Raw genomic sequence first — 72,089 nt, 5'->3', positions numbered from 1 at the left:
TTACCTTTGCTGAAGTTAATAAAACTCTAAGATTTTGATAGAAGGCTCAAAGGGATATATTCCCTTATTTAAGTTGCCTCACAAGAAGCTTTAAGAAGAGAGAATAAAATCATGGTTTATAGAGTAGAACTTAGAAAAAATAGGAAAAAGAAAATCCTAACTCTAAATTTAATGAATAAAAGTATATGAATATAAATTTAAATAAATGAGAAAGGAACAAAAGAGAAGAGAAGAGAAGAAAAGAAAAAAAAAACAAGAAGAACTTAATGCTTTCTTTCTCTAAGCAGGAAATTGTGAGAAAGATGTAAGAGATGTTTGTAAAAGAAGGAAATTTATAGGCGAAACTTTGCATAAAAAGAACAAAGATAATTTGTAAAAGAAATAGGTCTTTAATCCTAGTAATTACATTTGGGAGAAAAAACAATCTACTCAAACTTATCATTTGCATTAAATTCACCATGTGACATGGTAAAAGAATCTTCTTACTTTGTTCTTATCATGAGTGCACCAAATTTGTTTGAGAATTGGACTTGGTCCACATACTTCTATTGATTTTAATTGGGACCAAAGAATGAGCTTAGGTTCATGGATTTGTAATATCCAATTTTTCTAAATGCCCTAATAAACTCAAAATTATGTATTTCAATAAAAAATATTTTTAATTATTTTTAATACATTCTAACATCTATTTATATGGATTATTGATGATTTTTTTTTTAATTTTAGAAAAATTTCTATAAATCTTATTAGAAATGGATTTTGCAACAAAATTAATAACAAAATCCAAAAATATTAAAATATTTATTTTAAATTCATACTAGAAATCAAATAAGAATAAAGGATCACAATACATTTAACAATTATATTTTGAACGAATAATTTTCAGTGAAATTTTGGATATTTTCAAAAATTTTAAGGGACCAAATTGCAATTAAAAATTGGCAAGGGAGTAAAATAAAGTTATTAAAAATATTTAAAAACTATGTTGTTAATACTGAAAAATAATTAAAGACCAATTAGAAGTTATTAGAAAATATATAGAGGTTAATTTGCAATTTTAAGAAATTTTGTAAATTATATGCAATTATGATTCTTTTTTGCAGTTAGTAGAAAAATGTTTTTTTGGATGTGAATTGTCGGATAGGAATTTAAATAACCTGAACCAGTGAACAATGTTAAATATTACATGATGTAATAGTATTAATGATGAAAACAATCTTTTAAATTAATAATCTTAAATAGTTACTGTCTTTTTTTTGTCACTCAATTTCTATTTGTATTTTATTTTTATGTATTTCTTTTCAACAAACTATTTTAATTTACATTTATTCGCCTTTTTTCTTCCAAATAAATTCCGACAATGGAAGCCACATCACCTCCAGCACAGAAGGAACACAGCAAACATATTCTATGCTGCTTCAAAATTTAAATCGCATTCAGAAATTTGTCAAAAGCCGATGATTCAGATCTTCTGACACTCTCATCACAGTTAGTATCAAAAATGTATTCTGGCTATGCCGGAACATTATTCCTTATACACGAAATTTAAAGTGAATTTACATTTCAATTTGAATAATTTTAAATCCACATATTCATCAAAGACTCAGACAGCACTTTCTTAGACCGTACATCTCTACTTTTGATTTTCAAATTAGTTTTCTTATAATCTTATTTATCTTTTATTCAAATTTGTAAAGATTAAATTATAATATATAATTCAACGTAAACTTAATCTATATGATTAATTTAGTTGAAATTTGAGTTTACTTCAATATTTAATTATAAATAATTAGAAAAAACTACAATTATAAACTTTTACAGAGACTTGGAGTTGAATAGTAGCTTCAAAGCTTTATAAGAAGAGCACCATGATGGGTCTCTTCAGTGCTAAAACATAGCTTAGCCATCGTGTAAGAGAGCAATCTTAAATGTTAAGTATCACTCTCTATTCGTAGTAAATAGCCAAACATGGCAGAGTCTTGGCATGGTTGATGCTGTTAATGGTATTTCTTTGTTCATTCATTCATTCCTTATCTTCTTACCATTATTAACCCTTACAAAGTCTTCAATAGAAAGGTGACCACTTTGGATTTCTTGCAGGGAATGTCGCGTCAGTGTCTCTCTATGCAGCACCAACGTATGTTACATTCCACCACTCCTACTTGCTTTCACCATCCCCTTTTCGTGATCATGAAGCATTGTCTTTTTTCCTCACTTGTGCAGGGTTACCTTCAAAAGGGTCCTAAAGAAGAAAAGCCCAGAAGATTTTTCATGCATTCCTTACATCATACCACTCTTGAACTCTCTCCTTTTCACTTGCTAGAGCTTGCCAGTCGTAAGCAACAACTGGGAAAATTTTCCTTTGGTCACAGTTAATGGAGTTGGGATTCTCTTTTAATTATCATATGTTCTAATTTATCTGTGGTTTTCTTCACCCAAAGGAAGAGAAAGTTATATACATACATATATATATATATATATATATATATATATATATACATATATATATATATACATATACATATATATACATATATACATATATATATATATATACATATATACATATATATATATACATATATACATATATATATATATATACATATATATATATATATACATATATATATATATATATATATATACATATATATATACATATATATATATATATATACACACGTGCTACACCATCCTCTTCTCTCATGAGTTTAAACCTTTCTAAACTTCTTCTTTTATTATTGTACATTAGGTTTCTATTTGATCAAGTCAAACTAAGCCACCAAATCAAATGCACACTCAAACTAAAACCCAAGGTTGAAAACCTAAGCAACTTCAATGATAGATCCATGCAAGTCTTCATTACTGTAAGTTTCTGCCAACAACAGAGGGTATGTTAACTTCAGTCATACACTTTTAATTTCACCTCCAAGAAGATAATGGTATTTTGACACTTTTTTTTTAATATCTATTTGATAGTATCCTTCACTATTTTTCACTTTCAATTTTTCTTTAAAATTACAAATCTTTATTTTTTTTATGAATATTTTACCTTCACGAGATTTGTTCAATAGTGTTAAACAAACTTTTTCCTTCAAAATAAGTTGAAAATCTCACATTGTCGAGCTGCCAAGCCTATTTTTTGAGTTGTTGAACTTGTCTTATGTACAGTCGAGCTTGCCTTGTTGAGTCACCGTTATGCTACCCAACTGCTATGTTGTTAACACTAGTGTAGTAAAGAAAAACGACAATGATTATTTTCGTCTATAGGCAGCGGTTCCGCAACTGAGGTATATAGAGACGAGGCAAAAAGTATAGGTTTTTTGTCTCGGTTTAGAACCGAGGCAAAAAGGGGTAAGATTTTGCCTCGGTTCTTAAGTAACCGAAATAGTAAAGTTTTTTCTTTTTTATTTTTTTATTTTGACAGACTTTTCACTTTGGTTCCTACTGAACCACGACAGTATGTGGGATGCAACTACCTCGGTTGGGACGTGAACCGATGTAGTAGAGTGTTTTTTTTGTTAGCCTTTTTGCCTCGGTTGTGACCTGAATCGATGCTATATAGTGTTTTCTGTTTCGGTTATGGTCACAGCCGAGGCGTATTTCCCTGTTTCTTTTTAAGAACATGTTTGTTTCTACAACATTACCAACTGTAGAATAGACCTGCATATATTTAACAACCCAAAACAATCCACAAGTATATATTTTCAATAAAAATTATACTAAAACATAAATAAATTCAAAGTAATCATATATCAACTTCTTATAAGCATAAGTCAATTCAATGTAATCATAAATGAACTTAGAAACATAAATCAATCTAATGTACAAAGTTAACCTAATCATAAATATGCTAAGGTAGAACTTACTATATATCCTAATATCTACATCCTATTATAGAATTGAATTACATATTTAGCAAGTGTTTTCCTTATGTGTCTAAGGGACTTCTCTGGAATTGAAGTAGTAAAATTAAATCTCTATATAAAACAAAATGATTTCAATGAGTGTATATGAACTCTAAACTACAGAGAAAATAAAATTAAACCAAAATATTATTGTTTTCCATCCACTAGTAACATGTGCATGAATAGTGGTCATCATCCAATACATGATGTAGTAACCACACTCATATGACCCGCTTTATCTATTACACTACAATATATCATCATAATTATAAAATGTTAAGTAACATCATTGGAATGGTACAAAAAGTAACAAAGTATGGACTAAAATACCAAACCTTAAGAGTCAACCATGCAAGCTTTTTAGCTTTAGCAATTGATCTCCCGAACATCATCATATGTGCTGCAAGGGAACTGTGTAAATGTATTAAGTTTATATTGTTTTGTGTGTGTATTAAAAAGGGTGGGGTTGTCATGGTATTCTATATATATAGAATACCAAATCCTTGTCAGGGTAATGAATGAATAAAATGTTTCACTTAGTTATCTAACATGGTATCAAGAGCCAGACCCAATGTATCACCGCTGTCGCCGTCACTTTTCTCCGCCGTCACCTTTTGTCAGGGAAAGTTAAGGGTTAGGTTCGCCTTGGGAAGCGCAACCCAACCCTGGTGGTCGCCTCCTCAGAAACCTCCGTACGCTCCTCCACGCGCCGCTTCTCACCAGTAAGTCTCCAGCGAGTGAGGAACATGCATCGCCTTCTCGGTGTCATATCGACACCGCGCCACTGCAGTAGTTTCGTCGGAGCTTCCTGAGCGTGTTTTGGCCTTTGCTTCGTTGTTTCGGTGGTTGTAGTTTGTACCTAAGGTTTTCTCCCTCAAGCTTATTTTCTCTTTAAACGTTATTACCCTTCATTATTTGTAGAACCAGATTCCAGATTTCCATATTGAGCCTTATTCATCATTAACACCAGATTTCGCATTGTACTGCTGATGAACTTCATTTCTCTTAGTATGGTTGGACAAGGATTTTGATTTTCCATAATCATAAGACTTTGTCTCTGTTTTGGAATCCTAAGTTCAATTTCTTCTCACATATTTAGAATGACATCCTTTATTGAAATTAACTTCTCCTTATTTGCCACTTCAAGGAGACGAGTTAATCGAGGAGGCCATGGTAGTCAAAGTAGGTATGTGCAATGCTCATACTGTAAGAAAATTGGTCATAACCAGAAAAGATGTTATTCATTACATGGTCTTCCAGATAAAATTGTTCATGCTTACGAATTTGATAATTCGGAATCAAGAATCTCAAATGAAGAGTACCAAGAATTTTTAAGATACAAGTCTGACAAATCCACTGGTCTTTGTCAGTTTCCTTTCGTGCCAAGTGTGTCAACTGCATGCATCTCTCAATCTGTGGAATATCAAGGTTCATGGATTCTTGACTCAGGTGTCTCAAACCATTTGTTTGGTAACACTTGTTTATTTTTTTTTGTTACCCCTCAAAAGGTTTCTCAGTTGGTTACTGTTGCCAATGGATCCAAATTGACATTTCAAGGAATTGGCAAAATGTCCTTATCTCCTTCATTAAACTTAAATTATGTTTTGTACATTCCTCATTATCTTTATAATTTAATCTCCTTGAGTCAATTAACACGTTCATTAAATTGTTCTATAACCTTTACTACTACTTCCTTTGTCATACAGGAACATGGTACAGGTTGTCGAATTGGAGAAGGATATGAGTCAGCATGATTGTATTTCCTAAAACCTAACTCTTCTGTTTCCTGCATTTCAACTTAATCTCCTGAAATTTTACATGATCGTTTGGGTCACCAAGTTTTTCTAAGTTGAAGTTGATGGTTCCAAGTCTTAAACACATTCTTGTCTTAGATTGTGAGTTTTGTTTGTTAGGAAAACATATTAGATCTTCTTATCCAAAAAAATCTGAGACACAATGTAAGTCTATTTTTTCTATCATTCACTTTGATATTTGGAGACCGAGTTGAGTTACTTCCTTTGGTTTCAACTATTTTGTAACCTTCATTGATGAATTTTCTTGGTGTACATGGGTTTATCTTATGAAAGAGAGATCTAAACTTTTAGTCATTTTTATATCCTTTGTTAATGAAATTAACAATCAATTTGGAAAGGCAATTAAAATTCTCAAAAGTGATAATGCTAAGGAATATTTTTCTGCTGCATTTTCTTCATTTTTATCTTCCAAAGGAATTTTACATCAATCAACATGTCCTCACACTCCACAACAAAATGGCATAGTTGAGAGAAAGAATAAACATCTCACTGAAACAATATGTTTTCCTGATGTTAAATACTAATGTTCCTATTCATCATTGGGGGATGCAATCCTCACTGCTTGTTTTTCTATCAATAGGATACCTTCTTCATCTCTTGGCAATAAAGTTCCTCACTTTGTAATTTTTCTAAATGATCCTTTTTACCATGTGTCTCCACATGTTTTTGGGAGCACTTGTTTTTTCATAATGTCTCCCCAGGGTCTTGATAAACTTTCTCCCAAGTCTATTAAATGTGTCTTTTTGGGATACTCTCGCATTAAGAAAGGATATAAATGTTATTCTCCCTCCACAAGAAGGTATTATATGTCTTCTGATGTCACCTTTTTTTAGGATACACCTTTCTTCTTGTCTTCCAAGGTGGATCGTTCATTTGTTCAAGAGATACTTCATATACTACCATGTGATCCCTTGGTCATTCCCGCTTCTCCATCTTCAGCTCAATGTCAAATGCACAAGATACTCTTCAACCACCTTCATCCTTGCCTGAAGACCCTCGAGACTCAACTCCTTCTCCACCAGACTCCCAGACCATGGATCCTTCATCCCCCTCGTCCTCTCTTGACTCAGATCAGGCTTGGCCTATTGCTCTTCGAAAAGGTATTCGATCTACTCGTCATCCTTATCCTGTTTATAATTTTTTTACCATCGTTTGTCTCCTATATATTTCTCCTTTGTTTCTTCCCTTTCTAACATCAAAGATCTAATAATAATAATCGTGAGGCACTTGATCACCCTGGATGGCGACAAGCCATGATTGATGAAATGCAGGAACTTGACAATAGTGGCACTTGGGAACTTGTACCTCTTCCTCCTGGTAAGAAACCTGTGGGCTGTAGGTGGGTATATCCTATTAAAGTTTGTCCTACTGGGGCAACTGATCGTCTTAAAGCCTGTCTAGTAACAAAGGGATATACTCAAGTTTATGGTCTTGACTATTGTGATATATTTTTTCTCTTGTGGTCAAAATCAGTAGTATTCATCTTTTTCTTGCCATGGCTGCCATTCGACAGTGGCCACTTCACCAATTAGACATTAAAAATTCCTTTTTTCATGGTGATCTGGAAGAGGAGATATAAATGGAGCAACCTCCTGGATTTAGTCTTGTTGCTTAGGGGGCCGTCTAAGTTAGTTTGTAAATTATGTCGTTCACTCTATGGCTTGAAACAATCACCTCGAGCTTGGTTTGGTAAATTTACCCGTGTTGTGCAACAATTTGGATTGAAACGATGTGAAGCACATCATTCAGTGTTTTATGGGAATTCTACTCCTGATAAATGTGTTTATCTTATGGTTTATGTTGATGATATTGTGATTATAAGAAATGATGTTGCGAGAATTGCTCAATTAAAGGATCATTTGTTCAACCACTTTCAAACCAAAGACCTAGGTCGTTTGAAATACTTCCTTGGTATTGAAGTGGCACAATCAAAAGAAGGAGTCATCATTTCACAAAGAAAAAATGCCCTTGATATTTTGGAGGAAACATGTCTGACAGATTGCAAGCCCATTGATAGTCCTATGGACTCAAATCAAAAATTAATGAGAGACCATGGTGAACCTTTTTCAAATCCAGAAAGATACAGAAGGTTGGTTGGAAAACTAATTTATCTTACCATAACAAGACCTGATATTTCTTATCCAGGTGGGAGTTGTGAGCCAATTTATGCAAAATCCTCATATTGATCATTGGAATGTTGTGGTACACATCCTTAGATATGTAAAAGGGAATCCAGGACATGGATTGTTGTATGAAAACAAGGGAACTACTATAGTAGAAGGATATTGTGATGTAGATTGGGTTGGTTGTCCGAATGATCGTTGATCTACCACAGGATATTGTGTACTCCTTAGAGGGAACCTTGTATCATGGAAAAGTAAGAAACAAAGTGTTGTTGCTCGATCTACTGCATAAGCTGAATATCGATCTATGGCCATAGCTACATGTGAACTTATCTAGATCAAACAACTCCTTCAAGAATTAAAATTCTTTGAAAATAAGCCTATGAAGTTGTATTGTAATAACCAAGCTGCTTTTCACATTGCCTCCAATCCAGTGTTCCATGAGAGAACAAAACATATAGAAATTGATTGTCGTTTCATTAGAGAGAATATGTTGTCCAAGGATCTGATTACAGAGGTTTTCAATTCTAATGAACAATTTGCAGATATTCTAACTAAGTCCTTAAGAGGGCTTAGGATTCATTTTATATGTTCCAAACTTGGTGCATATGATCTATATGCTCCAGCTTGAGGGGGAGTGTTGGAAGGTATTAAGTTTATATTGTTTTGTGTGTGTACCCAACTTAAAAGGGTGGGGTTGTATGTTGTCCACCATGGTCTTATATATATATATATATATATATATATATATATATATATATATATATATATATATATATATATATATATATATATATATATATATATATAATACCAAAACCTTGTAAGGGTAATAAATGAAAAATATGTTTCAGTTTTCTCTAACAAGAACTATTAAAAAATGACTTTAGCATACATTTATATAACAAAGAAAGTCAAAATATTGAGGTTCTTACCAATCTATTACTTGTCTAAGAGGGTTGGGAGGAGACTTGTGCAATGAACAAAACCATAGAGCAGCGTTCTCCAGTATGGACACGTAACTGATAATGGCGCCTGAAATTACTAATAACTTAATTGTTCTATACTAAAATCATAAATGAAACTTTAAAGTTAACAAAGTTGACTTACCCAAGTATATAACGAATAAAATATAAATCCTTCCCCATTGCAAAACAACTGGTGATGTATGCTTGGATATCATCAAATTTATTTTCTTCATGAGTCATGTGGGGGTCAATGAACCCATACACATCATTCAACCCCATGTTGTTAGTTACACCAAACATATACTTGAAATCAAGAAATGATTTGATATAAGTAACTTGAAAAATCAGTTTTATATAAATAAGTGGTCATAAACTTACATCATCCACAACTAAACGAGTATAATATTAATCCCTTCTCTCCCCGACGCAAGCTCCTCAATATCTTGCTTATGCAAGTACAATGAGATCTTTGAGTCTCTTCCAAATATAGTAGAATCCCATGGAACAATCATCGACACATCTGCAATGATGTTAGAAAGCTCATGTAACGCACCAAGAGGGTCGTCCTTAGACAAATGAATCTTTTTCGGTGTAACACTTCCCTCTTTTTCTGTCTGCTATTACATGAAAAAAATGGTTATGTTCTAAGTCAATAAGAAGTAAAGTTTAAAATTGAGAAGTATATAGTAGGATTCTTTACCAGGGGGGTTGTAAGATCCTTGAAAATATTTGTAAGTTAAAATGTAAGATCCATGAAAAAAAAAATATTTATAATAGTAAATTTTAACATTTTATTAGTAATAATAATTTTAATGGATAGAAAAATGTAAATTTTTGGATATAAAGTTATAGTAATTTTAGAGGGAGAGCTTCAAATTTTTGATAACTTATTTAGGATTTTTTTTAGAAATGTGAATAGTAAATAGTAAATAGTAAATAGTAAATAGTGAATAGTGAATAGTGAATAGTTAAAAAAAAATATTAAAATAAATTATGGAAGAGAACACTCCACGTAGAATTAATCATTCAGAGATAAGAATGGTGAATAAAAAATAATTTTTGAATAGTAAAAATGAATAGTAAAAGTGAATAGTAAAAATGAATAGTAAAAATGAATAGTAAAATTTTTGGCTATAAATAGCCAAGGGGGGGAGGCTGAAGATTTACACCAAAATTCTAGAGAAATTGTGAGAGAAGAGAGTTAGAGGAAATTCTAGTTAAAGAGAGGAAATTCTGGAAGTTTCCGGAGAACGGTTTGAGAAGAGGAAACTAAGTCTGGAATAGAGGTAAGGGAAGCTAACTTTGAGTATTTCTTTTTGTATTATCTTGAGTCTTGAATATGCTATATTTTTCTTTTGTCTGATTTTAAATCTTAAATATGGAGTATTTTGTTTCTGTATGATTTTGAATTTTAAATGAGAATATGTTTTTTTTGTGTGTTAATATCCAAGTGTGATAGTTGTAAAATGTGATATTGATTATGTTATGTCAATTGTATGTTATTAGTGGTTTATTTTTGTATTTTGGAAGGATTAGAAATTGTCTAACCGGCTCTGCCAGATTCAATTTCTTGTTTCCCCAAACATTTTATTGTTTTCCTTATTTTTTTATTGTATTTTGGAAGGATTAGAAATTGTCTAACCGGCTCTGCCAGATTCAATTTCTTGTTTCCCCAAACATTTTATTGTTTTCCTTATTTTTTTATTGTATTTTGGAAGGATTAGAAATTGTCTAACCGGCTCTGCCAGATTCAATTTCTTGTTTCCCCAAACATTTTATTGTTTTCCTTATTTTTTTTATTGTATTTTGGAAGGATTAGAAATTGTCTAACCGGCTCTGCCAGATTCAATTTCTTGATTCCCCAAACTTTTTATTTCCTTCCGTATTTATTTTATTACATTTTTGGAAGGATTAGAAGTTGTCTAACCGGCTCTGCCAGATTCAACTTCTTGTTTCCCCAAACTATTTATTTCTTTACTTATTTATTTTATTGCATTTTTGGAAGGATTAGAAGTTGTCTAACCGGCTTTGCCAGATTCAACTTCTTATTTCCCCAGACATGTATTGTTCTTGTTATTTAATTATAATGTATTGATGGATGGATTAGAAGTTGTCTAACCGGCTCTGCCAGATTCAACTTCTTGTTTCCCCATGAATTTTTATATTAAGATTATTTTTATGATTGTCAAATATTGTATTCTTCTATGACCATTTATAGTAATGTTTTATTATTGTTAATTGTTTATAATTATCTTGTATGAATTCTATTATGGATGTTTATTGTGATGATTTTATTGAATGAGTTTGTTGGCTGAAATTAATCTTGTTGGAAGGTTTGGAATAAGGGTTCTGTAATAGCTTGTATATGGGTATTAAATATATATACAGTGTTTGAAGTTGTTGTGAGAGGAAGTAAAATTAGGCATTTTAAGATTTAGAGCATAAGAAAACAAGGTAGATAAATTAAATAAACAAATTGTTAATTATTGAAGGCCTCCCTTTGTTGGTAGGATAGAGGAACCTTAAAAACCTGAGTTGGCACATCCCTGATCATAGAGCAGCCCTGGCCTGGTCCAGTCAGTTGTGACTAGTCATATGTGCTAGCGTCGAAGGTGAGTTTGATGCGTTCAGACATCTGGGTCCTCTCCGGTGACCAATTGGGGTAAAGAAAAATCTCTATTAGGATGAAAATAAAATAAAACAAGTTGATTGTAGATGCATAATATTATCATGGTAAAAATTTCATATATATTTTATTTATCATTACATTGAGCCCAGACTTTAATATGTAGTTCCTAAGATATGTTGATGTATTTTGGTTGATCCATGATCTTTGTTTGGTGAAAATATGTTGAGTTATACTCGTTATGGGCAAAATGAGTTTATAATATGAAGCATGATATCTGGCAATATGTTTAATTTATCGATACCAAAACGGGTTATTATGAATTCATGATTAAAGAATGAACATGATTGAGTTAGGTGGATAAGAGGGTATGAATTGTTGGTTTTTATGAAATGTTGGAGTAGATATGAGAAATCATTACTTATGAAATGATGTTTACTACCGGGAGTAGTATGTTTGAGTTATACCATGAGAGTTTGGTATGAGCAAAGTAACACCTGAGGTTTATGGAAGCAGGCAGAGAGGGGTCTGACCATAAGGCTTCACAAAGTAAGACATAGTATGTAAGTGAGGCTTAAGGAAGCAGGCAGAGAGCGGTCTGATCATAAGGCTTCATGAGTAAGCATGGTACACTTGTAAGATTTATGGAAATGAGAAAGATGATTTTGATAATGATGAATTAATGACATCGGAATAATGATATTTTATCAATTGCAGAAATACGTGATTTTAATATTTTTGTTACAAGTTTAATGATTTTATGATATGGTTGGCTTACCCTTATTTGTTTGTACTATGATCATATAACTCATGTTATATGTGATTAGATAATGTTGCAGATGCGGTTGAAAAAGCTTAGAGATGAGAGAGATGCGGGGAAAAACTTTCAGGGATTTTTGTAAAAAGAATAAATTTGTATTGGGAAGATTATGTTGTGTAAAATTCATAAGTTGAAATTTCAATGGTGAAGACTATATTGTTTAAAGTTTGTAAGTTTGGTATTGTACTTTGGAGTAATTGAAATAAAGTTTGATTGTTTATATGAGATATCAAATTAATTTAGTCTCTACTATCAGTAATACCCTTTAAAATATTCGGGTGTTACATTATGGTATCAGAGCAATGGTTTTCGAAAGTATTTTGGGACTATGGGGAGTGAAATTATTATTCTTAGTAAAACTATTAATGGTTATGATGAAAATGACTATTTGGAGGAAATTGATATCATATGCTAAATTGTATTGTTATCTTTTTGAAGAAATCATTTAAACTCGACAAAGATGCAGCAACAACAAGTTGATCAAGTACCTCAAAATCATTCTAGCTTGAATGACTTCTTAAGGCATGATCCAACTAAATTTAATGGGGAGGCTACTCCTGATGAGGCTGACTCTTGGCTAAGGCAGAACGAGAAGATTTTTCGGGTAATAACTTGCTCAGAAGAACAAAAATTAACTTATGCATCATTTCTTTTGGTGGGTGAGGCTGAATATTGGTGGGAAAGTATGCAACAGTTGATGACGGTTCGTGGTGAGACTGTGAATTGGGAGAACTTTAAGATAAGGTTCTTGGAAAAATATTTTCCAAACAGTGCAAAATTTGCAAGGGAGGCGGAGTTTCTGACCTTACAACAAAGAAGGTTATCAGTACAAGAATACGTAGTAAAATTTAATTATCTCTCGAGGTTTTATACTCAGAATATCACAGAAGAATGGAGATGTCGAAAATTCGAGGGAGGACTAAGGCATGAACTGAAGAAGGTACTTATGCCATTGGAAATACAAGAGTTTCCAGCATTGGTAGAGAAAGCCAGAATGATAGAATTATTGGAGTTTGATCCAAGTAGAGTTTCCAGACTTGCAAAGGGAGAATCTTCAATGAAATTCAACAAGAAACCTTATGAAAAACCACAATTATCATATCGAGGAACAGTGAAGTGTTTTGAGTGTGGAGGGGCACATTTCAGACGTGACTGCCCTAAACTTATTGGGGAAAGAGTTGAAGGGAAGAGATGTTTCATCTGCAATGATCCGGGACACTTTGCTAATGTCTGTCCAAAGAAAAAGAAGGTGGGAGAACCACAACAACAAGATTCTGCTGAAGTAAAGCCCCGGGCAACAGGAAGAGTATTCGCAATGTCTGCAGAAGAGGCTACTAAGCCAGGTACATTAATCTTACACACCTGTATGCTGTTAGGAGAATGCGTATATGTTTTGTTTGACTCTGGAGCCACACACTCCTTTATATCCCTAGCATGTTTAGAAAGACTCGGATTATCGATGCTTGATCTAGGGTGTGAATTAGTAGTTTCTACACCAGCATCGGGACCAGTTACGACCAGTTCAGTCTGTGTCGGATGCTCGATCCAAATTGCAGGACGCAAGTTCAAAGTGAATTTGATCTGCTTACCCCTTCAAAATCTAGACATTATTTTAGGAATGGATTGGTTGACTGCCAATCACGTTCTTATTGATTGTGGGAAACAAAAGATAGAGTTTCTAAATTTGAACAATTTAGAACTAAGCTCAACTCGAGTCGCGGCGAAGGATATCAAAGATGGAGCTACCTGCTATGTGGTGTTAGCTCAGGAGAAAAGAGAGAATACTGAAGAACAAATCATCGAAATACCTGTGGTAGAAGAATATGTTGATGTTTTTCCAGAAGAAGTGCCAGGTTTACCACCTAGTCGAGAGATCGATTTCACAATAGATCTAGTGCCCGGAGCTGGCCCGGTTTCTATGGCTCCATACAGAATGGCTCCTGCCGAACTATCAGAGTTGAAAAAGCAAATCGAAGATCTGTTGGAGAAGAAGTTTATCCGTCCAAGTGTGTCTCCATGGGGAGCTCCTGTATTGCTAGTGAAGAAGAAGGATGGAAGTTCAAGGTTGTGCGTGGATTATCGACAGTTGAACAAGGTTACAATAAAGAACAAATATCCTTTGCCAAGAATCGATGATCTATTAGATCAGTTGAGAGGAGCAGAGGTGTTTTCAAAAATTGATCTCAGATCTGGTTACCATCAGATTCTTGTCAAGACGGAAGATGTACAAAAGACGGCTTTCAGATCTCGCTATGGACACTTTGAGTACGTAGTAATGCCGTTTGGTGTGACGAATGCCCCAGCGATTTTTATGGACTACATGAACAGAATATTTCGGTCATGTTTAGATAAGTTCGTGGTAGTATTTATAGACGATATTCTTATCTATTCAGAGAATAAGGAAAAGCATGCAGAACACTTGAGGGTGGCGTTGGAAATTTTAAGAAAACATCAATTGTATGGGAAACTATCAAAGTGTGAGTTCTGGATAGAGAAAGTACAATTTTTGGGTCATGTGATTTCTGCTCAAGGAATCTCAGTGGATCCAGCAAAAGTGGAAGCTGTGCTAAAGTGGGAGCGGCCGAAAACTGTAACTGAAGTACGAAGTTTTGTAGGATTAGCCGGTTATTACCGACGTTTTGTCGAAGGGTTTTCCAAGATTGTAGGTCCTCTAACTCAGTTAACTCGTAAAGATCAACCATTTCTGTGGACTAACAAGTGCGAAGCCAGTTTTGAAAATATGAAGCAACGACTAACGTCAGCACCGGTATTAATCATTCCAGACTCTAGCAAATCTTTTGAGGTGTACTGCGATGCGTCATATCAAGGATTGGGGTGCATTCTAATGCAAGGAAGGAGACCTGTAGCTTATGCATCTAGGCAGCTAAAAGCGCATGAGAAGAACTACCCAACGCATGACATCAAACTTGCAGCAGTAGTATTTGCATTAAAGACATGGAGACACTACCTCTATGGGGCAAGTTTCCAAGTTTTTAGTGACCATAATAGTCTAAAGTATTTGTTCGATCAAAAGGAATTGAACATGCGACAAAGAAGATGGATGGAATATATGAAGGACTATGACTTCGAGCTTTTATATCACCCAGGAAAAGCCAATGTGGTGGCAGATGCATTGAGTAGGAGACAAGCTCAGATAACAACGATGATGGTGAAGGAATTAGAACTGTTAGAAAAGTTACGTGATATGAACTTGGGGTTGCAGTTAAACCCAGATCACATATGGTGTAGTCATTTAGTAATCACTAGTGACTTCTTAGAACAAGTAAAGGTTGAGCAGTCGATGGATCAAGAGTTGCAGCAAAAGATCAGGTTGTTGGACACCGATCAAGCTAAGGAGTTCGTTCTAAGTAAAGATGGCATACTTCGATTTAAAAACAGAGTGTGTATCCCTGCAAAGAGTGAATTAAAACATTTAATTTTAGACGAAGGCCATAAAAGTCGTCTTAGCATACATCCAGGTATGACTAAGATGTATAAGGACCTGAAAGAGTCATTTTGGTGGAATGGAATGAAGAGGGATGTGGCCGAGTTTGTAGCAGCCTGCTTGGTGTGTCAAAAGGCAAAAGTGGAGCATCAAAAACCGGGAGGGATGTTACGACAGTTAGACATTCCTCAATGGAAGTGGGACAGTATCTCGATGGACTTTGTAACACATTTACCAAAATCATCAAAAGGTCACGATTCTATCTGGGTTATCGTTGATAGACTAACCAAGAGCGCTCACTTTTTGCCTATTAATCAACGTATGTCACTAGAAAAGCTGACGGAGTTATACATCGGGGAAGTAGTGAGGTTGCATGGCATACCTACAAGCATTGTGTCAGACAGAGATCCAAGGTTTACTTCAAGGTTTTGGCAGACGCTACAGAAGGCTCTGGGAACACAGTTGAAGATGAGTTCGGCTTATCACCCTCAGACTGATGGTCAAACAGAAAGGACTATTCAATCGTTGGAGGATTTGCTGAGAACTTGTGTATTAGATCATCTTGGAAGTTGGAATGAGATACTACCATTAGTAGAATTTACTTACAACAACAGTTATCATTCCAGTATTGGTATGCCACCATATGAAGCTTTATATGGAAGAAGATGTAGAACACCGTTGTGTTGGTTTCAAGATGGGGAAGCACTGACAGTGGGACCCGAGCTATTACAACAAACCACAGAAAAAATAAAATTAGTCCAAGATCGGATGAAAGCAACTCAAAGTAGACAAAAGTCATATGCCGACAAAAGAAGAAGACCGTTAGAATTTGAAGAAGGAGATCATGTATTCTTACGAGTGACGCCAACTACAGGAGTCGGGAGAGCTATCAAGATGAGGAAACTGACACCAAAATTTCTCGGACCGTATCAAATTCTCAAAAAGATTGGGCCAGTGGCTTATGAGATAGCACTACCACCTCGATTGACATATTTGCATAACGTTTTTCATGTATCCCAACTGAGGAAGTATATTCCAGATCCAAAGCATGTGTTAGAAGTTGATGAAATTCAGGTCAAGGAAAATTTAACAATGGAAGTTGGCCCAGTGCGTATACTAGATGTTCAAATGAAAAAGTTAAGAGGGAAGGATATTCGCACGGTAAAGGTACTTTGGAATGAAGACACACAGGAAATGACTTGGGAATTGGAAGAATTTATGATAAAGGAATATCCATATCTTTTTTGTAAGTAATTTTTTTTTTGTTAAATAGTCTTTGTTTAAATAAATAATTTTCGAGGGCGAAAATAATTGTTGTTGGGGAGATTGTAAGATCCTTGAAAATATTTGTAAGTTAAAATGTAAGATCCATGAAAAAAAAAATATTTATAATAGTAAATTTTAACATTTTATTAGTAATAATAATTTTAATGGATAGAAAAATGTAAATTTTTGGATATAAAGTTATAGTAATTTTAGAGGGAGAGCTTCAAATTTTTGATAACTTATTTAGGATTTTTTTTAGAAATGTGAATAGTAAATAGTAAATAGTAAATAGTGAATAGTGAATAGTGAATAGTTAAAAAAAATATTAAAATAAATTATGGAAGAGAACACTCCACGTAGAATTAATCATTCAGAGATAAGAATGGTGAATAAAAAATAATTTTTGAATAGTAAAAATGAATAGTAAAAGTGAATAGTAAAAATGAATAGTAAAAATGAATAGTAAAATTTTTGGCTATAAATAGCCAAGGGGGGGAGGCTGAAGATTTACACCAAAATTCTAGAGAAATTGTGAGAGAAGAGAGTTAGAGGAAATTCTAGTTAAAGAGAGGAAATTCTGGAAGTTTCCGGAGAACGGTTTGAGAAGAGGAAACTAAGTCTGGAATAGAGGTAAGGGAAGCTAACTTTGAGTATTTCTTTTTGTATTATCTTGAGTCTTGAATATGCTATATTTTTCTTTTGTCTGATTTTAAATCTTAAATATGGAGTATTTTGTTTCTGTATGATTTTGAATTTTAAATGAGAATATGTTTTTTTTGTGTGTTAATATCCAAGTGTGATAGTTGTAAAATGTGATATTGATTATGTTATGTCAATTGTATGTTATTAGTGGTTTATTTTTGTATTTTGGAAGGATTAGAAATTGTCTAACCGGCTCTGCCAGATTCAATTTCTTGTTTCCCCAAACATTTTATTGTTTTCCTTATTTTTTTATTGTATTTTGGAAGGATTAGAAATTGTCTAACCGGCTCTGCCAGATTCAATTTCTTGTTTCCCCAAACATTTTATTGTTTTCCTTATTTTTTTATTGTATTTTGGAAGGATTAGAAATTGTCTAACCGGCTCTGCCAGATTCAATTTCTTGTTTCCCCAAACATTTTATTGTTTTCCTTATTTTTTTTATTGTATTTTGGAAGGATTAGAAATTGTCTAACCGGCTCTGCCAGATTCAATTTCTTGATTCCCCAAACTTTTTATTTCCTTCCGTATTTATTTTATTACATTTTTGGAAGGATTAGAAGTTGTCTAACCGGCTCTGCCAGATTCAACTTCTTGTTTCCCCAAACTATTTATTTCTTTACTTATTTATTTTATTGCATTTTTGGAAGGATTAGAAGTTGTCTAACCGGCTTTGCCAGATTCAACTTCTTATTTCCCCAGACATGTATTGTTCTTGTTATTTAATTATAATGTATTGATGGATGGATTAGAAGTTGTCTAACCGGCTCTGCCAGATTCAACTTCTTGTTTCCCCATGAATTTTTATATTAAGATTATTTTTATGATTGTCAAATATTGTATTCTTCTATGACCATTTATAGTAATGTTTTATTATTGTTAATTGTTTATAATTATCTTGTATGAATTCTATTATGGATGTTTATTGTGATGATTTTATTGAATGAGTTTGTTGGCTGAAATTAATCTTGTTGGAAGGTTTGGAATAAGGGTTCTGTAATAGCTTGTATATGGGTATTAAATATATATACAGTGTTTGAGGTTGTTGTGAGAGGAAGTAAAATTAGGCATTTTAAGATTTAGAGCATAAGAAAACAAGGTAGATAAATTAAATAAACAAATTGTTAATTATTGAAGGCCTCCCTTTGTTGGTAGGATAGAGGAACCTTAAAAACCTGAGTTGGCACATCCCTGATCATAGAGCAGCCCTGGCCTGGTCCAGTCAGTTGTGACTAGTCATATGTGCTAGCGTCGAAGGTGAGTTTGATGCGTTCAGACATCTGGGTCCTCTCCGGTGACCAATTGGGGTAAAGAAAAATCTCTATTAGGATGAAAATAAAATAAAACAAGTTGATTGTAGATGCATAATATTATCATGGTAAAAATTTCATATATATTTTATTTATCATTACATTGAGCCCAGACTTTAATATGTAGTTCCTAAGATATGTTGATGTATTTTGGTTGATCCATGATCTTTGTTTGGTGAAAATATGTTGAGTTATACTCGTTATGGGCAAAATGAGTTTATAATATGAAGCATGATATCTGGCAATATGTTTAATTTATCGATACCAAAACGGGTTATTATGAATTCATGATTAAAGAATGAACATGATTGAGTTAGGTGGATAAGAGGGTATGAATTGTTGGTTTTTATGAAATGTTGGAGTAGATATGAGAAATCATTACTTATGAAATGATGTTTACTACCGGGAGTAGTATGTTCGAGTTATACCATGAGAGTTTGGTATGAGCAAAGTAACACCTGAGGTTTATGGAAGCAGGCAGAGAGGGGTCTGACCATAAGGCTTCACAAAGTAAGACATAGTATGTAAGTGAGGCTTAAGGAAGCAGGCAGAGAGCGGTCTGATCATAAGGCTTCATGAGTAAGCATGGTACACTTGTAAGATTTATGGAAATGAGAAAGATGATTTTGATAATGATGAATTAATGACATCGGAATAATGATATTTTATCAATTGCAGAAATACATGATTTTAATATTTTTGTTACAAGTTTAATGATTTTATGATATGGTTGGCTTACCCTTATTTGTTTGTACTATGATCATATAACTCATGTTATATGTGATTAGATAATGTTGCAGATGCGGTTGAAAAAGCTTAGAGATGAGAGAGATGCGGGGAAAAACTTTCAGGGATTTTTGTAAAAAGAATAAATTTGTATTGGGAAGATTATGTTGTGTAAAATTCATAAGTTGAAATTTCAATGGTGAAGACTATATTGTTTAAAGTTTGTAAGTTTGGTATTGTACTTTGGAGTAATTGAAATAAAGTTTGATTGTTTATATGAGATATCAAATTAATTTAGTCTCTACTATCAGTAATACCCTTTAAAATATTCGGGTGTTACAGGGGTCAGATACAGCATCAATCAAATGTCTAGGCGAGGCAATGAAACACTTAAATGTCTATGCCACAGTGACAAACTCCTCTATAACATATCGAAAGAAAAGGCTCAAGAAAACAGCGTTGAGAGAAAGCTCAAAAGCACACGAGAATATTTGAGAGAGAAAAGCTCAAGAAAAGAAACACTCTCAAGCTTCATTGTCATATAAGCTTGTTACTTTGGTAAGAAGAGAGAAGAGAGAAAAATATTCAGTGAGTAGTCTATTAGATTGAATTGTATTGAACACATATCCTCTTTGTGAGAGTTATCGTCTAAGGACTTGTAACCAATCTTTTGATTGTAAAATCTGAAGAGAATTAAAACACTTTACCTTTAACTTTTAAGAGTTAAACAGTAGCTAAACAAGTGTGTCGAGTGGAAACTAAGAGTGGGTGAAACTCTAACATTTAACTTGGTGGAGTTAATTGGTAGCTAGACGGGTTTGTCTAGTGGAAACCATGAGTAGGTTAAACTCAACTAGATAACATATTGAGAAGATATCTGGATTGTCTAGGAATACCAAGAGTGGTGAAGAATAACTCTCAACCAGGAGTGAGTGAAACTCATTACTAATTAGAGTAACAGTGGTTACTTGGAGTGACTAAGGATACAAGGAGTGGTGAGAATACTCAGTTATAATCTAATTGAAGATTATAGTGAAACCCTTTAAGGTGTTAGAGGAGACTAGACATAACTCGGTGGAATGAACTAGTATAAAAATGATTGTGTGTTAATTGCTTTATTCTCTTTAAACACTTTTCTTACAAATCCTGCAATTGAACATTATTTTAAATTATATAAAAGCTACTGTAATGAAACAAATTTTTATTAAAGAGCTAGTTTTATCAAATGTTGCAGAAAACATTTTTAAACGATTGAAAATCCTTTGTTAAAAATAACTCATTGTTTAAATTGATACTCATTATTTAAACGATTAGGTAAAATTTTCAATCATCGAGAAAACTGTTATATTATCTCCTTTAAGAAAAGTTTTCCTATAACAATTATTCAACCCCCTTCCATTGCTTTTCTAGGTACTTCAACTATCAACCATTATTATATGCCTATTTGTCACCATCCAACCATTGTCCTTTATAGTGTGTTGTCTACTAACGTCACTATTTCGTCTGGTGACAATTGGATTTGGATCGCAACTTCAAGCAACGACCAACTCTGTCGGTGTCGAAGTCTAGTTCGCCGCCATGTGCATCATCTTAGTTCGTTGCAATCAAACGGGTTTTGTCCACGCATTGTTGTTCACTCATCTGAACGTTACTACACGACCTCCATATTCATCAATTGGCACACAAGGAAGAGGAGGATGTGGCATTCAAGGAGGAGGACATGGAGGTTGAGAGTGTCTATAGTGCATATACTATAAAAGGGTTGGTTACATCATTTGGGTCTTCAAGAGATAAGTACCTTAATACTACTTGTAATTTACTTCCGTGTTTATGTTTACTCTAGTACTAAATGATAAAAACATTCTTCAAGTAACTTGATGAAGTCTCCATGGAGATGAAGAAAGATTAGCGAAAAGCATGATTTGATGAAGGAGATGAGACGTGTAAAGTGATCTTGAAATGCTTCTTGAACGAGGTAAGGTCAACCAACAAGGTAAAAGATAAGAAGAAGTCTTTGTAGAAGACAATCCTAAAAGAACTTAGAGGAAGAGAAAATGCAATTTAGCATAATTTCTGTAACATATAATTTGTAGCTTCCTACATGTGTTTCCATAAAAACTTTTAACCTTTTTTTCTTAAATATATTTTATTTTCTTTTAATTATTTTCAAAAAATTATCTAAATTACTTGTTTTTATTGATCAAAATGTGAACCATATATATTGAAGATTAAAACAAAACTAAAAGAACTTTTAGAAAACAGATTGAAAAGGTTATTGGAAACAAACTAAAATTCAATAATTCATAAAAAACAAAGATATTTTTGAATCCGTTTTCTATTAAAATTCATTAATAATTAGTTATCACTATTAATTAACTTTGTGACAGCCAAAATTAACACAACTAAAAATCGATAGATGAACCAAGTTATTAAAAACAAAATTGGAAAAAAAATGAAGAAAAACAATGTTTGACATCTACGTTTTTATCCTCACATAAGCAGTTAACTTTTAATAATAATCATTTAATTTAAATATTTATTTATTTAATATGCAACCTATCATAACCCTAAAATGAAATAGATATGAAAGTTATTTTAACCTAGAGAAACGTCTTAACTTTGTTTCTCAGCCGGTGATATAATTCTTGTGATTAGTCTTGTTTACACAATGACTTTGACCATATTGTAGAAGAAAGTGAGTGGAATTCATGCCACTACCTTTTATCTTTCTGCTCATTCATGGCCAGTTTACTGTGGTTGACTTATGGAATCTTGATCTGGGATTTTTTTCGTTGCGGTTTGTATTATACCATAATTAATCATAAATTTTATATTAATTTTTCACAAATCATAGGAAACTATTTATCAGAAAGTGATGTTCTTTTATGAAAGCGACCAAGTGTGATTGGTACTCCCTCACGTATACTACAGCTGGCTGCAAATACAGGAAAAGGGGACCCACAGAAGACCCCAACAAGCAAAAGGGGAACACAGAGAAGGTGGATTTGGAAGTGGGAAATGGAAAAGAACATGTGACTTCTTAATTAGTATCTACAACTCATGACCTATTACAACTCAGGTTTAACGATTTCAACATGTTCTTCTCGGATCCCTGTTTTTTGTGTTCATTTCACTGCCTAAAGAAAGCCAAGAGAAAATAACGGTATTTACGTGATCATTCCCACATCGACTAAAAATAAAGTCAAATTATAATAGAGTGCAAATCTCATCTTACGAGCCGGTTTTGTGACGTTGAGTTAGGCTTAAAGTCCACTTTTAACATAGTATCAGAGTCTATCCTAGCGAATTCTAAATGGACATTTCTGTCTTCACCCGTTGTTGAATCGCTATTGGACCATCCATTAATAAAGTAAGGTTTGCACTTCACTTATATATTATGATTTGGCCTTTATATCTAGTCGAGGTGCGACTTCTAACACACTTCCTTCACGTTGAAGTATAAACATCTCATACATGATAGTAGAAATTGGATGGTCTGATAACGGTCCGATAGCAGATAGAATAGAGATGAAAAAAATAAGAAATATTGATAGGAATCATCTCCGCTAATGAACCGCGGGTGTATCTATTCACCACACAAATTAATGTCGCAGTTGCATAATGCATGTCCCATTGCGTGCTTTATTTTCCTGGGAACTAGTGTCTAGGTTGTGTTTGTGATTTTATACACTTCGTTTCAACGAGGAGATTCATAATTAGTGGCATGATTCTCATATATATGTCACTAGAGAAGTATGACCAAGGAGTGTTACGGATTTATTGTCAATAATATAAATGGAATTTTAAGAATGAGATGCAATAATGTTGGTGGTAATATATATATATATATATATATATATATATATATATATATGTCACTAGAGAAGTATGACCAAGGAGTGTTACGGATTTATTGACAATAATATAAATGGAATTTTAAGAATGAGATGCAATAATGTTACTGGTAATATATATATATATATATATATATATATATATATATATAAATTAAAATTTATCCCTATTTCATATTTACAGTAATTTTCAAACTTTAAAATGTAATTTTGTTATCCAACTATATTAAATTTCTTTAACGTGTAAAAGAACTTATGCTTTTTGAATTATTTATATTTTTTATACATTTCATATTAAATGTTGATATGAAATATCGTTTAAAAATTTTAACGCATACAAAAATTTAACTAGATTAAAATAATTATATATATATATATATATATATATATATATATATATATATATATATATATTTAAAATTTGATAATCAAATATATTAAAGTTTAGAATAAAAATAAATTTCAATTTTAGTTTAAATTTGTACACAATTGTTTGGCATATTATAATATGTCTAATATAAAATAAGACTATAATTGTTTTATCATTTTTATACCAAACATCTCGTTCTACATTATTTTTCTTAAATCAAAACTATCATCTTTCAAATAAATGAAGTATGATTATATATATATATATATATATATATATATATATATATATATATATATATATATATATATATATATTTAGCATTTAATTAAAATTATGAGGAAATAACTTCTAAACAATAGTAAAAAATTAGGCTTCTAACTTGCCTAATACACTTTGGTTTTGAAGAAAGCAAAGAGTAAAATGATATGGTGGTCTTTTTTGAAAATTTTGCGAATATATAGGTCTTGTTCACTAAAGAACCAAAGTCACAGGCACCTTTTGAAGAGTAAAAGATGCACCTCTCATGTGTTTGAAAACATTAGAAAACCTAAATGCAATCATAAAACTACTTAAATTGTATGTTTAACATTTAGTTAACTCCTTATTAATCCTAACGTATGGGTTGTTCCTTAAAATTAGGGAAATAAAACTCCTAAAATTAAGGAAATCTCATCATTACAATTTCAAAAAGCATATGTGATACGTGAATTACTTGAAAACGACATATTGGTTACTAACTCTTCATTGTACTATCTAAAAACAAATTTTATCCAACATGACTTTTGGATTCGAGAATATACCAAGATAATCAAGGAATATTCTAGAATCTAAGAGTTTACAAAAATTAAGAGTTTTATTTGATTTTTTATACTTACCTCTTATGGTTTCTCTTGAAATCTTCTTTGTCATATTTTTTACATTATTCTTTTTCAATCCTCATTTTTTTTCCTTAAGAAAGGTCTTTTCATTATTATGCTATTAAAAGAAAGGAAAGAAACAAGTTCTAATACAGAAAAACAAAACAAATGATTTTTCTTCTATTTTATTTTATTATAGCACATCTAGGTTATAACATAGGTCGAAATGTAGACTCTAGTTAAATCGGTAAAACCAATTAAAAAAGTTCAAGACAACATAAGATAAATCAAATTTGTATGCATTTTACAAAAATTCAATAAGTTTGTTTACTTCCAAAAATCATAAAAAAAACATAACATAATACTTCAAATTCATCAAATCATTAGTTCATTTTAAAGAATTGAAAATGTAAAACTCAATATAATTCGAATCAGAAAAAAAAAGAATATCTATTAAAAAATTATGACAAAAATAATAAGTAAATGTGATAATAACTAAACATACAAAATTAAAGCTATATATATTAAATTTTATTACTACCAAAAGAAAATTATTTAAAAAGTTAAAATATAATATATTAAAACTATTTTCAATATAAAATAAAGTTTATTAACATACGTATAAAAGTATTTATAATCACTTATTCAAGATAGCAGATCAATTTCATCATTCCTTTATGCATAAGTGGTAAGACCAATCCTTTATTTGGATATTTTCCTATTCCTTTCATGAAGAAAAATCCACCCAATACAAATTGCACCTCACAAATAATATTTCATCTAAAAAATTAGACCTATACAAGGAAAATACCAAGCCAACATTAGCCTTTATTACCATTTCTGCGAAAATCACTGAACCCTACCTATAAATTTTAGAGTAAGTAGTATGACACACATTGTCATTCGTTTGACACACCTAACAAAGGTAAAATGATTTTAAAAGAATATATTTTTGTAGTATTTTGAAAAAGAAAAAAGTAAAAAGTAAGAAAATGTAGTCTCAAATGAATGTAAAGAAGTTATGTGTCAAAGTATTATTTTTCTAAATTCTATAACCTTCCACTGTCATTTTTCTCAAACAATTTGTACCCTAACCAAACCAAGAAATACCTAAAGAAGCTATTTTAAACCTTATAATACCCATTCTTCCATAATCTTACCCTTGGTCTAGCTCCAAAACTCATCTAAGATTCTTCCAAAAATTGGCCAAGAATCACTCTAACAACCTTTACCTTTTCAAGAACACAAACTGCATCTTAATCTTTCGAAGAACCATCAAAAGAGCCCATCACAATGAAAAATAAACTAGGATATATATTATTCTTCTTTGGAGAAAAGTAGTTTGACTTCCAACTACTAAATGTGCATTCACTTAACAACTGTTTTAATAATATAATAATGCATATCAGCATTTAAAATTTAAACATAAAACAGATTTAATTAAAATATTAATATTTTAGAATTGTCAAGTGGTTCTTTTACTTTTAAGAGTGTGAAAAGTATGGTGCTCTTCTTTCCTTCTTACCGTTGAATATTAGCTTGTGAAGCTTGACTAGAGATATCCTTGTTCTCCGAACAATTTATTTTGAATCTCTAACCTCCTTAGTGATTTAAAAAAGAAATCTAAAAACTTAAAAAACAAAAATTAAACTTAAGAAAAAAATAATTTACTTTATTTTATTTTATTTTTTGGAAAGGAGATTCATTAACTTTTGGGAAATAATAGAAGTGTTATCATCCATCTATAAGATTAAATTAATTTGATATTTTTTTTATAATAAGTAGATTTGCTTATTGATGAAGGAGATGAATATTAATAAATGGATGGATCGTTTTTGTTATCTCTAGTGGTAGGTTTAGAAAATGGTAGTGAAATAATTCGGTCTCCGAATGATTGATCAATTGTTGGGAAAACAACATATATATATATATATATATATATATATATATATATATATATATATATATATATATATATATATATATATATATATATAAGTATATTGCTGAACCATTCATTGAATATTGCTGAATATGTTTCCGTACATGTTTTTGTCTCACTTTGAAAATGTGCCTTTCAAAGATTTGGAAGGAACTATATGTAGCTCCCTATAGTGAGTGCAGCACATTTAAAATCTTATCCATGTTCAAATTCGGACCTTGTTTTTTTTATAATTTTTTATCTTTAAAATGTACTGATTTTGATATATGAAATAATATAAATAATATTCTATCCTGTATTAAAAATATTGGTATATTTTGTTTTTAGTTTAAAAAAAATAAGTAGAGTTTTAGTACAAAAACAATTAATTTCATTAATTTTATTTGAATTGATGTATATCATCTTTAGTAAGTATAAATATATAATTATTAAAAATTAAAATTAATATTAATATATAGTTAATCTTAAAGTTACGAGAAATTTTAGACATACAAAAAGCAAAATGAATACTTTCAAGATTAATTACATCTCGTGATGACATTTATAAAAAGACCATACACATATTGAATTACCTAAATCATTATCGAATTCTAAAAAACATGAAAAAAATTAAATTTTTTATATTGAAATTGTGATATTTCTATTATAAAATATGTTAGTATTTGTTGTAGTGAAATAATTATTTACCCCATTAAATATATTAAAAAAATTAATATACGAAAATCAAGATATTTTATAGTAGAGTCAATGCATACAAAAGGAGAACCCAAAATTTTTGCAAAAGATGTGAAAATTGGAGAGAAGATTGATGATTGATGGTAAGAAAGATTTTTAGTAAGAAGGTTCTATATGATGTAGTACTGTTTGGTATTCGTTGTTAGCCACTAGGCTAGTCACTTTGTAGGTGGTACAGTTTTAATTAGGAAGCAATAACGTAGATGGAATAATTTAAGGTTTTGACCTTATTAATAACGAATTGGGGAATGCATTGTGTCTGGGAGATAAGGTTGTTCTGTAGTAACTAAGTTGGATCTGCGTCAGTGCCAAGTAATTCTTGAGTAGGATTCCTGATTATTTTAGTGGCCAGTTAAGCAGCATCAACCAAAGTGCCCACACAACAAACTTCTTAATTTCCTCCCATTCTCCAATCTTTACTTACCAATCCATCTATATCAACCTATATCTAATTTATCATTTTAATTATTTAAATATCTTCTCGATAATTTTAAATAGTGTTAAAAAATAAACTTTAAATTTCTTCTATCTAATAGAATAATAAGATTTGTACCTACTTATATATTATAAATTGACTTTGATTTTAATCGATTGTCTTGTCTGATGTGAGATTTCTAACCAATAACATTATAAAATATTTAGTAGTATATCTTTATAAACATAGTATCTCCTGTATAACAACAAAAATTTATAGTAAACCATAAATTAATTAGTAATTTAATTCTCACATTGAGTATTTGAATTATTTTAATAACCTATTGTTTTTCTTAACTCATTTAAGTCCTCATTTTCTTAACTGTAGTCTTTTATTTATTTTTTTAAAAGTTCAATATAATCACTTAGGTTAAATTATTGTTAATACCGTTTAAAAAATATCTTGAAAATTTAGGTTTCTAGTATATTCAATCATCTTTTACTTAAAACTTTGATACATAACATATTTCCACACATATTAAAATCAATTTAACAAAGAAAATCACATTGAGTCTTTTAAACAAAATATTAAAACTGGTTAAATAAAAAAAATTATAAAAATAAAGGTAAATATAGATATCAAATTACTCATTAAACCTAAAACTATAATACAACCTTTATATCCCATTCATTAAAAGATATATTACTTTGGTAAAATATGTAAACTAAATATTTTATAATTTAATTTAAAAAATTAAAATTTTTATGATAATTTAAAAAACTTAACCGTAATTGATTTTGTTCAATTGAATTTATTTTATTTCATTGGCTCTAAAATACCTAATTGTGCAGCGGCCAATGTGCTATGCAGATAGTCATCAAATCATAGAAACATTTTACTGACATGACATACTCATATTCTCCAACCTAGATTTCACTGAAATCTTTAACCACCCTATTTCCTCGTACTATTACCACATCATAACGTTGAAAGACTCACCCTTAAAATGTTCAATGTTTTAATATTATTGGATTATGAATTCGTGTAAAATGGTTTTAGTTATAATGGTTTTTTTAGTTGTCTGTTTGAGAAAATTTCTAATTTGTAAAATGAAAAATCAATCCCGTAAATGCACCAACATATTTTAAAATTGAAATATATAACCAAAATTATATGTTTACCATTTCTTAAATTTAAAAAATTTTCTCCATACATTTTTAACATCTTCAATTTTGTTCATATGCAATGATTTCTCTAATATCTTTACCAAATAAATTGAAATATACATTAATTAAACATCGCTATTTACAAGGAAATAATGAGTACAGCGTAGAAGAAGTCATTCTTATGTATACTAAACTTTTTTTCATCCTAGTTGACTTGATAAGACTAGATGTAAAAAGTTGTGCCCTACTAGCCAATAATTCAAAGATTACTTTTTGCAAGCCCAATATTTGGTTGACCTAATTCATGTTTAGTCAATTTATTTGACCACTTAATATCATAAACATATCATTATAACCGTTGAATATTAGTACAAAAATTAATATAAAATTAAATGAATTGTGATAGTTTAAGAAAAATACATTGCTTACTAAAAATGGGCCTTACTAGATGTCTAGACCAACCATGAAATTCTAGAGGGCTAGAAACACTAATCTCACCTTTTCATTTGTCATAAGCACATCAACATTTCAAACATTCAAACTGAATTGGTTAGCACAAATAATATAGAAAATAAGAACATCATTAAATTCACTTTTTTATATTCAATTCAATTCACTTTTTAACATTCCAATTACTTATTAATTGTTTATATTCAATTAACTTTTTTTATCATTCAAAGTAGATTTGTCAAAATGGGTCACAATCTGCGGGTTAACTCGGCCCACCACGGGTTCGAGCCGGGTTGGGTTTGAAAAAAAATATTTTTTTATGCGGGTCAGATTTCAACCAGGCTCATTTAAATCCGGCTCATGCGGGTTGAACCTGTGGTGGGTCGGGTTGACCCACCAACCCACCTACCTAATTTTATTTTATTAAAATTTAATTTTAATTTTATAAAAAAATATTTTTTATTTTTTTTTGCTTGAAAAAGTTATTTAAATTCTTTATTTTCAAAATTAATTAAATACCCATGTTGGGAGTGAAATTTGTTTAGATTTGAATTATAGAAAGTTTGTAAAAAAAATTTATTTAAAAAAAATTGTAATTAAGTGTGCTAGTGAGCCAACCCGTTTACCCACCAATCCATGGTAGGTTGGACCGGGTTCGAATTTTTTGGTTCGCTAATAAATGAGTCGGGTTGGGTTGGCTCACTAAGTGACCAACCCGTGGTAGACCGGGTTGGGTCGGGTGGCCCGTTTTGACAGCTCTAATTCAAAGGTTAGACACTCTCGCTCAAATTTCACTTTGGTTCTTAATAAGAACTTTCAATCAACCTATCAAGATTTTTACATGTAATAAATTTAAACACAACTCAAAGAGGTGAAGAAAAGAAAATAGTTTAAGAAAAAAAAAAGGAGTTTTGAAAACAAACTAAAAACATAAAATCATGAGATAGGCTAAATCAAAAAGAGTAAAATACGACAATAAAGAGAAAATTCACTTTAAAAGACAAGAGTGATGTACATTATATATTTAGACATATTACTAGAAAACGTAAAACAAAACAAGTAAGCTAAGCAATTAAAAAAATCAAGTTGTAAGAAATGAGACAAGACTACTCAAAGGATTGTAACTAATTTTAAATCCAATAAAGAACTCGACAAGAATTAAAATATAATTCTCAAAAAGAAATATAAATAAACACTATTTTTTAAAAATTTGTATACTTTTTTTATAGCTTTAATTTCTAAAGACTTGAACTCAAATTAAAGAAATTGTCAAAATATATACATGTTATCACTTAGCTCTTAGTTTTGTAATATCAAAAACTCAATTTCAAACAATTAAGATCCTTATCTCACAAGCCTAGTTTGTTTCACAATTAGAAATCAAGAAAAATTTAGAAGGAAACTAATGAACAAATGACTCATATCAAAGTTATGATATGAAAAATATTTATATCCAACAAAAACCCAAAATTGTAATTTTCGTAAGAATTCAAACCGAACATGAACAAATATGAAAAGTGCATACCACTAAGAAGAAAAATTGTTGACTATTTAATTTAATTGAATAATATACGTGTATGTTACAGAACCGAGATGGTCTTGGTCATGCAAACTAACACCATCTATTATCCTCTCTTAAGTATGGTTTTTCTTAATTAATAAACAAAAAATTAATCAAACGAGGAAGAATAACGAATCTTGTTAATCTAAACTTATACAGGTAAAATTCAATTAAAACGATATAAATAGTTATTATTAATGAGATAAAAGATTGTTCAATTATTACTGTATGACATAGAGAATTCTAAGTGCAACATAGGTAGGACCCATCTCAGAGTGAAAAGACCAGATGAAATAAAACCCTATTAAATAAAGTTGTTTTGATGATAACAAAAAATAATTTTTATATCATATGGTCAAACGATACATGATATAAAGTTGAAATACACTGATTAGACTATACAAGGATGAATTACAATTGATAAGTATTATGAAGTGTTTAACATTTTTTTGTTGTAATTGAAGCTTAATTGTTTCTAATAAGATGACTTAAAATTCAACTAGTTAGGCAATATAATGTTGGAAATCATGCTAACATTAACTAGACGATTGAAATATTCAAGTTGATCATACGCTACGGTGACTAGACAAATTCAAGTGTTTTATCATACCATTGATAAATAATTTCACACTCTAATATAAATGCTCATTGCTCAATGCAAATGGTTGTAGGAAACAACTAACGAAGACTATTGGAAGACTATACACAACAATAGGGACCATGTCATTTCTCAAGCATTGTTATAGACCTGTTAAAGGTGTGGAAATGAAGCATGCACTTCTCTCACTGGTAACAACAAATTATTTTTCTAGTTTAGATCAGTGAGACCCTTTCCACCATTTGGCCATATCCTAGGAGCTGTGTGGAACTCTTGGAACAAATTCTGATGAAGAGGATATTGTTTGTCTCAAAAGATTGATAGTCAAAATATATATCCAGACGATGGTGTTTAAAATGAGCTTTAAGGAAAACATTTGTAGGAGCAACATAATAAAGCACAAATTTTATATTGGTTCCCTTAACCTGGGTTACGTCTAGTTCTCTCATAAGAACTCTTAAGGATTTTCACTAATTTTCAAGAATATTACACAAGACTTAGAGCCTAAACCCCAAAAATACACAACTAGAACCAGAATCCCTAAACATGGACAAACTTAGGTAAACACTCAGGTGTTAGGAAATAGAAAAATATCTAGGTTAAAACACCCGAACGCGTGGCTAAACGTTGTTGTGCCTAAAGCGTCTAAGAGAGATTGAGTTAAACGCTCAATGCTTATAATAGCTAAAATAGGTATTCAGCTTCTCTCAAAAACAAAATAGGTCAAGACAATGTCTTTGACAAAACATATTAAAAGACATAATTATCAAAATATAAAAGAAAGCTTAAACAAGATAAACTCTATCTGTCCAAAAAGAGACAAAAGCTAAAAAAACGTTTACTTGCTTAAACGATGCCATGAGTTTAACAAGTACCTCATCTTATGATTAAGTATATATGTATGTTTGGTATCTTCAGAAAAGAACTTAATTGCAAAATGTTACCTAATGGTAGAAATTCAAAAAACACTTTGTTGTTATGAGTAAGCATTAAATGACAATACACTAGTGCAAAAAGGATTTTAGACGTTTGTTATTTTGGGCTTTTAACGTCTGATCTTTGTCCGACGTCTATATGGGTAACGTTAATGAGATGTCTGATCCATATAGGTTAGACGTCTCTGAAGTTGCTCCTAACTCATGGTTATTCGAGTTTACCACTTTTATTTTAGTTGAAGAGAATGTATTGTACATTTTTTATTGGATGGTTTTAAAAACGTAGTGGAGGGAATTGAAGGAGTACAGAACGCAAGAAATCGCCGCCATAGAACGCCACCTAAAGACACGAGAATAACTGCACCAAAACCCAACGAAAACGCATTTTAATCGGTTCAAATGAAAGATAATGCATCAAAGAGTGATGTAATCGGAGTAAAATTAATTTAAAATGGTGCAAAAGTGATAAAACGAACCTGAAAAGCGTAACCCGTAAAGAGACAATGCGACGAAGATGATGAACAATGAGTGCACGTAACGGCTGTCTCGCGTTCACGGTGTTTTAATGCCAAAATTTAGACGTCGGTTCGCCTAATTAACATACGCCTAAAGTGCTTTAGAAGTCGGAGTGGCGGGATCAAATGTCTAAATAGAGTCAAAAAGTGACTTTTTAAATTTCTGGATTTAGGGTTTAGACGTCGGGTCCCCCATTAACAGACGTCTAAAATGCTTCAGAAGTCGGAGTGGCGGGATCAGACGTCTAAATGGAGTCAAAAAGTGACTTTTTAAATTTCTGGATTTAGGGTTTAGACGTCGGTTCCCCCAATTAACAGACGTCTAAAGTGCTTCAGAAGTCGGAGTGGCAGAATCAAACGTCTAAATGGAGTCAAAAAGTGACTTTTTAAATTTCTAGATTTAGGGTTTAGACGTCGGTTCCCCCAATTAACAAACGTCTAAAGTGCTTCAGAAGTCGGAGTGGCGGGATCAGACGTCTAAATGGAGTCAAAAAGTGACTTTTTAAATTTTTGGGTTTAGGGTTTAGACATCGGTTCCCCCAATTAACAAACGTCTAAAGTGCTTCAGAAGTCGGTTCCCTCCATAATAGACGTCTAAATAGAATAAAAAAAATTAACTTTTTCGTTTAGTTTTGGCATCTATTCGGGGGAGCCGACGTATATGAGTATTTAGACGTCGGGTCCTTCCATAATTGACGTCTAAATAGTTGTTTTATTTACGAAAAATGTCACCGGTCATTTTTTATGTTGGATATTCGAGGGACAGACGTCTAAAGGGTGATGTTAAAGGTCTTTTTTGCACTAGTGATAAATGTTCAATGTTCAAAAATAAGATCAGAAAAGACATATATGTTGCATGCACAATTTACTCTAATCTTGCAGATAAGCTATTCTACACGCATCCACAGTGCTACAGATTAAGTATAAAAAAGTGCACGTTAGAGACAAAGGAGATATTTACAGAATGTTCCTCACTTGAAGCAAAGTCTAAAAAGATCATACAACCTACTTCAAGCAAAGGATTGAAAAAGCATGTATGCTCTAACAAATTGACTTACCCAATGACTGTTGTGCAAAGAAGAAAGAGAAAGTACGAATATCATGGCTATAAGCTCAGTCTAATGGACAAATATCCATGAAACATATAAATAGAAGATATCTCATAAAGAAAATCAAGAGGATAGCATAAGAGGATAACATAGTGGAGAAAAACTTACAACGAAATATTCATCCTCAAAAGAAAAAGAGAAAGACCTCAAGAAAAAGAAAAGAGAAAGACCTCAAGAAAAACAAGATATTTGCGTTGAAGAGAAGATAAGAGAAAAGAGGAAGATATACTCGCGCACTTCGTTGTTATATTGCTTACTATTGTAAGAAAGAAGAGAGAAACACTTGCAAGTACTTAGACTACTTTGTATTGTAATTAAATCCTCTCAACGAGAGATATAGTTTGAACATCTTGTAAGCAATCATTGATTGCAATTCTGAAGAGAATTAATATACTTACAACTGAACTCTATTTGAGTTGAGGAATCTTGACAAGGTTGATAAGTACCAATAGTGGCTTGAATACTCAAAGGAAATATTGGCTAAGGTGTTGAGTACTAGGAGTGGTGCGAATACTCAAAGGAAATTTCGACGGGGTTGCTGAATACCAAGAGTGGTGCTAATACTCAAAGGAAATCTCGGCGTGGTTGCTAAACGTAGCTCAGTTATAACGAACTAATATGAAATCTCTTATACAATTATCTATTTTCTTACTTAAATGATCCTATTGTGAAAACCTACAATTGTGCTTTATTTCTAAACATAAAAATTTTCCAAGCTAAACAATGTTATTTATAAAGGAAGTTCTTAACAAAACGCTATAATATCTACATTTTGAGTAGCACATTAAAAGTTGTTATTATACAAATTCATTAAATTAAGCTTCCAATCACATAAAAAAAATTTCAAGAGCTCGATAACGTGTTATATCAAAAGGGTTGCGAAAAATTTTCCATTAACACTATTCAACGCCCCTTCCTCCCTTTCCCTCCCCCCACCGCCCTCTAGTGATTTTCAAGTACTTCAGACCATATAACGAAAAGTTGAGGTTGCATATGCTTGTAGATGAAGAGAAAAAGCCTTGAGGAGGAAGCATGTAAATATTTTCAGTCAACTCACCATGAAGAAACACATTCTTCACATTCATTTGATGAAAGGATGAACCCTTAGAGGTGGCTATAAAATGAGAGTTCTGAAAGTTTCCATTTTGGAAAAAAGTGTAAATGTTTGATCATAATCAATGTCATATTCTTATTCTTTTCCTAAGGCATCTAATATTTTTCTCGTAATGACTGAGAGAACCATTAGAATTTAGTTTCAAGAATACACCTATTTATAACCTATGGATTTGATATCAGGAGAGCAAGAAATAATATCCCATGTGAAGTATATGTTCCAAAAAGAGAATTTGCTAGAAAAGTATGAGAAGAAGCACACATGTTTTAAAAATACCTATCAGGAGCTCGAGATATTCAACTAGATCATCATGGTTCAATTGGTATAGAGACACGGGATAGATCAGAGTTGGAAGGGGAAATGAAAACTTAGAGATATTATTGTCCTATAGATAGGGATATGTGATGTTAGGTTGGAAACATTCTATAGATAGGGATAATGTAGAAAACGTAGGAAGAATAACAACATCATTTGAAGTAAGAGAAACACAAGAGGAAGATAAATTAACTATTAGAAAATGTCACATTCCAAGAAATAATAGTAGAATTTGGATGATCCAATTTTCTATGTCAAACCTCATAAAGATTCAGAACATTATTATAAGAAAAAGACAGATGGTTAAAAATAAATTGGAGCAAAAAAAATCATTCCACTTTAGGCCCCTTCACGAATCACCTTCCCCATTATTTGCTCTTACACAAGACAACCAAACCGAGAAAATTTAACATCACAATTATTGTCCACTACTTGAAAACAATAAATTGGAAGCAATTCTAGGTGAGACAATTGCATTCCAAAAACTAGGGTTTAGGTCACCAATATTAGTGATAGAAAAAGTATTACTATAAGCAATTCATGACAATTAAGCAGACACAATAATTATCTTTCTTTGAGGTAGTCATGGTGACCATTAATAGAAGGGATAACAATGTTGTTAGAGCGTAAAGCAAGATGCCTAAAATCACGAACATAACTGCAACAAAGAATGAGGCTCGAAACCACAAACATAACGATAAACAAGAATCACAAACTAGGATCATGAACCAGACTCGCAAACAAAAACAATGGACGAGACCATGAAACCACGAAATGAGAAACAAAAACTATAAAACTCGGAAAGCATCAAGTAAGAAAGAGAAAAAGTGGATCGTGCTTAGACAAATATCATATTATAAAAAGAATTTATTTATTCACTATAGTTATCCTCGCTATAAATAATGCTAATAATATTTACAATAATTATTACTTATAATTATAAAATATCCTATAATCTGAAATTAGGAAGAAGAAATCAATCTATTGTCTAGTTTAATTTTAGAAAATCATATCAAACTATTTAAATATACACATTAATTTTGGATTGACACAAATGAATTTATAAATTATCTAACTAAATCATATCAAAATATCAAAATATCTAAAGATAAAAATTAATTCTTATTACTACTATTCTTTCTTTTTTCTTCTCCAATTATTACACTATTTCTTTTATTTATGTATATAACAGTTTATTATTAATGTTCAGAATTCACTTGTCGGAAACTAAATTTAAAAGGGTGTTGTTTTCCATAAATGATTTTTTTCCAAAAATTCTTTCCTCTTGAAAGAAAAAATTCAGTTTGGATTTCAGTTTTCGGATTAGTTTTATAATCAGTTTTCTTTCTACACAATCCAAAATTCAGCTTTTCAAGAATTGAATTCTTGACTGTTTATTACACCTGTATAAATTTCTCCCTACACTGCATATAAAGAAATTTTCATTTTTACCCTTTTCGAAATTCAAAAGTCATTTTCGAAAATAAAATATAAATCTCAAATTATGTAAATTAAAAGTTAAAAAAGACTTCTAGATTCCATAATCTGGGAACTAATTTTTTCCTTAAGAAAAACCTTCTAGATGATAAATCTATAATATAATCCAAAAATAACATTCGGATTTTATAATCTCAAAGTTAAATATTTTTTTAATATTTTATTAAATTTTTATTTTTATTTTTTATCGCACAATCTAAAATTTATTTTTATTTTTTATTTTTAGATTATATAATTAAGAAACATAAAAATGGAATCTTTTTATATGGGTGAAGAGGGAATTTATTCAAGATCCTGCCTGAATTCACGTATATACACTAAAGTATGTATCTATGTAATTAAAAACAAAAGGCACATTACATTATGGAAGGAAAACAATTTTTTAAAACTTGCTACAGTGGTGAACTGGACTGATCTTCACCTACTCTTACGATACAAACAGGAAGAAAGATTTTATAGTTTATGTTTCATTATATAACTCAGTAGAGTCGAAAAACACATCTTTCCCTTGTCATCTTCCTTATTTTCTAAGTTTTGAACCACGTGTTTCAAGTTTTTTAAGTCCAAGTCGAGCAGTGAATATTGCTAAAGACACTTCGACGTTCAAGTCAGATTTTAATCAATGAATTTAATTCATAATTAAATATCAAAATTCAATTAAGTTAATTTTATCTCTGTAGTTTTCTCTTATATTTATAGTTACCTAGTGGACAATAAATTGATATTGGCCACATAACTTAAATAGTTTTGTGGATTTTAAATTGACATTGTCCCATTATTAGTAATATTCGTATTGACCCAATTATGGTCCAACACTCACAAGACCCATTCAACTTGCTTGATTACCATATTAAGGAACAGATCTAACGATCATTAATAAAACTGACATATCATGGTTGTTATCGATACTACCTTATTACCTCGATCGAAATGGATCCTATACCATACATTTTAGAAGGTATGTTCTTCAACAACAAAAGACTATATGGGAAGCTTTCGAAATTGGTATGAGAAAACACCAGAAATTTTCTGAAACGAGCTTTGGATATGTTCTCATAGAAAAAGTTTGTTGAACGCTCACTATAGTCCCTAGAAAAAATGAAAATTTTGACAGAAAATATAAGGGTTAAATATGTTTTTCGTCCCTTAAGTATCACACAATTTTGTTTTTAGTCCCTACTCAAAACTTTGATGGTTTTTAGTCCTTATAGTTTTGAAACTCTGACTATTAGTCCTTCAAATTGGACAATGTTAAGTTTTAGTAGATGTGGCAAACGGCGATGCCACGTGAAATACCAGCTGCCCTCTTCACTCTCTGCCACGTTGGATGTTTAACTTTTGAAATGAGATTAAGTATGTTAAGTGTGCATTTCATTCAAGAGCACTTCGTCATCTGTTATAAATAAGAGTTGAAGAAGTTGGGTTCTTCTTCGTCACTGCAGTTGGGGGCAAAGAACGCTAAGGAGGTACATCTGAAGGTTGGAGTTCGTGTTCTTGAGGAGGTAAGTTTATACGTTTTGTTTTGCTCTTCTTCGTGTGAATATAAGGATTGGGGATATAGGGTTTGGGTGGGCAGGAAAGTTGATGAAGGGATTTCTTTATTGTAGTGAAATGAAAGGTGAGAGTGGAGGAAATGGTTGGACGCGAAGGTCAATTGGTTCCGGAAAGTCGCAAAGTTGTGGATCATCTTCACGGTTACCTTCTAAATTGTGTGGTTGTGGTGAAACATTGTTGCTTTTGAAGGCAACTACTGTGAAGAACAAAGGAAGATTGTTTTATAAATGTAGAAATTGGGCAGTAAGTGATTAAATCTTTCATTTCATGTGCTGAATTTTGAATTAATCTTGTGTTGTTTTGATTGCAGAGTAATTCAAGTTGTAATTACTTTAAATGGCATGATGAAGGAATTTCTGAAATTGAAGGAAGCTTTGAAAGAAAACGTGAAGAACTTGAAATGTGTTTGGAAAATGAAAAACTTGTACTGGATCTAAGGAAGAAGAACGACAAGTTGAAAAGGAAATTAGAACAAGAGAAGAAAGTTGGGAAAATGATGTTGTTGTTGTTTGTCTTGTCATGGGCGTTAACAATTTTCTTTTGTATTATGTTTTTGTTGAAGATGAATTGTAAATAAGAATTATGGTTGAATAAAATGAGGTAGTTGAGTTTGTCTCGAAATTCTTCTTGACTAAATTCTCCAAATAACTTATTTGTTTTCCCTTTAACATTCTACTATTATTGTTCTTTTGTTGTATGTTAATAAAGAAAACAGTTGGCAGCATAAGAAAGTAGAAGCAGGCATTATTCCTTGCAGAATCAAAGATAGTTGTATAAGTAAATGAAAAAACTAGAAGCAGGCATTATTCCATGCTTACAGAAGACATTAAGTCATCACTAAACATTTTTAAACAAGCAATGGCAGATAAACAGCTGGTCATCAGTAATCATAAACAGTTGGTCATGGTTCACCCACTTCCATCTCCCGGATCTGCCCCCACTCAGAAATGCAAAAATTGAGTTAACTTGGAATTTCCTTTTAAAGTTGACTAAGTAGAGTATCTGTATATGTGAACTTGGAATAAATAAAGTTAACTTGGCATAATGCAAAGATGGAATACAACAAGAAGCAGGATATAATATGAAGTGGTTCCATACTGTTAAATAAGATAAGTTAAGTGGTCCCTTTCCACTACAAAAAATATTGTAATAACAGTACTAAAGTAAGTTAAGTGGTCCCTTACAATTACATAGGATGGTAGATGTTAAAAGCAACCACTGTACCCACTACTATTGTTCCCTAAGTGGGTGACTGTGACTTACAAAATACATTAAAATAAACGCTTGGCTACAATAAATCTTCAATTGGTACTAGCTTGGGACCCTAGATGTTGTGCAGCCAGTAGTCGTGAGGATGTTCTTCTTCCACCTTGGTTACTTGATGCAGGTCCTGCTCCACTGCCACTTCTTCTTCCCCGTGTTGATGTTCCTCCTCCTTGGTCACTTGATGCAGGTCCTGCTCCACTGCCACTTCTTCTTCCCCTTGTTGTTCCTCCTCCTTGTGACGTTGATGGAGCTGGTTGTGCTTGAGAACCTCCTGCAGTGGAAGTCGCCCTTGTGCTGCCAGATCCTCCTACACTTGAAGTGACCCTTGTGTTCTGTAAATGGAAGTAAGCAACATTGCAACTATCATAGTGTAAATAATTTTGAATGTGTAAATAAGTGAAGTTGTAAAAGAGTGATTTTGTACCTTTTTTTTTCCTTTTACATGTTCTTACATTATGACCAAATTCATTGCAGCTGCTACACTTCATAACAAGATTCTTCTTTGACAATTTTGTATGAGTCACATATTCATTAGCCTCCCTTCTTCTTAGTTTTTTAGGCCTCTCAGGGGTGTTTTATAAATTGGAGGCAGTAGTGCACCAGATTCAAAAGTAGACCACAATTGTTGTCCATTGATTGGAACAATTTCAAGGCCATAACAAGTCTCATAAGCCTCTTTCTTGTAATAAGGATGTACATAGTCTTTAGGGTTTTCTAGTTTGTAATTTATGGCAGCCACAGCGTGCCTGCAAGGTATTCCTACCAAATCCCAAAAGTAACAACTACATGAATGGTTACTTAGGTCAACTACAAACTTATCCATTGTAAACCCGTGAGTGACTTCAAATTTTGCAGCCCCTGCCCAAGTTGGAATCCAATTTCCACTCTTCTCAACTTCCCTATCAAGCCTATTTCGTGGTTTAGGCATCACAACTCCTGTATATGTCTTTGCTTTTTCTCTAAGTGTTGCAAACCTACTCATAATGTAAGTTCTAATCCATTCCATCATAGTTATGATAGGTTTGTCTCTAGCTAGTAAAATTGTACTATTAAATGACTCAGACAAATTATTTAACAAGACATCGCATCTAGGATAACTACTAAATGCATGTTTACGCCAACACTTAGTTGGAATAGCTAGCAACCAATTGTAAGCATCAATGTTAACATTGGACAACTCACCCATTTTCTTTTCCCAATTCTGTTTAAATATGTCCTTCGCAGCCCCCATCATAAGATCTCTAATAAGCAATCCTCCACCAAACTTCTTCTTGTAATTGTTATACAAGTGCCTTAAGCACAATCTATGTCCACTCCTTCCAAGATCTCATCAAAAACTGTCGTTAGTCCCTGCAAATCACAAAAGGTCTTGGTCAATAGTAAATACTGTCATTGTTACGAAATAAAGATAGGAAAACATTAAAATGAAAATACCTTTTGTTGATCATAAATGAAAACCCAATGTTAACAATCAATGCCTCCAATATCATCCAGAAGTAGTGTCAAAAACCATCTTCAACTTTCTTTGCATTCATTTTCAACCACAGCAAAAGCTAGTGCGAAATATTGGTCATTCGGGTCTGTGCCCACTGCCACCAACAACTGACCACCATATGTTGTCTTTAGATGACAACCATCTACCCCTATGAAGGGCCTGCAACTTCCTAAGAAGCCTTGCTTACAACCCTCTAAACACATATAAAATGACCCAAATCTTGGAGGCAAACTTGGTTGGGGTTGATTGACTTTAATTTTAAAGGTTCCAGACTTCACTCTTAGCAATTCACCCACATAATCATATAGACAACCGTATTGTCGTTCTCCATCACCAACCAAAGAATCCAAAGCAATTTGCTTGACCTTTCTAGCTTTCCAAGCAGTTATTCCAACACTGAATGACTTCTTAATGTCATCAATTATTTGGTTGACTGTCATGTTAGCCACATTTACAAACCTATCTACTAATACTTGTGCAATCCAGTTTACATTTGCACTTTTGTTTCCAAAAACCCTTCCACAATTGTGTCGTCCAACCAAGGTTTTGACCCTAAATGTTTGCTTGCCTCCTACCTTGCTAGCCATAATCAGAAAACCACATTTGTTTTTACAAACTGCCCTTACTCTGTTCAGGTCATTCTTCACAAACTTAACCTCTTTTCCATTTAATACAATATGCTCCAATAGTGCATTTTTAAATTCCTTTAATGAACAGAACTCCATCCCCAATTCAAATCTGAAGTTCTTGTTCATATCATCTTTTCTATACTTTTTAAAGTTCCCCTTTTTCAACCTCACATCCTCATCACTATCTACATTTGAATCCAATTCATCACTATTGTATTCTTCATTCATGTCATGATCTCCAACTTCTTCATTCATTATAAATGAACCTTCCCCAACATTGCCTCTTATAGTCACACATTTCTTCTTCTTTTTCATTCTATTCCACCTATCCAAAACTGGATTAATTTTTCTCCGAACTTGGTCCACCCTATTATTCTGAACACCAAACCCATCATCTTCATTAGCCATTCTGTCTTTTTAACTGTCATCCATACATTCTTCAGCTGAAGCTTCTACTTCCCCCTCAACAACATTCCCCCCTTCCTCTTCTTCACGAAGATAATCATGTTCATCACCACCAACAAACTCTTCTTCTTCCTCACCCATTTGAACCTCTTCATGTTCATCACCACCATCACACTCTTCTTCTTCCTCACCCATTACAACCTCTTCTTGTTCGTCACCACCATCACACTCTTCTTCTTCCTCACCCATTTCAACCTCTTCCTGTTCATGACCACCATCAAACTCTTCTTCTTCCTCACCCATTACAACCTTTTCCTGTTCGTCAACACCATCACACTCTTCTTCTTCCTCACCCATTTCAACCTCTTGTTGTTCATGACCACCATCAAACTCTTCTTCTTGCTCACCCATTTCAACCTCTTCATGTTCCTCACCACCATCACACTCTTCCTCACCCTCTTCTACAACAACATCACCCTCTTCCAAATCCATTCCACCCTCTTGTACAATCTCAGCCACTTCTTCCTCATGTAAATTAACCTCTTCGTCACCCACTTTGGAAACCACTTCCTCCGTGTCTATGTTTCCTTTTTCTGCCACTTCACCACAACTAAGAAAGTGAACTTCCACTACCTCACTAGGAACATGTTGAACATAGATTTCTACCTCTTTCCTTATTCTCCTCTGCATAGTTAGCCAAGTACAGTGCTTCAGTGTCATCACTCAATAATCTCACATTATTCATCAGCCTTTGTTTGGACCCCTTCCACCATAGTTTGAAGTCTGCATCATACTTAAATTCTTTAACAATTCCAACTGCTTCAAAATACGACCAACGATCCGGATCAAGTCCTTTAATCACGTGTATCTCTCCTCCAACATACTGTAGCCCCTTATTACTAACAAACCTCCCCATGTGATGCAAACAAATGTCGAAAACCATTTCTAGACCTACATTCAGACATCAACGCTTTACGCACAAATTGGAACAACCATAACCGAAAGAGAAAAACAATAGCTTAGCTTACCTTTACGCTTGTCTTTCACACCCACCGTTTCTTTCACGAGCACTGGAACGACCACCGCAAGGACCACCTGGATAGAATGCTTAGAGTAAAACTACTTTTTCCCAATTGAAAAAATTTACTTTGCCCAATTAAAAACCCTAATTGTTAATCTGATTTCAATCAAGAACGTACCAATCACTTAATCTCATTTCAAAAGTTAAACATCCAACGTGGCAGAGAGTGAAGAGGGCAGCTAGTATTTCACGTGGCATCGCCGTTTGCCACATCTACTAAAACTTAACACCGTCCAATTTGAAGGACTAATAGTCAGAGTTTCAAAACTATAAGGACTAAAAACCATCAAAGTTTTGAGTAGGGACTAAAAACAAAATCGTGTGATACTTAAGGGACGAAAAACATATTTAAACCAAAATATAATTCTTGTTGAATATAATAAAAAAAAAGATAGCGCGTGTAAGAAGCATACGGAATTAAAAAAAGTAAAAAAATGGGAATAAGAATAGCGACTGATGCCCATGATAAGGCCAACGAAGGACATAATAAGTACCAAGGCCATGAAATCGTAGCAAGTTGCTAAAGGTGAAAAGATTAACTCCATTTATTATATGAATCTGAATAATTTTACAGAATTTCGATGTCCCTCCTATTAGAAACAAGATGCGCATAAACAATGGTTGGAATGAGACCTAAATTTTAGATTTTCTGAAGAAAATAGTACCTCCTTTAACATAGTTATTAATATTTTAATTTCTGTATTTCCAGTTTATTAATAAGTTGATAAGTTTATATACGAATATATAAGATTTGATCTATTTGAAGGCTAATGGCAACTTGTTTAAAAATATACTTCAAGTGGGGAATTATGGGATTGTTGACACGTGTGTAATTATGGATAATCACTAGAAGAAAGCTTATAGATAGGATGAAAATATAAACTTGAATACTCTTATATATGCTAGAGGCTAAGCTCCAACCCTAGCTAACAAATTATATCAGAGAACAATATTAAATACAAACATTTTAAATAAATATATTAATATTTTACTTGTTGTTTAATGTATATGCATTAACTTTAAAATTTAATAACCAATTTAGTTTGTAAAGAGATTATAAAAAATCTTATTAGTAAAAATAATATGATATATGAACATTCGTTCTTAGAGAAAAGAATTTAATAAAGTGAAAGTTTTGCAAAGAAAATGTCAATCTCTATATTTTGCACCGAGAAGCTTTACAAATATTATTGTACAGAGTCCTATAAGTTCATACAGAATGGCCATATAGAATGGGCCAATAATCATTAATCATTTTTACTTAGGAAAACTTATGTGTAGATGTCTTGTAAAAGATTATTAGAGATTGTGTATATTCAATTTAGTAAAAAAACTAGGTATAGGGTTAATTCTTTTCTATATAGAAAATATAGTTGGAGAATCTCAAATAACAAATGAGAGATATCAAAATAAAAAGAAGCCTTAAAATAAAAAGAAAGCTCACGTGACATTACATAAACAAAAGAGTCGCTAAAAGAATGAGAAAAACACCGTATCTATTTTGTGTAAATCCTAAGAAACACATTTTTATAATTTAGGAAATAACTTACGAAGACCACAACTAAAATTATGATCAACACATATAGACCAAAAACCTTAACGGGTAAAGGATAAAGAGGTTCATTAGAAACTAAAATAAAATAACAAATTTTCATATTTAAAACCGAAAATAACACTATTAATAAGATAACATGCAACAAGAATAAAATGTATATTCTTGTGCTTAGTCACCCCATTTTGTTGAGGATACAAGCATATGAAATAGTGTTTAAAACAATGAAAAATATATTAACGACTATTATCACTTCACAAAATTCAAGTAAAAAACAACTCAAAATACTAATTATCAATACAATCAAGTGTATTGGAATAATTATCAATAAAAGTAATAAAATACTAAAAATCTAGGTAATAAAATACTAAAAATCTAGGTAATAAAATACTAATAACCTAGGATAAATTTAACATGATTGAATCCCCATGAACTAAGACAAAAGAAGACTAAGAATTGATTATCAATTAATAAATATTTTCACTAAATCTTTAAAAAGACTAAGAATTAATTATAACCTGATTTATATAATTGTATACACCAAATTAAAAATGGATGTTAAAATTTTATATTAACTAATTTTATATTAACTAGAAAAGCATAAACTTTTTTTTGTTTGATATTTATATTTTTTTTTGTTAACATTTTATTTACCATATTTATGTTTAGTTATCACATACATACATATATATATATACACATATGTATGTACATGTACATACATACATGTACATACATATATATATATATACATATATATACATATATATATATATATATATATATACATATATATACATACATACATATATATATATATATATACATACATATATATATACATATATATATACATACATACATATATATATATATACATACATATATATATATATACATACATATATATATATACATATATATATATATATATATATATACTTCTATCATTATAAATATATTATCCATGTTAAGAGTTAGCCCTGCAAAAACAAATTTGAACTGACTTCACTAAATTCCTGACAACTTTGAAAGTTTTACTCGATCAAAATATTCGCTTACTAAGAAGCACCACACTACTGAATGAAAGGAAGATATTTATTTCAATCAGCTTTGATCACCGGGGTGCTTCATTGCTTACAGAAAAACTATTCATAGAAATGGAATACTATACATATAATATTTGTAACACACACATATATATATGCAAATACAGGTTTTATCCATATTTGACAATCATCTACAACCTTTCAACAGATACGAAGAAGGGCTTTTGGAACTTATAGCTGAGGATTTGTTGTCATCACCCTTGCTTGGTGTTCCACATTCGCTAAAGTCAAGTGTACGTCGCTCTATCTGCAAACAACAAATTCCATACAACATTAACAATCCATAGGAGAATGTTAGAGTCATTCTGTTTTACTTTAAAAACCAAAATGTCCTCATACGTATATTCACTTTGTTTCTGTTTCCAAATTGCACGGAAAAATGAGAATAGAAAAACAATAAGCGTTAAGATTTATCTAGACTCCAAATAGTAGTTTGGTAGAAAATGCATTAGAACACTCGGATTTGGCATTCTCTCGCATTGACAGAACACAGAGCATCAAACAAATTCACTTCCATCTTTTTTACAAATAGTACTGTCTTACTCATTCAAACAGGTTTTTGTAATGCCATAATGTCATATTGAAAGATCCAACTATAATTATAATGCATAAAAGGAATCGTTATATTTTAGCTTTACCAATGCATTTGAAGCCAATTGAGAATGGTTCCCAGGCTGATTGGGAGAACCATGGCAGTTATCCTTGTCGTTTCCAGATGCATCTTTCTGTAATGCCTTGGGAGTTTCATTTACCAAAACCTCTTGAGCATTGGCATATGTAGCAGCAGTATGTTCACTGATCTGTTTTAACAACCCTATTGCATCATAGCTTCTATCACCTGGGCTCATTAAATACCCAAAATCCTGTAAACATGTTTATTGGTTATAACATACGGTGAAAAACTAAAATCTAACCTACAGACCAAAAAAAAACAAATAAAAAAAAATGCAGTACCTCAACTGTAAGTTCGTTATCAAGTCTGGGGCTAGATAGAAAAGCGTTGAAAAACCAAGGAGATTTCCATGCGGAAGGTGATTCAAGGCCTTTCCTAAAAGGTGTTCCACCAAATCTACCATCAAACAACAAGACAGTCAGTTGCAATGAGATAATTAGGACCAAGGTGAAAAGAATCCAGTATGCAGAAAAACAAAACAAAAAAAAAAAGTTAAGGTGTGGCACATAGAAACAATTACTAGGAAAACAGCTTAAGCAATTAGCAGTTGTACCTACGGTTTCAATATAAAAAACAATCAACTATATACATAAAAAACATGGAAAAATAGAAAGACAGGAATAATTAAATGATAACAAGTACAGGGAATCTTACATGCTACATGTTTCAAAACCACCATCCTTTCTGGTTTGTTCCCCTGAATTGTCCGCTGGAGCTTGTACACGAGTAACAGCAACAGAAAGGTTTTCATGCTCCTTTGCACGAACACAAGGAGAATTAGAATTAATCCTTGAGCATGGATTTTTAGAAGATAATTTCAAATGGCCGTTCTGATTGGGAACTTCTTCCAAGGTTCTGTTCATGCTTTTGGGTGTTTTAGTACTTGTAACAAGACCTCTGTTTGATTTTAAACCAACTTGATCAGGAGACAGCGTCAAGTCATTCACATCATGTTCGACCAAAACTCCAGAAGGTTCTTGTTCCTGATAAATAGAATAAAGTGAAAATTTCATCAAAGAAAAGAGTAAGTATTTAAAAATTTCACATAATTAGTACTTAGTACTTACAATGGCAGCAGCTGAGGCATCAACCATTAGCTGCTGTTGATTCACATTAGGCTGAGAATTGTCTACAGTATCTTTATAGCAGTTCTTTTCATCGATAATTCCATACTTAGTTGGCTTATAAGCTTGTCCGCAATTTTCTTTATTATCATCATCAACACATGCACTACTGTTCTGTTTTTGCAATGAAGGGATATCCGTTTCCTGAGTCTCATTGTCATCGAACATGACATCCAAACTGCAAATGTTGTTGGTGAAGGTAGTCATGTCAGTCCCAAGTTTCTTTTCAACTCTTTTATCTGAGAGTGGTGACAACAAATCTCGGTGCCGTTTCTTTAATATGGATGGTGTACCTGTAAAAGTTTTAGCAGCACTTTTTAACAATGCATCAGGACTATCACCATGAGAGGGTGAGTCCCACAACTTAAAAGGAGTAAGACAATTCATAGAAGACATCATAAATTGGCGGATTCCCAAGGGACTAAACTCTTGCTGCATATCACTCCCAGATTGTACAAGATCACAGCTGAAGAAAGGAATATCCAAACTTGGAAAACGGGGAGGTTCATAACATAGAGATCCTGAGTCCTCCTTTTCTGTATGCACATTTGTGTTTTCCTCACGTGGTTCTTCCATTACTACAGTACCCATACCATCCACACAGGGAGAACTGGATATGTAATTGACATGAGTGAGGTTAGCAGGTGCTGTGGAGACCAACTGCTGACCGTCTTCCCCATATAAATGATTGTCATTGGCAGTTGGCCCCTCCCTATCATCACGTGCAGAAAGTACTGGAGGATTAGACAGGGAGGATGAAGTTCCTTGATAATTATTAGAACACCGAGGACAAGTTAGATGAGGAGTTGAGGATCCACCAGTTTCAGATATCTGGATATTACAAGATTGGCAACGAAATGAAGTACATCCAGAAAATTTAACTGTTTCTTCACCTTTAATATAATCTACAGGGGGAAAAGACCCATCATTTATTGAATCTGAAAACAGAACTCTGCAACATTCATCATCAGATATCAACACATGCTCTGGTTTAAGAGAACCCAAAGATGCAGGCACCATGGAAGTTGAAGCACCCAACGCCTTTACCATGTCACAGATTTCACTAGAAGCTACACAATCTCTATGCAACTGTGAGGAATCCTGCCCCACGACCATTGATGAAACATTGGGTAAGGAATGTAAATTGAAATGACGATCCCCAGTTATGGAATTTCCCAGTTCATGTGATTGTTGCTCAATGAACTGAGAAGTGCATGCCTCTTGGTGAGAAATTTCAGGAATGCATATACTAACATCATCAATTGATACATAATATGGCTCTGAACAAGATGCTTGACTTGGACTATGATCCTTTCGAAGATTACATTCTTCATTTGGCCTACAAGTCGCCTCTCCAGTTTGTAATTCAGTACTGCTCATTCCTCTAGCAGACGGAAAGCAAACAGCATTAGCTGAACCTTGGCTGGACTCCGAAATCTCTTCTCTTTTAATCCCTTTGGAACAGTTATCATCTCCACTACACTGCAACCTTGTTGATTGATTTGAATTTCCAACATGAGGTACAGGCTCAAACTGATTAAGCACACCAGATGTCAAATAAGAATCCAATTTCTTTTTGACAGAACTGTTCCAGTGATTTTTAATAGCATTGTCTGTCCTGTTTACACAGAATATTGAGAATGAAATAAAATGGCACATGAAAAAATCAGGCATTACTCATACTGTAATTTAGATATCAAACAGTTACTCCAGAAATCCTTTAGGAGAGAAAAATATATAAAAACAAACTAAAAAACATCAATTAAAATTTTATTGTCTTTCTCATACCAGAGCCTGCAATACTTTGTGAATCCAAATCTCTAATGTGCCTTGGAACATCAATAAAATAGAACAGTACCTCGATGTGGAAGTGGCTTGACAGCATGTTCACAGTTTATGGAAAAATAATTTAATATGCATATATACCTTCCAGGAATGTACTTTGACAACTCGGCCCATTTGTTCCCAAATATCTGATGATAATGTATTAGAGCCAACTCCTCTTCCTGAGTCCATGCTTCCTTTTTTATAGTAGGATCAAGATGATTAACCCACCTAGCAAGTTTTACAAATTATATTAATAAAAATGAGCATCAACAATTACAACGAAACCCCATCCCAAAAAAGAAAAGAGGTTTACTACACAGATCATTCAGTTACGTTAAAGACCAAATGAAAAATGAACATCATATTATCCCTACCCTATAGCTCAAGTTGACGAAAGCACTAACCTCTTTAAAGTATAGTATGATATAGGAACTTGGGTATTAATATGTCCACACCATCTTAACTAATTTAGTATCCACTTTTCTTAAATGGTTACATGTCCATTTAAACATTCTCATTACCATAATGTATAGCTAAACATACAACATTATATAAAAAGTGCCTTTGAGCTTACTAGGTAGGTACAATGAAATCATAAATAACATCCAATACCTTTCTCCATTTTAACCTGAGTATAGCCAGACATGTAACACAGTACAAATAACACTTAACTTTGAGCTTAGTAGGTACTAGGTGATCATAAATAACCTCCCATGCCTTTCTGCAACCATCTCGCTTAAATGACACCCTTAGTAATTTCCCCATATTTTGTATTATTGTTCCCAAATGTTTAACTTCGAAAAATATGATGTGAGTTCTTCTTCCATCCTCAACTACTTGAGGGAGTAATTTATTTCCAAAGTCAAGTCTGTCAACAAAGCCCAAGTCTAAAAATGCATGTTGACTCTTCGATAAAAACTATATCATCCGCAAAAAAATGGATTCAAGTCCAGATATTAATCTAACTAAAATATATCTTATTTATGGAAATAATTACATTCATTATATTATATATTTATTTTCACTACCAAAAAATAATTATATATGGATGCTTTTCAATGATTTAAGAGTGAAATAACAAAAACAATCTCTTATCAAGACGAAGAGAATACTATTAGATAAATCAACAACCTGTTACGGGTCAATATATTTTAAGTATGAAGTTAACTTTTCCAAAAGAAAAAATGGGTCATGAAATCCACAACCCATGGCATGGCAGGCCATCGTGGTGATTAAAGACATTGGCATATAATAGCAAATAATGGATAGTGAACAATGGAGTCCAGAAACACCATGTTTAGTGTTACAGTGTGGTAATGATGATTATTTAACAACATTGATGAAGCAACACTAGTGAAGTGATCAAAGATTCTGCAGACCATTTGCCCAGAATTGGTCGTGGTGCCCACACATGCCAAGCACACCAGCCAAGTGCAACTCAATGGGGAAGATAGCAACCTTGACATGACACAATGCGAAAGGGCAATAAGGGAAATCATGGTGCACTATTTAACTACTCTTCTAGTATCTATATTGGTATTGTACAGTGAAAATCTTTTTATTGTGAATTTGAGGCTACTGTTGAAAATTATCCATGATTGAGCTATGGATATTATGACAAGTAACAACAAATAAGGTTGAGTGAAATACTCCAGGATACAATAAACAACGTTGTGAGGACACAATAATCTATAGAGAACAAATTACTTGAGAAAAAAAGAAACTTAATGAATACAGGAAATAATTAGTAGAAATTCAATAGGATCCAATAACCATACCTTTCTCGACATTGCTTACCAATACGTCCAGGTAAATGTCGTGCAAGAGATGACCACTTTTTAGCCCCATTTTTATTAACCAATTCAATAATTATGTCATCTTCCTGATTGAAATTGGATTAAACAAGCATGTTATTAGTATATATCAAACTAGAAAACTGATAGTCCAAGGTCAGATCAAAGGAATGGAAGCATCTCCGATTGAACAGTAGACAATATGTTCGACTAGGCTCCAATACCATGTTATCCTTTTAGTGTTAAGCAGGAAAGGGAGAAAGAATAACTCTAATATGAAAAAATGAGCACAAAAAAATAAATGCAAAGAAGAGAATACCTCTTTAGACCATGGACCTTTAACAAGTTCAGGATTTAAAACCTTTTGCCACCTATGCAGGCATTGCACATCAGTCCTATCCTTGAAACATTCCGCTTCATACACATATTTGGTAATTAGAAAAGCAAACATAAAACATTATACAAAAACACGTGGATGTGTGATAAATTTGTTTAAGAAAGTACCCAAGCAAAAAGAACAAACCCTCATAAGAGACAAGCTAAATAAATGGTAAACAAGGACAGATTAAAATTACAATTTGGTTTAGGAGGACGGAGTTGACATTAGAAACCTACCAAGGAAAATAAAGCAAATCTCTCCCCCAACAATACATAGGTTTTCATCTCATTTAAATCATTTGAACAAGTGTCTATTTGGAGAAAGCTCACTTCTGGTACATGGATCAAGAAATAGATGCAAAACAACTTAAGCACACACTGGAAACTAGAATGTACAATGAATAATATCAATATATTACCAATTTTTTTCCAATTCTTTCCCTTAAATTTCTCAACTGCCTTCCGTAAGATGTCATCCTGGAGCACAAAAAATAACATGACTCTTTATGTGTTACATGTTTATTTATTAATTTGGTGTATAATTGATACTACTTTGATAACAAAATTATAAGTAAAAAGAGAAGAATGGAAAACATTAACAAGAATAAACTAAATTAAATATTTTCTAGGATAAACAACATCGCTAAACTTAAGAAAAACTACCTCCTCTAGTGTCCATTGCCCTTTTGTAGAACGCCTTGTAGGGCCAGTAGTCCTCCTACAAATAGATACTTTATGGTTAGCATCACCCAGTTAACTTCATCATCAATGTCTCAAAGAAGAAATATCCTAGTACGTTTACCAACTACAACCCTCCCTGTTTATACCTGAACATTATCAATTAAAATAAAAAAGACAATGTAAAGTGAAGGCACGAAGATAAACTATAATTCGAAAGTATTTCAATCCTCCTGGCTAATAATGTAGCATTTTTGTTTCAAAAAAACACAACATTTAAATCTTATCCATAAAACATCCCCTTTGGGAATAGTAAAGACAACATTTATATAAATGAGCCAACACTTGAAAGGTAGAAAATAACCCATCACTGACTAAAATTGCCTTTTATAATACAGACACGTCAATTGTTTTAACATCTCAATCTATAACATGTATTTCAGGGGGAAATATAGTTTTTTCCTGATTGTAAGATATACTAAAACAGCTTATTCAAAATTATAATTTTTTTCAAACCCTCTTCTCGAAACTCCCATCTGGACAAATCCTATTGATTTTTGTTTTGTCTAATCTCAAAAGAACAATTGTATCACAAATATAGCGTTAGATTATGGACAGATGAATCAAAATTACCCATGTAATGCTTTAACTCTCTGAGTGCCGTCAACTTGCCCATGAGATGGAGCAGACACGCTCCGGTCACTGTCCATATTCTCAATGGATTGCAACTCTTTTCAAACTTGGTCCTCCAAATCATTATAATCCGTTCCAAAGAGCCACAGGAACAAACCCCTCCTGCACAGAACTAAATAAAAAAAAAAGTCAGAACATCACCTTCAACAACAAAAATCAACCAAAAAAATTATATTAGAGGAGGCGAATAATGCAAGAAAACACAAAAACCTCTACAAATCCACACCTTTAAATAGTAGATTGTCAGGTTTCTACAAAAATCTTCTAAGTAACAAAATTAGTATTACTCTAATTCTCTTTTCAAGGATCTAAATACCATTTAAGCAAAAGACACAAAAAAATGAGTATTACATTGAGACTAAATGAATAGAACGGTGTAGGGAATAATCACCTTAGCAAGACAGAGAAGATCGAAATGGATCGCATTAGCAAATCAGAGAACAGGGTTTCGCGAGGAAGGATCTGCAAATTGAACTATTATAACCGATAGGAAATGAAAGGAAAATTTGAAAAGTTGAGAGAGAGAAATGGGAACGTTGGAGAGTGTCTTTGTTCTACTTTATCTCTTTCAAACACACATGAATGGGCGGACCCTAGAAGTTTCAAACCCTATGAGTTGTATCGAAAAATACTATGGTTCCACTAAGAAAAAATGTCACACTTGTCGTAATGCATCAGAAAAATACGTTAATTTTTAAAAAGCTCTAACGGGTACTTCTTCAAGATTTAACTTCAACGGAAGTTGGTAACTTCAATAATTTTAGTAACTTTCATATAAGTTTGAACAGATAAATTATTTAAAAGTTTGTTTGATTTTACATTAAGTTATATTTAATAAGTCTGAGTAACACACTCTATTATCTATTTAAATTTATTATTGAAAACTGTGAAATTAAAAGAGAAAATTATTAAATGACAGTGTGTCCATCAAAATTTATGATTTTTAACAATTCAATTAATAATAAAAATGCATTGGTAAGTGTGTATAAAAAATATTTTTCTTTACTTTTTTTATTTATGATTGAGTAGTTTTAAGTGGCTTAGTGGTTTTACATGATGCTAGGTGAATGAGCATTGTACGAGAAAGTAGCTTCAATTATTATTCAACTGTAAATATGTATATATTAATTAAAATAAGAAATTGGAAAAGAAAAAACTAAACTAAATTTTGAAACAAATTATAACGTTTGTTCTTATATATAGTATATAATGCGAAGAGTTTTCAAATTTTATATGAATGACTTTCTACTTTTCAAATACAAATGTTCTAGATTCACGTTACTTCGAAATCGAAAGGGGATGTGTCTCTAAAAGATACTCTAACACTCAAGATAATTGAGTACATCAGATAGTAGTTAATGTTGTAATAATAAACGTAAAATATTATCTTAATGATTGCACAATTTATAAGGTAATTATGAAGTTTGTGGGCCCTCACCTATATGGGACCCACTAACCCATTTACCATGAGTCAGATGTTTGATTCAAATGCTACTATGTTATAGAGTAATATACAATTAGCATTGATAGTTCAAAAGGTAGTAGAACGGGTCGGCTTGTGGTCAGGTAGTGATGCTTTGTATTAAGCTATCCTAGGACGAGATCAAGTTGGTAAGGTCGAAGGGTAATCCGGTTATCTACAGTACATCAACCCCTAGTATTTTCATACTTCCAAGCATATGAAGAATTTCACTAAACTAGTGGTGGTTGGCCTTCTTTTTCCTTACCAAGCGTGATATCGGCAGTAGGTACTCGATAATCATTATGTAGAGTTTTGTAAAGAAAATTTATATCTTTGGTTGTAACCTTACTAGTATAGTAGTCCCCTATCCTCGAGGAGCATAGTGACAAAGAGGTTTGAATGATGGGATGTAAGGTCTGATTAGATGTGAGGGGTGAATAGTGTTAAGACAAGATCGTCTATAAAACTAGACCGTCTAACGTCCTCATATATTTTGAAGTTTAACAAACAACAATAAACGAAATGAGCATGTGACAAAGTGTTACCTTTAAGGAAAATAACATCGTTGAAAGAAAATCATTTTCTAAAAAAGCCTTATGAAATTTGAATGTCTAAAAGAAAAGCTTTAGTAAACACACTCTTGCTATACTTTGTTAAACAATGTTAAACGAGCTTTCACTATCCTAAAAAATAATGAGCAAAATGATGTTTTTGGTAAACACGCTAAAAGGTATAAACATTGTAATAAACGCATTCTTGAACCAAACTGAGATCACTAAACAAAGTGTTGTTAGGAAACCTCTTATATAGGCCAAACGATACCTTGTACTAAACAACATTTTCATCCAACGAAGAAACCTTTATGAATTGTTTGGTATCTCTACAGCAATGCTTAAACGATCAAATATTGCTTGAACAATAGAAAATTTGAAAAGCTTATAATTGTTCTGAACACACATTAAAGAGCATTAAATGCACAATGTTTCAAAACAACAAAAGTTATCAAAAAAAAGACACATTTGTCTGCATGCATATCTACTCTACTCTTTGTAGTTGCCTAAGTATCCACCTGCTCTATCATATACAAGTTAGGATTGGACATTAGAGATAAAGAAGACATTCACGGAATTTCTCACCATTAAAAGTCACACTGAAGAGTTCGTACAACCTACTTTTGATAAAGTACTGAAAAAACATGTTTGCTCTAACAAGTTGACTTCAACCTACGGCTGCTACCTACGATAAGGCTATGAAAATTCGAAGGTACAAAATAAGTGATATCTAATGGATATTTTCTCTTAAAGCCTATTAATTGAAGATCCTTGAAGAGAATATCAAGAAAATAAGCACACGAAAACGAAAGAAATCATTTGAGAAAAAAAGCAAATACAAAAGAAAGAAAATACTCTCAAGCTTCATAGAATCATAAGCTTACACTTGTAAGAAGAGAGAAAACTCTAAAAATTCTGTTAGATTGAATTGTGTAACATCCCAATTTAGTAATATAAACTACTAAAATGAACCTTACATTAATAATGATATAACAGAACTACAAATCTTTTGAAGAATAAAAATCTTCACCTGAAGAATAAGAGTAGAACATACTCTGCAAGCTTCACTCCCAACCTCCCGCTGAGTCAACTGAAAGATTGTATCCCTAAGCTCATACCATTAAGGTGATCATCGCAATAGAGAAACCACAAACAAAGACAAACCACAAAAAATGCAAGGGTAAGCTAGTTTACAATTGAGAGACAATATATATATATATATATATATATATATATATATGTGTGTGTGTGTGTGTGTGTATGTGTGTGTGTGTGTGTGTGTGTGTGTGTGTGTGTGTGTATATATATATATATATATAAACTCATTTAAAACATGTTATATACAATCAACATATCACTACACAATCATCAAACCATTTATGTAGAACACTTATTATGAATTGATTGTCCGAACTTAGAATGATTGTCGAGCTATAGATGGTCGTGCACTCGTGGTGGTTTCTACTGCTTTGCAAAGCCATTGCCAATGGGTTTCACCCTACCACACTCGCGAGGTTAGTCTGCACCACACCTTGGAGCATATTGGAAGCCCCCAAGACTAAGACCTTCTGCTACTCCTCACGACATGGACCAATCCTCTCTACTTGAGAATGAAAGACCATTGGAGTTTCAGGATAACCCTCAAGACTGAGCTCCTGCATTCATTCTAAACATACTTGAATCTCAACAAGAGAATTAACTTTGGATCACAACATAGGGCACCACCATGTAACCTCTTCGTGAGGATCATGGAATTACGTCCATCAACCATACTTTGAAATCGCCAACTTTCACTTTATAACATAACTCGTGACAATAACTAATTATGTAATGTAAGACCAACTTAACCATACTTCATATTGCACTCAATAATTCATTTAAAACAACTTAAGACTAAAAGAAAAGAGTGAACTAAACCTGGACCATTCGCACAGCGCACACATTCGCAGAGCGAATTTAGAAGTTTCTCGCACACCAACCCAACTCGCTGTGCGAATCTTCAAACAAAAACCCACTCCTCATAAACATTCGCATAGCAATTAAACTCGTTATGCGATTAAACTCCTAATTGAATCAGACCCTAAACCCCTCGCATAGCGTCCCAATTCGCCTTGCGGATCATCAAACAGAGAGCAACCATCTCAAATCATTCGCACAACGCACCCTCTCGCTGTGCGAATTGCTCAAACAAAGAGCAACTTGCCAAGGCCACTCCTTGTGTGAATGGATTCGCACAACGAGTCTGCATAATTCTACATTCTGCAGAATTAAGCAACTCCACCCAAGTTTACCAATTCTAACTATTTTTTCCAACTTCTAGCACTCCTAAATTGTTTTATATACCTAATTATACTTGACTAAACGATTCTAAACCTTTCTAACATCAATCTAAACAAGTAACCTCAAGATCTCACCTAAAAACTTACAAAAACTCAACTTAGAGACCCAAATTGAATTCTACTATTTGTAGTACAATTCTAAGCAACTTAGGGACTCTAACAAGTCCCAAACAACTTACCAAAACCCTCTAAACCGACCTTATGCCCACAGAACCTCAAACTCAAGTTTTTCACTAGTTCACTTCCTCAAAATTGTGTTCTAACACAAGTAGAACTCTACCTCATTACCATCACACCCTCCTAACTTAATTCTCTAACATTACCAAGGATTAAATACATCCAAACCAACTCATACACAATCTCAACTTCACCAAATCAATTCACCAACCCTTTCTCACCATTTCACTACATTAAACCTCCATTTTAGACCAAAGTAACCTATAACTAATACTAACACTTTCTTCCAATAATTTAATCATCTAGTTTCACTTCATCAACATCACATACAACAATAATAACACCTCCACACAGATTCAACATAAATTCTAATTATTCATCATCACAAAGTTCATCAATTTCACCACCATACCTCAACAATTACTAACACAAATCAATATTCACATTCAAACAGTTTAGTACTCATACACCTTCAATTTATACAGCATACATACATTTTAGAAACAATTAACTAACTTCCCTTACCTCGACTCAACAGCTCCAAAACCTCTAAACGCTCCATAGATTTCTTGTGGCACAAGGAACTTCTAGAATACCTACAAATCACTGATTGATGGATGGAGACCAACATTACAACCACAAACGAACCAATAAACAAAGAAGAGAGAGTCTTGATACATGCAAAACAGAAACGTCGTGCATGATCAAGAACCCTAGAATACCAAAGAAAAGGGTTTTTGACTTACTTGCTCTAAACAACGAATTGATCGGTAGAGGTTGTAGACCTTGACGTCGCGATCGTCTAGGCACCTCCTGATTGTCAAATAGATGACTTGAGATCAAGAACTCTTAGAGATAAGGTAGAGAACTCTAGAAAAGTGATTTCTAGAGAGATGGTACATTTTAAAATAATGAAACTCGTTTATAACAAAACTATTTATAATAAAACCGTTTACTATTAAAATAATCGAGTCTCACTATTTTTAGACTACCACCACTTCTAAAATACCATTTTCTAGGGTTTCACAAATTGTATTGTAATCATTGTCAAAGCGGTGCTACGAAATGGTTAGCGTGAACAACAAACTAAGAGGGGGTGAATTTGTTTTTTATCGCAAATGCGTGCCGTTAATAATTTTCTTTAGATTTAAATACTCCTTAGAAAATAATTAAACAAAAAATATAAAGTAAGGAAGAGAGAAAATTGCACAGAGAATTTCAACACCATCTGCAACATCATCTGCTCACGTATAACCCATTATACAATCATCGTCAATAATATCATTCACAAACACAAATAAACATGTATAGGTTAAGCTACCGATAAAACAATCATAATAATAATAAGATATAAACACATTGAATATATCAACCATAAATCACCTAGAGCTGTCAAAACGAGCCACACGGCCCGACCCGGCCCGACCCACCACGGGTTGGTCACTTAGTGAGCCAACCCAACCCAGCTCATTTATTAGCGAGCCAAAAAAATTCGAACCCGACCCGACCATGGGTTGGCTCACATAATTATAGTTTTTTTAAATAAAAATTTTTTACAAACTTTCTATAATTCAAACCTAATAAAATTTCACTCTCAATATGGATGTTTAATTAGCTTTTAAAATAAGGAATTTAAATAATTTTTTCTAGCAAAAAAAATAATAAATATTTTTTTTATAAAATTAAAATTAAATTTTAATAAAATAAAATTAGGTAGGTGGGTTGGTGGGCCAACCCGGCCCACCACGGGTTCAACCCGCATGAGCCGGGTTTAAATGAGCCGGGTTGAAATCTGACCCGTATAAAAGAAATACAATTTTTTCAAACCCAACCTGGCTCGAATTCGTGGTGGGCCGGGTTGGCCCGCATGTTGTGACCCATTTTGATAGCTCTAAAATCACCCCATACCCAACCAAAATAACAACAAGATTCCTAATTCTCTAGTCATAACAACTTAATCATAATGAAGTACTCAATTTTCGATCCTTGATCTTTAATCCTTGATCTTTGACCCTTAAATCTTGATGTCATTAGTAACATCTCACACATATAAACCCTCGATTTATCCACTCATTAGCGTCTAAACTAACTACCTACTAAAACCATTATAGTAATACCGCTATCAACATAACATCATCTAAAGTATCTTAATTACCTTGATCACCATCATAAATACACCACCATCATGACTACCTCAGTCATGAACAACACCATGAGCATCACCGTACCATAACACCATAGTGGAAATAGTCAGTCTTACTCTTGTATTATACCTCATTGATTGTAGCTGCTTGTTGAAAGACATTTTAGTCGCATTAAAGCCAACAAAACCTAAATTCCCCACTAATGTAATATAAGGCAACCTAGGGTCTAATTCGTTGACTTCATACTTGTTAAGGATAAAATTATAGAATTAAGTCCTAATTTTATCAAAACAAGGTGGGAAAAGTATAAAACTAACTAATAATGCATGTATCTACTAAAACTAATCAATGAATGCAAGAGAATGATATATGTATGATGAAAATAGATGAATAGATGCATTGATAAGGAAGGAAAATGGATGAGTAAATGAAAAGAAAGGAAAATAATGCATGACTTGTATCCTAAAATGATAATGCAAATAATGGAACCTAAGCTAATGATCATTTATGAATCAGTATCAAAACAATATTCTTATCACACAATGCAATTAACAATGGAGAACAACATATAAAATGAAATGTAAAACGAGAAATGAAAATAGCTATAGTGAATAGTCAAGAGAGTAACATATGACAACTAAAAAACCTAAGCACCTAAAATGGAACAAATTAGAAAATAGAGTAAGATCAAATACAATCTTAGCAATAAGCTTAATTTTAAGCTTTAAAGCATACTATGTCTTAAGATGTGGTCTGATCTCTAGACGATCTTGTCTTAACATATTCTATAGATGTGTCGGTTTGATGAATAAAGCAACGAGTATATTAGAGTTTGGAAAACAATCAAATTTATTAAACGTTTTTGCTTAGATAATAATGTTAAGTTTATTTTGTGATAATTATTTGTAAGGATTAAACGTTTTGCTTTTTGTTTAGTTTATTTTATTTATAAATGATTTTTAGATTATAATAGGCGTGTTGTATTTTGATATTGTTAAGAATTAAATTTTTGTAAGTTAAAAAAGTATTATATTCCTAGTGATATCCTAAATTAGGATATTATATAACTCTTATTAAATAGCATATAGGTCTCGATTAGCATCATATGAACATCGGTAGGCAGTCTATAACCCTTATTAGACAAGACATATAATATGTTAAGGTTGATAAGGAAAAACATACTAGAATTTGAAATAAAACTCTGTTATTTATATTCAAAATAAAGATTTTAAAATATATTTATTTTATTTTTTTTAATTAAAATAAGAATTTTAAAAAGGAAAACCTAAACTAAAATTTGAAACAAATTATAACGTTTATTTATATTAAAAAAAATTAAAAATTATTTATATTAAAATAACATCTTAAAATGTATTTCCACTATAAAATCATTTAAAACTAATAGTTTTCCTAAATGTATTTTATTAACATTAATTAATGTTTAATTAATTATGTTTGCCCTTTCTACGAGTAAATAAGATAAAAGTTATTAATTTTAACTGTAGCTACCAATTTTCAAAACAAAATAATTTTTATTTGTAAGTGAAATTATTTTAAGGAGTAAATACAAAATTAAAAAGCATTGTGTAGTTAGAAAAAAAGATTTAATTCTTTTTTGAAACAGAATTTTTCTACGAGTGAATAAGATAAAAATTAGCAATTTTCATTGTAGCTACCAATTTTCAATACATAATTTTTATTTCTAAATGTTATTTTAAGGAATAAATACAAACTAAAAAGGATTGTGTAGTTAGAACAATGTTGTAATTCTTATTTAAAACAGAAATGAAGTTGTTACAATTGGACTATTTAATTTTAACATTTTAATATAAATAATCTAGTTAAATCTTGACAAATATTTAGACATTTACAGTGTATTAATTATAACAAGTAATATTATGATTTGATCCAAATTAGTAAAATTGAAGAGTTGCAGCACATGTATTTTTTCTTTTATAAAGTTTAAAAAGACATGTTTTAATTCGATTCAATCAAATTTAAGACATTAACGTTGTGTTCCTTTGCGTGGATACTCCTATTCACGCTGATCTGCGAAGATTGATTTGCGAATAAAGTCATGTTCGCTTGCCACGATTTGCACGGAGGGAAAAGTGAGGATTTGCGAGATTCGGATATAAGGAGCATCCCGCTAATCTGAGAAGATTTGCGATGATTTGGATGGAAAAGACTGCTTTGCCCCGTCCTATTTTAAAAATTCCAAGCAAACCATTCAGCCATGCTTAACGGTGGAGTTGAAGAAGTGATGTGTATTCGGTTACAAAGAACGGCGTAACTGGTTCGATGATGAAGAAGAGTTGCACAGTGGGGCGTATTCGGTTACACGTGAAGCGTAACCGGTTACACCTTGGAGTTATGGTTGGAAATCATGCGTACTCGGTTACAGAGTACGAAATCCGGTTCCAACGCTGCATTGGTGTCGTCTTTACTAAGGCTATGGTTGGGTCCAGCGTGAAAGGGAGGACGGAGAGGAGGGAGATGAGGGAGATTTCTGGAGGATGAAGGTTTGTGCGTTGGAGGAAAAGCAGCGGTGGTGAGTGCAGTAAAGTTCAACGACGAAGAGTTTGAGGATTCTGGTGAACAAGTAATTGATCCTTGTATCCTTCTCGAGGGTGTCGAGGAATTGGGTGACACGGGAAGCACGAGCAAGTCTGATCCAGAGCAGAGAGCGGAGGAGCTCATTGTTGTTGGTGCGCTTGTAGATGAAATCCCATGGGAGACATGTGAGGAGGTCGAAGATGAAGCGAGACTTGAGGTACCTGACGATGATCTTGTAGTGGTCGAGGACCAAGGAGAGTGAGTTGGAGTGAACTTCGTGATAGCTCACCAAGAACTGCACCACCATGTCCATCAGAAACACCAATTGCCCCGCTATGTCCAGGAGAAATATGTTGTTAGGTAAGCCTCTGAAGAAACCGAACTCTATGGGAGTGAAGAATGAAGAGTAAATCGCCCATATCAGAATGAAGTGCTTCCACAACAGATACCACCTGCATGCACCAGTGCATGCATCATTCATATTTCAGAATTTCACGCATTATAAAGCCCATGAACTATTATTCCCAAATTCAGTAGCACAGACCTTGACTTTATGATGCTCTCACCTTTTTTTATATCATAAACTTCTTTGCTTCTTTGGTAGCTTTTTTCAACTTTTTTTTATTTGGTAATATTGTTAGTTGAATTTTGATTAATTATTTTTTTATAAATATTAAATTTCACTTCAATAATAAATAAAATCATACAACTTAGTAATAAATTGTATTAAAAAATATTATATATAAAAAAATTATTTCATTTTACTAAATTACAATTTTTTTTTACATTTTTCAAACTAATTTTAATAATTAATTTTAATTTTTTATTCTTTATAAACACTTTTACAATTAAATATAACATTAACAATTATTATTTTATATTACTTTTATAACTAAGGGCATTTTAGTAATCTTTAATTTCTACCAATTAAACTAATTTTTAAAATTTATCACATCAATCAAATCCTACACTAATTCTTAGAAACTTTACTTCTAAATCCACTCTCAATTATCCACAAATCCACTAAAAAAACAACTAAAAAATTACTCTCCAATCCATTCAAATCATCTTTCACAAATCACCTCTCCCAAATACACCCAAAAGAATAAAGCCTATGACTCTTTTCACTTTAAGAGAAAGAACGGTTAAGAGAAATTGGAAGAGATGGATTTAGAAGATTAACTGGCATCAAGGAATTTGCAATGAATAATTAGCTGGATTTATGAGATGAAGTACTTTTTTTTATCTACGGAAATACACTGAGATTTGGGTAATTATAGTGAAAAATCTTTTTTATCCTTGATAACAAGCACAAACCACATAAATACAATTATTCCTCCCTCTGAGCTTTACAACAAATATAAGCATTTTATATAATGTGAAGAAGGGAACACTCGTTTCTATTGACAAGATATTTTATATAATGTTTCTTTTAACATTAAAATTATTTTATTTTTACATTATACATAGTTAAAAAGTAACTTTCCTTCATTATTTTTTTTATTTTTATATTACATAATTTCATGTCATTTAGCTAAATTTAACTGTTTGTTATTCTGTAACAATTTTTATATAAGCAACCATATTTCTTTTGATTTAACTATTTAAGATGATTTTAAAATGTATAATCAAATTTTTACATATATTAAAATTAATTTTAATTTTAATTTTAAATTTTTAATAACTTGATTGTTATTTCTTTTAAATTTATAATAACTCAGGGTATAAAAGTGTAACATCCCAAAATATAGTGATCACCATAATCAGAAGTAATTACATTAATCATTAAAACAGTGCAGTCTTTACAAAAAGATACGAGGTTCAAATCGTCGAACGACTTAAAGTACAAAAAGTAGTATAGCCAGCGGTATTCCAAATTCTAAGACTAAACAAAAATACTAACGGCTACCACATGTCGAGCACTCTAGGGCTCGACTTTAACCCCTACTTCAACCGGATTAACATCTTCCGAAATTTCTTCTACCAGCGCCTCTTCCAGCAGCTCACTTCCATCTGCTCCCATCCACATGGATGATCATCGCAAGGACAAGACGGACGTACATAGACAATCGACAACACAAAGAAGAGAACACAGGGTAAGCTTATAGTATTTAATTTATACAATTTAACACATACATTTAATACTTCAATTCACCCATACAACATGTAACTTTATCATATAATTTAACATAGAAATATGTATATAAGACAGACCGTCCGGACTGTATGAATCCATGTAACCGCAGGCGTTCGTGCACCCGAGTGGTGTAGTAGCCGGGATATACCTAAACAGCTGCCACTCGAGGTTAGTCCGTCGCCCATACTAAGCGATGAACGAAGAACCTCCTGCCATTCCCACACATGACCTACTCCCCTCTACATGAGGACGAGCACTCATGCAATATCAGGATGAACCGCCATCAGCGATTTTACCATGGTCATACTATACAACATATCACATCTAGATCATAGAGACGTTCCTCCTTGGAACACTCGTTCGAATTTCACAAACATTTATTCATCTCATATAATGTTCATCATTCCAAAATAAAGTAATACCGACTACCAGATAGATGAAAAACCTGTATTAACACGGTACTCGACACTGTCGGTCGACACAGATGAATGGTCTGCATTACAAGGATGCTCGACACTGTCGGTCGACACAGATGGATGATCTGTATTACCAAGGGTGCTCGACACTGTTGGTCGACACAAATGAAGGATATGTATTACAAGGATGCTCGACGCTATTGATCGACACAGATGGATGATCTGTATTACCCAGGGTGCTCAACAATGTCGGTCGACACAGATGAAGGATCTGTATTACAAGGATGCTCGACGCTATTGATCGACACAGATGGATGATCTGTATTACCCAGGGTGCTCAACAATGTCGGTCGACACAGATGAAGGATCTGTATTACAAGGATGCTCGACGCTATTGATCGACACAGATGGATGATCTGTATTACCCAGGGTGCTCAACAATGTTGGTCGACACAAATGAAGGATATGTATTACGAGGGTGCTCGACACTGTTGATCGACACAGATGGATGATCTATATTACAAAAAAAAATTTCAAGAGAAGAGTAAGAGCGCTTGGTGTAAAATCGAGCACTACCCAATACGATTACTATGTGTAAGATCGACACTGCTCATTATGAACTCTAAGTAAAAGACCTACATAACTCAGGCTCGACCAGAATCCTTCCCAAATGAAAGTATTCCAATTCAAAGAAGTTTACTAGAACACCAAACGGTCGAGAACCGTTTAATGTCGGACATACGTTATCATAGGGAAGTTGATATTCAAGTTTCACTTACATTCTCTCGTTCCTAAGCATGTATATTTCGTATTTCATACGTATCAATCATATCATACATTTCGACCAACATATATCATATTCATTCAGTACAGCAACGTTCGACCATGCATACTCAACCGACATACATCTCATACATTCAGTTCATATCATGTTTACATACAACATACAAGTATAAATTAAAGTACTAAGCTTCCCTTACCTGGATAGCAGTGTACTCCCGAAAAGCAAGGTTTAGTTCGACCTCTAACAGCGTTCTACCCTCAGGTTTCGCTCAACAACTTTCACTTAATCTAAAACACCAGAAATCAGAAACAACTCAGACCTATAACCCATGCATGCAACTGAATCTTAGTTTGCATGTACTACAGAACAAACGTTCAGATCAACGTCCAGAGTCGAGTGACTTACCGGTTACAGAACTAGGATCTGTTCGGTTCGGATTGAAGCTCACGGTGCCAGGAACGTTCCTACGGTTCTGAAACGTGATCGGAGAAGAAGGTGATGAGTTACAGTAGAGAGAAGGTGAAGGTTTCTAGAGAGAAGTTGGAGAAAACGAAAGGTTGGGTTCTGAGGAAGAAGATGAATGGTGCAGGTGAGTGGAAGAGTTTTTTCGAAAAATCACTTTTGTTTCTTCCAATTCCAGACGAACAAGCGTCTCGTTTTCGGACACCTGCACTCCCATTCTGACTTCAGAACCTTCCAACGTGACAAGTGGCATGCGTGCATGAAATGCAAAGTGGGTTTTAATTACCCGGAGCAGTGACGTGGCGTGTGTATTAATGGTGATGCGACAGAGATTATCATTGCTAATTATCTAGGGTCTCACAAAAAGACATAATTAAAAAAAATTAATATTATTTCACTTTATTGATTAGCAAATAAAAACATTTTCTTAAATAGTGAAATTCAAGTTAAAATATAGATATAACTTATAAAAATTAATTTTTATTTTTTTTTCTTCTTATAAACATTTTTACAATTAAATATAACATTTCCAATTATTATGTTATATTACTTTTATAACTAGGAGTATTTTTGGTAATCTTCAATTTTTACCAATTAAACAATTTCTTTTTATCAATTTTACACTAATTTTCACAAACTTTACTTCTAAATCCACTTCCACTCACCTTCAAACTCACTTAAATAAATAACAAAAAATTACTTTCAAATCAATCCACACACTCTCTCCAAATCATCTCCCCAAAATAAACACACCCTAAAAAAGCACAAAGTTTCAATCTTTCAATCAAATGTTTCTTTATAGTCAAACTATAACGTGTAATTATGTACGAATATTTACATATAATTTTGTATTAGTAGGAAAAATGTTATTATCTACGGATTTTAGTTACATTTTTATTTTTTTCATATGTAAGTTTGTGATACCCATGAATTTATATGTAGACATATTACAAAAAAAAAAGTTATTTGTAGAGTTAATCAATATACAATTTTGAGGCCTTGCGACTAAAACCATTTTGAAAGAAATAATTCGTTTGTATAATTAAAGAATTCGTTGATGATAATTGATATATTATATACGAATATGTGGATTTTAAAAAATTACTAAAAACATTTATTATTGTCTTAAGATGCTTCCTTATTTTTTGTTTGTCTCAAGTCCTTCATCGTGCTCGTCTTCATTCACTACTTTATGTCCTAATATTCTTTCTTCACTCTTCCCAATATCGTTTCTTAACTTTCATTCTTTCTTCTTTCCATCTTCTTCTTTACTTCTTTGGTTTATCTTCAAATTCCTTTAGGTTTTGTCATTGTTTTCATTATTTTAAAGTTGTTTTATTTTTTACAGTGAATTTCACAATTTTTAACACATTCAAATATATTTAATTTGAATTGATTTCATTTCAATCGATTTATTTAAACAAAATAATTCAAATTTAGTAAATTTTAAATTTTTTTATTTGAATTAATTATTTTAATTATTATTAAATTAAAAAAATTATTTAAATATTAATAATAATAATATTTGTGATTGATTTTGATTGATGTTAATTTTTTTCGTTAAATTAACATATGTAGAATAAGATTATTTTTGAGTTATAAAATGTTAAATTAGGTAAGATACCACTGGGTTACGGTCATCGGGTTAAATCTTTTCCTATCAATGTCAAGTCAAATTCATTAAGCCTAGGTTAGGTTGAGTCAGTTTGGACATATTAAGTAGGCATGAGTCTTAGTCAAACTACTTGACATCGAGGTTAGTCAGCTCGAACCTAGGTTGAACTAAGGCAATCCGACTGCAAGTCAAGCCAAGTTGGTTTGTGTAACATCTTATTTTAATAGTATAGTACTACTAAAATAGGATATTTCATAATTAATAATAAAACACAGATAATCCAAGGTATATTGTATATTAGTACAATTATCTAAAATATAAGACTAATAATATAACACATACTGCTATCAAAACAGGCAACCTGGCCCGACCCACCACGGGTTGGTCACTTAGTGAGCCAACCCAATCTGACTCACTCACTTATTAGCGAGTCAAAAAAATTTGAACCCGGCCCGTGAGTTATATGAGTTGGCTCACTAACTCACTTAATTACAAGTTTTTTTTAATCCAAAAAAAATTTCAATTTTTTTTGTAATTCAAATCTAAATAAATTTCACTCTAAAATGATGTTAAACTCCAAAGAAAATTCAAAATAAAAAAATATCATACAATCCAAATGTAATCCAAAAGCAAACACAAAAAGGCGAAGAAATAAGTATCTAATATTGATCATTTTTGTGTCACTTATCCATTTATAAGATTAGATAACTGAATGGATAAATCCATAATATTTTGCTCTCTTAAAACATTTTTTTCTTTATCCTCATCTATAATACAATAAAAAAACGTGTTAACTAATAATATTGAACACAAAGTAATAAATAATTAAATTAAATTAGGTGGGTTGCTGAGTCGGATTCTAAGTGAGCCGTGTTGAAAATTAATCCGTATTAAAAAATTACATTTTTTTCAAATCCAACCCGACCCAAATCCGTGGTGGGCCAGGTTGGTCCAAGGGTTCTAACCCATTTTGACAACACTAATAACACATATACATCTTAAGCTACTCTACTATGGTTTTATTCCAAAACTATACCTAACATGATCTAATATCTCCCCACAATTCAGACAATGGGCTCCTCATCCATAAGAAGTGTCTTTATCTGCTCACATAAATTAGGTGATAATTGCAAAAAGAAAAACATAAGATAAGACAAACAACACAAAAGAGGGTAAACTAATAGACAAAGAAACATCATGTATAAATTAAATATGTTGGCACATCATACCAAATAACTTAAAAAATAGTCATAAGCATGTAATCCACAAGATAAAAACTCTTCCAGACTCAATCATCAAGATAAAATAAATTGATGTCGAACAACTTGGAAATCATGCACTTTGTAATGGATAAACTTTCACCTGACAAGGTTAATCCTTTACTATGCTAAGAATTACAAATTATTCTTTAGACCAAGAACTCTTACTACTCTTACCACCTAATCCATTCTCCTCTATATGAATATGAATGATTAGTAGAGTGTCAGAATAACTTCCATTTTGTATCCCTTGAGAAGACATATATCAAAAGGATTTCCTGCCTGGAATTATTATATCATTCACCAATTCATATCTCATTGTATTCCTAAATCACATGCAATTTAATGCTAACAATTTGAACATACAACAACATATAAAACTACATTTAGATTTCCTCACCTGATGAAATAATTCAAGAAAGCCATAAGACAACAAACACACCTCAAAACTCATACGATGCTCTATCTACACATACAAACATCACAAACACAATTAAGTCATACCTTTGTGATAATTAATCAATAAAGATTCACATTGAAGACAAAAAAGACATATGCAAGCAAAGGAGACTCACATGTAAAGAGAAAATAGGTTGGACTAAGAAAACTCATACGACGCTTTATCTACACATACAAACATCACAAACCGATTAAGCCATACCTTTATGATCAACAAACACACCTCCAAGCTCATATGATGCTTTATCTATACATAAAAAATAACACAAACACGATTAAGCCATATCTTTATGATCATTAATCAATAAAGGCTCACATTGAAGACAAAAAGGACACATGCAAGCGAAGGAGACTCACATGGAAAGAGAAAATAGGTTGGACTAAGAAAAAGAGCGTAAAACCAACTTACTCAAATTGAGAAATTAGTCGATTGAACATGAAGAGTTGTCCACAAGGATCACTCTAGCGATCTCAAATATTCAAATAAATAAATGAAAAGTAAGAAAACTTAGATAAAAGACAAAGACAAAGAATTTCTAAAAAGAGTGTTTTATAGAAAGACAAGTAATGAAATTCATTTAATAAAACTTATATTTGTACTTAAACATTTTAATATTAAAATAATTGAGTTTTAATATTTTAAAGATACTATCAATTCTAAAATATCATTTTCTAAATTCACACAATTCAGACATAGGGTTTGAACCCAATTTTAGCTAAATCAGACTAAACCACATCCAATTCAAAATAAAAAATATTAAATTTAAATAAACAATCACATAAATAATAATATTGATAAAATAATTATTTTAGATTAAAAAATGTTTAAAGATTAAATTTTAAAAAAAATGTAAAGACCAGTAAGAATCCTTATATATATATAGAGAGGTATAAATAATATCACTAATTTAGTAAATTAGAAAACACTATTAAAATATTTACATAAAAGTATTATTAATATTTTAAATGATTACACTGAAATTTAATGTTTTAGATCAAAATATATTTAAATAACTGATATCAATCATTAATATTAAATTAAAAACGTTCATTTTTTAAAATATTTTTTTCACTAACTGATATCCATCATTAATATTAAAATTAAAATATTAATAATACTTTTACTTAATATTATATTAATATTTTAAATTATTAGATTGAAATTTAATTTTTTAGATCAAAATATATTTAAATAACTGATATCAATCATTAATATTAATATTGAAAACGTTAATTTTTAAAATATTTTTTTCACTAATTTACTATTTTATAAATATGTTTCAAATTAATTTTCAATAACGTTTAAATAATTAAATTTCAGAACTCAGTTCACAGTTTCAATCCCAAAAGTTCAAATGCTATCTAGTTTGGTAATAAAAAATGATTTAATTTCTGTATCAAGTTAACTTATCACCTTAAAATTTTATTAATAAAATGATTATTTTAATTTAAAAAAATTATTTAAAGGATAAAATTAAAAATAAGTATAAAAACATAAAGAAGAATCTTCTTTATAAGTAGAATAATTATTTTAATTTTAAAAAATATTTAAAGGATAAAATTGAAAAGTAAATATGAGAACAAAAAAAAAATTCTTTATATAAATATATATATAAATTATAAGTCAAATAATTATTTTAATTTTAAAAAATATTTAAAAGATAAAATTGGAAAACAAACATAAAGAAAAAAAATCTTCTTTATGTAAATATATAAGTATAAATGTAGATAATATCACTAATAAATTAGAAACACTATTAAATTTTTTACTTAAAAGTATTATTAATGTTTTGAATTGAAATTTAATGTTTTAGATCAAAATATATTTAAATCACTGATATTAATTATTAATATTAATAACGTTCAATTTTAAAATATTTTATTCACTAATTTACTATTTTATAAATATATTTCAAATTAAATTACAATAAAGTTCAAATAATTAAATTTCAAAACTCACTTCACTGTTTCAATCACAAAAGTTTAGATGCAAACTAGTTTGCAATACTAAACTGATTTAATTTCTGTATTAATACGTTAACTTATTAACGTTAAAATTTCAATGTAATATTTTATATAAAATATATTTAAATTACTAAAGTTATTATTGTTCAATTCTTCTTCTTTAATATTTTATATTGACATTAACTATTAATATTTTTTTATAAATAAAAAACCTTATATTTAATAATGGTGAGAAGTAATTGAGTGAATAAATTTATTTTAAAATTTTAATATTAAATTATTAACTACTTTTAAATATATATATATATATATATATCATTATATAAAAATAATTATTTTGATTGTAACATTTTTTTTTTCAT

At 31.8% G+C, this 72,089-nt stretch overlaps 3 protein-coding genes across 3 annotated transcripts; 1 reads left to right on the top strand and 2 right to left on the bottom strand.

Moving 5' to 3' along the window:
• The first annotated feature begins 12,722 nt into the window (after positions 1-12,722).
• Positions 12,723-40,228, top strand: LOC148204957 (uncharacterized). Its single transcript, XM_088096949.1, has 5 exons — positions 12,723-13,601; positions 13,659-14,357; positions 38,587-38,646; positions 39,009-39,102; positions 40,086-40,228. The coding sequence occupies exons 1-5, from the start codon at positions 12,723-12,725 to the stop codon at positions 40,226-40,228; spliced, it is 1,875 nt and encodes a 624-aa protein (XP_087953075.1).
• Positions 40,229-40,511: 283 nt separating this feature from the next.
• LOC148204956 (uncharacterized) lies at positions 40,512-41,195 on the bottom strand. Its single transcript, XM_088096898.1, has one exon. It carries the CDS (start codon positions 41,193-41,195, stop codon positions 40,512-40,514), a length of 684 nt encoding a protein of 227 aa, XP_087953024.1.
• A 4,915-nt stretch (positions 41,196-46,110) lies between these two features.
• LOC124833341 (transcription factor MYB3R-1-like) lies at positions 46,111-53,992 on the bottom strand. Its single transcript, XM_088101212.1, has 13 exons — positions 53,937-53,992; positions 53,793-53,863; positions 53,342-53,513; positions 52,694-52,748; positions 52,450-52,507; positions 51,972-52,066; positions 51,638-51,741; positions 49,959-50,087; positions 47,976-49,650; positions 47,563-47,891; positions 47,190-47,304; positions 46,874-47,098; positions 46,111-46,482 (listed from the first exon to the last, which is right to left on the bottom strand). The coding sequence occupies exons 3-13, from the start codon at positions 53,416-53,418 to the stop codon at positions 46,363-46,365; spliced, it is 2,982 nt and encodes a 993-aa protein (XP_087957338.1). The 5' UTR covers positions 53,419-53,513; positions 53,793-53,863; positions 53,937-53,992; the 3' UTR covers positions 46,111-46,362.
• Between the last annotated feature and the right edge of the window lie 18,097 nt (positions 53,993-72,089).

The sequence above is a fragment of the Vigna umbellata genome, chromosome 1, assembly GCF_029865625.1.
Source record: "Vigna umbellata cultivar VRB3 chromosome 1, Vumbellata_1.0, whole genome shotgun sequence".
Lineage (NCBI taxonomy): Eukaryota > Viridiplantae > Streptophyta > Magnoliopsida > Fabales > Fabaceae > Vigna > Vigna umbellata.
This window is presented reverse-complemented; position numbering and strand designations above follow the sequence as displayed.

Bases quoted from the DNA above. Each gene is read 5' to 3' on its own strand.
- LOC148204957 (XM_088096949.1), top strand. From the start codon at position 12,723: ATGCAGCAACAACAAGTTGATCAAGTACCTCAAAATCATTCTAGCTTG. The intron at 13,602-13,658 runs CCAGGTACATTA...GTATATGTTTTG, and splicing joins CTGCAGAAGAGGCTACTAAG to TTTGACTCTGGAGCCACACA. The intron at 39,103-40,085 runs GTTTGGAAAATG...TACTTGATGCAG, and splicing joins ACGTGAAGAACTTGAAATGT to GTCCTGCTCCACTGCCACTT.
- LOC124833341 (XM_088101212.1), bottom strand. From the start codon at position 53,418: ATGGACAGTGACCGGAGCGTGTCTGCTCCATCTCATGGGCAAGTTGAC. The intron at 52,067-52,449 runs GTAATATATTGA...ATGTGTATGAAG, and splicing joins AAAGAATTGGAAAAAAATTG to CGGAATGTTTCAAGGATAGG. The intron at 46,483-46,873 runs GTAAAGCTAAAA...TGTTGTTTGCAG, and splicing joins AATTGGCTTCAAATGCATTG to ATAGAGCGACGTACACTTGA.
- LOC148204956 (XM_088096898.1), bottom strand. From the start codon at position 41,195: ATGGGGGCTGCGAAGGACATATTTAAACAGAATTGGGAAAAGAAAATG.